A 72,089-nucleotide genomic window follows, 5' to 3' on the forward strand; every position below is an offset into this window, starting at 1 on the left:
AAGATGTGACATCAGGCATCCGAGTCACAGATCTACCCCCTTGTTAACACTCGACAAGTGTACCGAATCGTATCAAGTAATAATAAAATGGTAAGACCAAGTATCATTTCCCAAAGGACTCACGACCTAAACAGTTATGTGATTTGTTGATTATCTTAGACTTGTAACCGAAAATATTGTTGTTGAACTATGAAAAATAAACATGAATGCAAAGTTTTGATCAATTGACTTGAAAGATGCAAAAACGGTTGATGTATAATATGATGATTATGTTGTTGGGGTTTCCAATTCATCCTATCCACTCTCATGTATTCAAGAATTCATCTTTCTTCATTAATGTTAATGCCACTTTCTAATTTACCTTAAACCCGATGTCTCGGTGAAGAAAGCCTACTCCTAATCACTAGTTTACAATGTCTTGTCTCCCTAGAAATTATTCATGCATTACATTCGCAAAGAAGCTTAAAGACAACCAATCCTCCTATCCCTATGTCTAGGCAATATTGCTCTTGGGAGAATTTTTTCAGTTCTAGATTTACTTATAGTGTCCATACAAATAACATCAATGATCATTCAATTGAATAAGTTAAAAAAAGCATGCATAGAGTATAGAAGAAAAACCCTAACAATTAATGAAAGAAAGCATATAGATTAAAGAACCAATTCAATACATGAGAGTTTCAAAGGATTACATCGGTTCCCCAACAACAATGAAGGTTTAGTTCACCATAGACATGGTGAAACTAGATGAAAGATAATGAAAGAATGAAAGATAGAACCCTAAAATTTGAAGAAAGGAGCTTCCGCATCCAAAATCCTCCTCCAAGGGGTGAAGAAAGTGTGATTTCGCCTCTTTCTGTCCAAAGATACTAACCCTAATTCGGATAAAACCTTATATAGCTTCCTAAAAATTACAGAAAATTGGCCCAAGGCCCAATAAAATGGCGCTCAGCGGTAATTACCGCTCAACAGTAAGTGCGGTTCTTTTATTTTGACGCTTAACTACAGTTTTTCCCTTCAGCGTTGACTGCGGGACATCAGAGTGTCGCTCAGCGGTAAAAGTGGCGCTGAGTAGTACTTGCGACTCTTCTTTTGTGCATTATTTCTTCCTTTTCTGAGTCTAACTTCTGACTTCTTCACTTCTTTCAGTCAATTCATCTTAAAACCTGCAAAACAAGGAAAACCAAGCATAAAACCCATCCAACTCTCTTATTTCCAAAACATAAGCAAAAGCATGATTCCAAGCTATTTTCTAAGTCATAAAGGTTGTTTTTGATGTCAAAATTAAGTATAAAAATAATAGTTTTTCAACTGTTATCACAACTCCAAACTTAGAACTTTGCTTGTCCTTAAGCAAAGAAGATGTAACTCAATCTTCCACCAATCCATACAATGGTTCACCACATTCAAAACTCTTTCTTTCAAGACAAGTAATTACTCAAATCAGCTCAACACAAACAATTCAGTTAAGATGCACACATGCTTTAGTGTTCACATAATCACATAGTATCCCTATCCAACCAATGTTATTCTCATGAATGATCAATCAACTAAGCATAGATGTAATCATGTGCTCATGGAATCTTTCCTCACCAGATAAAGTGTTTCACTCAAACACACAAGTGTATAAGAGGTCACTCCTTCACTCTACTATCACAATGTCACATGAATTAACTTTGCCTTTCATTTAACCACAACCAAACACATTCACAAGCAAGTATCATCACAAGGAATTTTCTGTGGCTTATAATGTGGCTGGGCTAACAAGAAAATTGGTTTTTCTAGATCACAAAATCCTTGATTTAAGAGTATCATATAAACACAACCATTCTTCCTTCTTCCTAACTTTCTTTTGCATTGAGCCTTTCTCTTTTTCTTTCTTTTCTTTCCTTTTTATTTTGCTTTTCATATGCTTAGCTCAATGCTTTTCATATTCCCTTTTTAAACTTCCCAACAACTCCAAACTTCAACATTTATCAATACCACAAGATATTTTCAACTCAACTTAAGGTAAAGCTTTTCAAAAAGGGTTTTCTAACATGTTCAAAGCTAAGGGTTCAAAGGATATAACACACCGTGCTCTCTTTTATTGGGCTAAAATCATGCATTTGGCTAATAAAGGGTTACCAACAAATGGCCTTGATCATATGATACAAACAAGGAAGTGATTCAATCATAAAAACCTAGGCAAAGTCATTCATGCTTTCAATGTAATAACATTCAATCACAAAAACTCTGGAGTTCAAAACCTCACATATAGGCTCATTCAACATTCCACATACACATCATGTTTAGCATCATAATCACAATCACAACATCATGCATTTGTTTACATAGCTCGTGAACAACCACTTGTATATCAGCATATACTGTGCAATCTCATCATCAATCAATATCTAAGCATCATCCAGCAATACTCATCATGCATAAATCACAACCAAACTATCATAGCAAATAAAGTTTCAAACTGAGTACATCACAACCTATTCTAATAACAGAAGCAAATAAGTAAAATAAGTTTAGAACACTAGGGTGCCTCCCAGTAAGCGTTTGTTTAACGTCACGACCCTGAGCCAAAATCCTCCAGCACCCTTCATTAAGTGCAAATCTTTATTACCAACACCCATCAGTAGGTGTCTGTTAACCTAGTATCCTTCAGTAGATACTCAACCACCTAGCATCCATCAATAGATGCTATACCAAACAATCTCAAAACAACATAAATCAATGTCCCAAAGTTTATAAAATTACATCACCAAAATATTCCATTATCATAGCCTTAGGCCAAGCTATAAATGTGCCTAAGGCCTCCCCCACAAATTGGATTTTAGATGTAGGCACTGGCACTTGAGCCTTGGGGTCTCTTTGATCATCAATCATTACCCGCGCGTTAGTGGGCAATAAAGGAGCACCATGAATGGTCTGGCCTCCTGGAATCTGTCGTCCAACGGCCACTATGCGTGGAGGATCCTCATCAACCAAAAACTCATACTGAATATTGTAATCAGTACGATCTGCAGTAGATCATGAGCCTTTGGTGCTCACACGAGGTGCAGTAGGATCATCTGTAGGGGCGTCCTCCTATTGTGACTATTGTCGTTGCTCTTATTGTTCTTGTTGTTGTTGTTGTTGTTGTTGTTATTTTTGGGTGATCATCGCAAGTTTTTCTTCGAACATTCTTAAGCGTTCACCCATGCTTTCCTGTAATTCGACTTGCACCTGTTGCCTGATGCTACTAACGATTTCCTGAGTCACGGCTTCTGTGCTTCTTGGTTTAGGGCCAAAGTAGTCCCTCAATCCAATAGCTCCTCCAATAGCACGCACACGACCTGGATGATCTAGCCGACCTGTGGCTAGGAGGTGCTCCCTACCTATTGCCACAAATGTGCCTTGACTCTGTTGGTCAACCAAGTCATCCTGCATATCATAATGAAGTTAGACACATTAAAAAGTTTGTTGCATAATTATTTTATGAACTATGGTAATCTGTTAAAAGTTTCCACTTACAATTCTCTAGGATATCTCCTGAGCAGACTGGGATGTAAACTGGCCATTGGACTCTGTCCATGCAGCCTTCCACAATTCATGTCTGGCTGGTGGAGGTGCTAGATCAGGTGACTCAAGACCTAACTCCTTAGCGCGACGTTTTCTCATCTTTTTCTCTAATAACGCATAACCACCACGTGACAATACGTGTGGTGTATCATTAAGCTTCTGCCTCTACTGGGTGACTATCCTTTTCACCTATGAAAAAATGAAAATCATTAAGCATAAATCATAAATTAACATCTTTTGTGACTAGAGCAAAATATTAAAAAACATACCTGCCACTCAGGAGTAAATCTAGATTCTTTAAACTGCACCCACTCCTCCTCAGTTATTTTATATTTTGTATAAGGAGTGTCGTTCTGTTTAGAGCCAAAGACGTATTGATGTGTCATAGATGAACAAATCTTCAATCCCTAAAAACAGAGTCAAAAACTTGTTAACCCTCGGCAAGTGTAACCGAATCGTATCAAGTAATAAACCTCGTAAGACTAAGTATCGTTCTCCCAAAGGACTCACGGTCTAGACAGTTGTGTGATTTTGTTGATTAATTAAGAGTTGTGAACAAATTGTTGTAAGCTTCAAATGCAAAAGACTAAAAAGTAAATATGTATGCATGTGATGATCAATGGGCAAGAAGAAACAAAACACGTGAATTGAAATATATGAATGAATATGTTGTTGGGGTTTATCAATTCCATCCTATCCACTCTCTTGTATTTAGGAATTCATGATTCTTTTCATTAATGTTAATGTCACTTTCTAAATTACTCAAAACCCGATGTCTCGACGAAGAAAGCCTAATCATAATCACTAGTTTACAATGTCTTGTCTCCCTAGCAATTAATCATGCATTATAATGAACAGAAGCTTAAAGGCAACCAACCATCATACTCCTATGTCTAGGTTTGTAATTTACTGTTGGAAGAGATTCCCCAGATCTAGATTTCCCCATATGTGTCCATATCGATAAAACCAATAATCATGACACCGAATGAGTTAAACAATGCATGCTTTGAGCAAAGAGGAAAAACCCTAACTATTAATGAAAGAAAGCCTGCATCATAAAAATGATCTTGAAGAACAAATTCCATACAAGAGAGTTTCTAAGGATTTACATTGATTCCCCAACAACAAAATAAGTTTAGTTCACATATTCATGGTGAAACTAGATGAAATACAATGAAAAAGTGAAGGATAAAACCCTAGAAAGTTGAGAAAGGAGCCTTAGCAACCAAAATCCTCCTCCAAGGGGTGAAAAGATTGCGTTTTTGCTTCGTCCCAACCAAAGATACGAACCCTGGAACGTCTTAAAGCTTATATATTATTCTAAAAAAGACAGAAAATTAGGCCCACGCCCATAAAAGTGATGCTCCGCGGTACATACCGCTAAGCGGTAATAGCGTGTGACCAATTCTTCCCCTTAGTGGCCTTTCTCCCCTCAGCGGTGCCAACGGGTCTTTGATAGTGTCGCTCAACGGTAATTTGCGTTGAGCGGTACTTGCGGTTTCTCTTCTTTTGCACTTTTTGTGTCCTTTTCTGATTCCATTTCTATCCCTTATCACTTCTTTCATCAATTTCATCTCAAAACCTGCAAAAAACAAGGAAATCAAGCATAAAACCTGTCTAACTCTCTTATTTCCAACAATTCAACAAAATCATGAGTTCAAGCTAATTTCTAAGTCATAAAGGTTGTAATTGAAGTCAATTTTAAGTATAAAAATAACAGTTTTTCAACTATTATCATTCATTCTCGTATTAAAGTCCCTCCACCGGACTGCAATGTGGGATAAAATCTTCTTCCTTATCCTCTCATCATTAGGGATATTCCAATTTTCCTGTTAAAAACAAAATTAATGTTAAAGCATGATCAAAAAAAATAAGTCAAGGATGGAAGTAAAACATCTTAAACATACCAAAATATCATCCCATAGTAGATTTTTGTCAACTTGTGGGACATCATCCCAACAGGCAGCGACAATAGGGACATGTGCTTTTGCCATCACGCCCAAGTAACTTTTGAACGATGCTGCATGTGCCCCAATAGGAACAAATATTCGGGTATCAAACTCCACCGTCACTGATTTCTCATTAACCCGATAAGATGTGACATCAGGCATCCGAGTCACAGATCTACCCCCTTGTTAACACTCGACAAGTGTACCGAATCGTATCAAGTAATAATAAAATGGTAAGACCAAGTATCATTTCCCAAAGGACTCACGACCTAAACAGTTATGTGATTTGTTGATTATCTTAGACTTGTAACCGAAAATATTGTTGTTGAACTATGAAAAATAAACATGAATGCAAAGTTTTGATCAATTGACTTGAAAGATGCAAAAACGGTTGATGTATAATATGATGATTATGTTGTTGGGGTTTCCAATTCATCCTATCCACTCTCATGTATTCAAGAATTCATCTTTCTTCATTAATGTTAATGCCACTTTCTAATTTACCTTAAACCCGATGTCTCGGTGAAGAAAGCCTACTCCTAATCACTAGTTTACAATGTCTTGTCTCCCTAGAAATTATTCATGCATTACATTCGCAAAGAAGCTTAAAGACAACCAATCCTCCTATCCCTATGTCTAGGCAATATTGCTCTTGGGAGAATTTTTTCAGTTCTAGATTTACTTATAGTGTCCATACAAATAACATCAATGATCATTCAATTGAATAAGTTAAAAAAAGCATGCATAGAGTATAGAAGAAAAACCCTAACAATTAATGAAAGAAAGCATATAGATTAAAGAACCAATTCAATACATGAGAGTTTCAAAGGATTACATCGGTTCCCCAACAACAATGAAGGTTTAGTTCACCATAGACATGGTGAAACTAGATGAAAGATAATGAAAGAATGAAAGATAGAACCCTAAAATTTGAAGAAAGGAGCTTCCGCATCCAAAATCCTCCTCCAAGGGGTGAAGAAAGTGTGATTTCGCCTCTTTCTGTCCAAAGATACTAACCCTAATTCGGATAAAACCTTATATAGCTTCCTAAAAATTACAGAAAATTGGCCCAAGGCCCAATAAAATGGCGCTCAGCGGTAATTACCGCTCAACAGTAAGTGCGGTTCTTTTATTTTGACGCTTAACTACAGTTTTTCCCTTCAGCGTTGACTGCGGGACATCAGAGTGTCGCTCAGCGGTAAAAGTGGCGCTGAGTAGTACTTGCGACTCTTCTTTTGTGCATTATTTCTTCCTTTTCTGAGTCTAACTTCTGACTTCTTCACTTCTTTCAGTCAATTCATCTTAAAACCTGCAAAACAAGGAAAACCAAGCATAAAACCCATCCAACTCTCTTATTTCCAAAACATAAGCAAAAGCATGATTCCAAGCTATTTTCTAAGTCATAAAGGTTGTTTTTGATGTCAAAATTAAGTATAAAAATAATAGTTTTTCAACTGTTATCACAACTCCAAACTTAGAACTTTGCTTGTCCTTAAGCAAAGAAGATGTAACTCAATCTTCCACCAATCCATACAATGGTTCACCACATTCAAAACTCTTTCTTTCAAGACAAGTAATTACTCAAATCAGCTCAACACAAACAATTCAGTTAAGATGCACACATGCTTTAGTGTTCACATAATCACATAGTATCCCTATCCAACCAATGTTATTCTCATGAATGATCAATCAACTAAGCATAGATGTAATCATGTGCTCATGGAATCTTTCCTCACCAGATAAAGTGTTTCACTCAAACACACAAGTGTATAAGAGGTCACTCCTTCACTCTACTATCACAATGTCACATGAATTAACTTTGCCTTTCATTTAACCACAACCAAACACATTCACAAGCAAGTATCATCACAAGGAATTTTCTGTGGCTTATAATGTGGCTGGGCTAACAAGAAAATTGGTTTTTCTAGATCACAAAATCCTTGATTTAAGAGTATCATATAAACACAACCATTCTTCCTTCTTCCTAACTTTCTTTTGCATTGAGCCTTTCTCTTTTTCTTTCTTTTCTTTCCTTTTTATTTTGCTTTTCATATGCTTAGCTCAATGCTTTTCATATTCCCTTTTTAAACTTCCCAACAACTCCAAACTTCAACATTTATCAATACCACAAGATATTTTCAACTCAACTTAAGGTAAAGCTTTTCAAAAAGGGTTTTCTAACATGTTCAAAGCTAAGGGTTCAAAGGATATAACACACCGTGCTCTCTTTTATTGGGCTAAAATCATGCATTTGGCTAATAAAGGGTTACCAACAAATGGCCTTGATCATATGATACAAACAAGGAAGTGATTCAATCATAAAAACCTAGGCAAAGTCATTCATGCTTTCAATGTAATAACATTCAATCACAAAAACTCTGGAGTTCAAAACCTCACATATAGGCTCATTCAACATTCCACATACACATCATGTTTAGCATCATAATCACAATCACAACATCATGCATTTGTTTACATAGCTCGTGAACAACCACTTGTATATCAGCATATACTGTGCAATCTCATCATCAATCAATATCTAAGCATCATCCAGCAATACTCATCATGCATAAATCACAACCAAACTATCATAGCAAATAAAGTTTCAAACTGAGTACATCACAACCTATTCTAATAACAGAAGCAAATAAGTAAAATAAGTTTAGAACACTAGGGTGCCTCCCAGTAAGCGTTTGTTTAACGTCACGACCCTGAGCCAAAATCCTCCAGCACCCTTCATTAAGTGCAAATCTTTATTACCAACACCCATCAGTAGGTGTCTGTTAACCTAGTATCCTTCAGTAGATACTCAACCACCTAGCATCCATCAATAGATGCTATACCAAACAATCTCAAAACAACATAAATCAATGTCCCAAAGTTTATAAAATTACATCACCAAAATAACAAAATTAAGGAAATTAATGTTCTCAAATCACTAGGGTGCCTCCCAGTAAGCGCTCTTTTAGCGTCATTAGCTTGACCTAAAAAAGCTCAAGTTCCTTCTTCAATGTTGGCTTTCCTCTTTCTTTCATCCCACCAACTCATCAGCTGCTTCCGGTCCACCTTTTTGACTCTCCTAGAATATGGAGCTTCAATCTCTATCACTTCATTCTCTTTATAGTCTTTCACAACCCACAACTTGTTCTTGAGTCTTACCGGTGTGCCAAGTTTGAGTTGTGCCTCCATCAAGTCATCATGAACCTTTCTTTCTTTGCCATCTTTTTCTTCTTCCCTAACTTGTGACAAGAAAGAATTTTTACCTTTGAAGACCGACTTTGCAACTTTTGAACTAATCAAAGGTGCATCCTTACATGCAACTTTATGACTTGCCTCCTTCTCTTGAATCTGCTGCTCCACTTTGAAGACATTAAAGATCACATTTTCTCCTTGGTCTTGAAGCACTATCATCCCATCATCCACATTGATGATTACCTTTATCGTTTTCATAAACGGTGTTCCAAGAATCATTGAGACCTTCTCATCCTCCTTCATCTCCATCACCACAAAGTCTACCAGGAATTTTAGTTTGTCTATGCAAACCACCACATCTTCCGCCACACCATAGGGTTTCTTTGAAGATCCATCCTACATTAGTAAAGTCACCTTTGTTGGTTTGACTTCAAGATCACCAATCCTTTTGAGCAGAGATTAAGGCATCAAATTAATACTTGACCCTAAATCAATTAGGGCTTTCCTTATATTCTCCTTCCCAATGACGTAAGGAATAGCAAAACTTCCTGGATGTTTCACTTTTGGAAGAAGTGGCTTCTTCTGCATAACACTGCAATCTCCCTTTTCATCTAGATATCTCTTCTTTGTGGAGACTTGCCTCATGTGCTTTGCATAAGCTGGAATTTGTTGCAGTGGTTCATTCAAAGGTATTGTAATCTCCAATTGCCTGAAGATATTTTTAAAGCGCCCATATTGTCTCTCTTTTTCAATCTTTTCACTCCCCTTAGGATAAGGAAGAATTTTTTCATTTTTCTCAATTTTTTTCTCTCCCATCTTCTTGTCTTTCTCTTTTCTCTCATCCTCACTTATTATCTCTTCTTTTTCTTCTCCTTTATCTAACGCAACACTCTCTTTTTTTCTCATCCACCCTCTTATCATCTGCACTTACAATAGCTTTACACTCTTCCCTAGGATTAACCTTAGTATTAGCCCCAAAACTATTATCAGGCATATCCTCCAACTTCTTAGCTAATTGGCCAACTTGCATCTCCAAGTTTCTAATGGCGGCTTCAGTGCTCTTGTGGTTGGAGATTGTTACCTGTATAAATTGTTGAAGAGTGTCTTCTAACTTTGTTCATCTCTCATTTAGTGTAGAGACTTGTTGCCATAGTGATGGTTGCTACTGTTGTCTATTAAATTGTCCTGCTTGTCAGCTTCTCCATTTTGACCTTGACCCATGCTTGGGTGAGGTTTCCACCCTTGGTTAGAGTTACCTTGGCGGTATGGAAATTGATTGGCCATGAAATTTACGTCTTCTAAGGCCTCCACTGGAAAAGCACATTGACCATTAGTATGGTCACCACCACATAGTTCACAAAGTTGTTGTTGAACCTGTGAAATATTCTTCAGCTCCTTTGGCAACTGAGCGAGTGTCTTTGTCAAATTCTCCAACTGTTGAGTTATGATTTTATTTTGTGCGAGCAACGCATCATGAGATTGCAATTGTAAAACTCCCTTCTTTTGAATTGGAGCTCCCTTCTCATTATGCATCTCATTGTCATTAGTAGCTATGTTGTCAATCAATTCAGTGGCTTCCTCTGGAGTCTTGCATTTAATATTACCTCCAACTGAGGCATCTAGCATCAACTTGGTTTGTGAACCAAGACCTCCAAGGAAAAGAATGACTAGAGTTGCTTCGTCAAAGCCTTGAGTGAGTGTCTTTCTCAACAAGCTCTTGTATCTATCCCATGCTTGACCTAGCGTCTCCTCCATGCCTTGTCTAGAAGAAGAAATCTCTTGCTTCCATTTCTTGATTTTGGATTATGGGAAGTACTTGTTTAGGAACTTTGAAACCACGGCTTCCCATTCAGCAAAGCTACCTTCCGGAAAAGAATTCAACCATAACATAGCATTGCCTCTCAATGAGAAAGGAAACAAACTAAGCTTTATCGCATCATCCGACACACCATTGATCTTCACAGTGTTGCAAATCTCATTGAATGTGGTTAGATGCTCATATGGACTTTCATGTGATAGCCCATTAAATTGGTTACTTTTCACCAATTGTATCAACGCCGGTTTCACCTCCATATTTGCAGCATTGACCATCGGCCTAGCAATGCTATTAAGTGATGAGGGCCAACAACATTGGTGTAATATGCCAGAGTACGTCTAACATTGTTCTCTTCGGCCATCTCTTCAATGCTTTGGTTAGATCTTTTTGGTGAGGGTTGTAAAAGTGTTTCCGAAGAAGGAAATAATTCTCTGGAAGTTCGGATCCTCCTTCTCCTTCTACTTTCTTCCAATCCTTCAAGAAGAGGTTCCAAAGTTTTCTTGCTCCTAGTCCGAATTGTATCATGCATACACAAGAACACAAAACCCTAGAAACAATTGATAGCACAAAAAGATAGAAAAGATAAACTAAAAAGATAAAAAGATAAAAAGATAAATAAAAAGATAAAAAAGAACAAAAAGATTAAAAGATAAAAATCAAGTCAAAGTTAATCAATAATCACACAAATAGAATAGTGAAACCACGAGTCCCCGGCAATGACGCTAAAAACTTGTTAACACTCGGTAAGTGTACCGAATCGTATCAAGTAATAATAAAATGGTAAGACCAAGTATCGTTTCCCAAAGGACTCACGGCCTAGACAGTTATGTGATTTGTTGATTAAATTAGACTTGTAAACAAAATCATTATGTTTGAATTGTGAAAAATAAACATGAATGCAAGTTTTTGATCAATTGGATTGAAAGAAGCAAAAGAGATTGATGTAAAATATGGAATGATGATGTTATTGTGGTTTCCAATTTATCCTATCAGCTCTCATGTATTCAAGAATTCATCTTTCTTCATTAATGTTAATGCCACTTTCTAATTTACCTTAAACCCGATGTCTCGGTAAAGAAAGCCTACTCCTAATCACTAGTTTACAATGCCTTGTCTCCCTAGAAATTATTCATGCATTACATTCGCATAGAAGCTTAAAGGCAATCAATCCTCCTATCACTATGTCTAGGTAATATTGCTCTTGGGAGAATTTCCTCAGTTTTAGATGTATCTATATGTGTCCATATAAATAACATCAATGATCATGCAATTGAATTAGTTAAACAAAGCATGCATAGAGTATAGAAGAAAAATCCTAACAATTAATGAAGCAAAGCATATAGAATATAGAACCAATTCAATACATGAGAGTTTCAAAGGATTACATCGGTTCCCCAACAACAATGAAGGTTTACTTCAACATAGACATGGTGAAACTAGATGAAAGATAATGAAGGAATGAAATATAGAACCCTAGAATTTGAAGAAAGGAGCTTCCGCAATGTTTTCGTATTGATTATATTAGGATTCATGTTTTTTATCTCCTTTGCGTTTTCTTTTCCTCAGATATCTAAACATGTTTGTTCTTTAAATTGCAATTCGCTCGGTTGAATGTCAAAGTGCCTCATTCATGTCTTAGTTCATATGAAGGTGGCCTTTGATATTCAAGTGAACAAAATGCTTTTTATAGTAAAGAAATGATTAAGTTATCTTATTGAAAGGAAAGTGCTTGGGAAAAGGAAATATGGTTCACAATATGTTTAATGCTGAAACAATTTTATGATCTAAAATACTTATATAAAGAAGATGTTCAACTTCAACATTCAACTATGTATGGATCGTTTTTTAAATTGTCTTGGAGTTGTCTTCTACCATTAGATTTCAGAGCTATTTGATTTCTTATGGTGGAAAAAACTCCAAAACAAATTAAATTTATAATGTTGACGTCGAATATTGAGTGCATTCGATGCGAAAGACTGCTGATGTTTGAACGTCGAATTCGGATGGGCCTCGACGTTCAGACAAGATAGTCAGTAAGCACAATTACATGATGTATGTCATCGGTTCATCTATAAATATTGCATCCATCATGTAATCCCTTGCTTCCTGTTTGCATATTGAACATATTAGGTTTCATGTTTTTTATCTCCTTGGCATTTTCCTTTCCTTAGATTTCGAAACATGTCTGTTCTTTAAATTGCAATTTGCTCGCTTGAATGTCAAAGTGCCTCATTCATGTCTCAGTTCATATGAAGGTGGCCGTTGATGTTTAAGTGAACAAAATGCTTTTTACAGTAAAGAAATGATTAAGTTATCTTACTGAAAGGAAAATGCTTGGGAAAAAGAAATATGGTTCACAATATGTTTAATGCTGAAACAATTTTATGATCTAAAATAATTATATAAAGAAGATGTTCAACTTCAACATTCAACTAAGTATGAACCGTTTTTTAAATTGTCTTGGAGTTGTCTTCTACCATTAGATTTTAGAGCTATTTGATTTCTTATGGTGGAGACAACTCCAAAACAAATTAAATTTATAATGTTGACGTCGAATGTTTAGTGAATTCGATGCGAAAGACTGCTTAATGACATGTCTATGTTTAGTCAGCAAGGAGTTCATAAGAATCCAAAGAGATTTTTTACTTTTTCAGTGAATGATGCTTGAATGTCGAATTCGGCGGGGCTTCGACGTTTAGAAAGTTAATGTCAAATATTTGTGCTCGAGGACGTCCTATATCATTATTCATCATAGAAATGTTTACGTTTAGTGAGCAAGGAGTTCTTAAGAATCCAAAGAGATTTTTTACTTTCTTAGTGAATGATGTTTGAACGTCGAATTTGGTGGGGCTTCGACGTTCAGGAAATTAATCATGCTTTTAAAATGATTTAATTTTCCTCCGCGAATCATCTAATTTTTAGTATTTTTTTTTTAATTTTTAATCATTCAATGGCACGTGTGACTCTGTGGAGCAGTGGGACATTAATGGTGTGCATTTTCCAACGATATTTTTAACGTCTTTTGTTGGGGGCTGGACGTCAATTAGTTCTTATGGTGGAAACAACTACAATACAAATTAAATTTATACGATTGACGTCGAGTGTTGATTGCAATTGATGCAAAAGTCTAGAGATTGTGTCAAATATTTGTGATCAATGACGTCCTATATCATTATTTATCATAGAAATGTCTTCGTTTAGTCAGCAAGGAGATAATATCAGAATCCAAAGAGATTTTTTACTTTTTCTATGAATGATGTTTGAACGTCGAATTTGACGGGGCTTCGACGTTCATACAATGTGGCAATTTCTAATCATAATTACACGATGTACTGCTTTTATAATGATTTAATTTTCGTCAGCGGATCATCTAATTTTAATTATTTTTTCTTTTTAATTTTTAATCATTCAATAGCACGTCCGACTCTGTCGAGTAGTGGGACAATGTTTCCAACGATGCTTTTCACGTCTTTTGTTGGGGGTTGGACGTCAATTAGTTCTTATCTGAATCAAAAGAGATGTATTACTTTCCACTTAATGATGTTTGAACGTCGTCATTTCAATAGCTCAAATTTCGTGTAATCCTTGCCATCTTGTTTCTCTGTTGAACATATTAGGATTCATGGTTTTTATTCCCTTTGTGTTTTCTTTTCCTTAGATTTCGAAGCATTTCTATTCCTCAAAATGCAATTTGCTCACTTGAATTTCAAAGTGTCGCATTCAGGTCTCAGTTCATATGAAGGTGGCCTTTGAAATTGTTCAACTTCATCATTCAACTTCATCATTCAACAATGTATGAATCGTTTTTTAAATTGTCTTGGAGTTGTCTTCTACCATTAGATTTCAGAGCTATTTGATTTCCTATGGTGGAAACAACTCCAAGACAAGTTAAATTTATAAAGTTGACGTCGAATATTGGGTGCATTGGACGCAAAGGCCTGATGATTGACGTCTTCATTTTGGGATCACCGACGTCCTATAACTTAGAGGATTTCAAAAGGAAATCTCCTCTTACAAAACACTTAATCTAAAATGAAGACCAAAGATGATGGAAGACATTATAACCAAAACTAGGAAGTAAAAAAAAATACCAAAGGAAAAAGTTAACATGAATTTGGTTGCGGAAGTAATGTAGGATAGGTTTTGAAAGGGTCTACTTGAAATTCATAAGTGTTAACTTTTTCCTGTGTTTTTCCCCATGCCTTCATGGTTAACAATGAAACGTCTTCGTTTAGTAAAGGAAAAGAAGGAAAACACAAGAAAAAAGTTAACATGAATTTGATTAGCGAAGTTATGTGGGATAGGTTTTCAATGGGTCTACTTATTTATCAACGTGAAGGGCATTGGAGTGGTTGGGAAGATTAATTGTGTGACAAGAATGTTACGTCAAATTCGGATGGTATTGACGTTTTAATCTTCATCCAAAAGCCAAAATTCGCTCCATTTTTTTATTACTTTTTCTTTTTCCTTTTAAACTCTCACTTTAACGTCCAAGCTTTGTAGATCTTCGACGTTTTTTTCGTCAGAAGCACCAGAGATTTTTTTACTTTTTCATTGAATTTATTTACAACAATGCCACCGGTTATTGTTTACGTTGCCTGTTATTTTATTTGAGGTTGAACGCGTGACGTTGCGCACCCTTATATACACTAAATTTGAAAATCTTATGTACATTGAGTTGTTTCTATAATGGTAAACCATAATACTTAGGAAAATTATTTAGTATCCAAATTCAATGGCTTCTTCATCACGTCCTTCAACAGACAGAGGAAAGGCTGTTGCGGCTGCAAGAACAAAATGCTGATCTCTCTAGGTGGATCAATGATGAGGAGACTCGTCTAGAGTTTTTGAGGTGGACGAAGTTTAAACATATTGTTCCTCACAAATATTTGAACCTCGACTTATTTGAAAAGGAGGATTTCACTTCCAAGAATGGATTGAAACTCAAGGTCTCTCTACACATGTCTAAATGAAGGGTGATTGGTACCCTGACTTAGTAAGGGTATTCTACAACAATATGAGAAACATAGATGGTGTCCTTCATTCTCGAGTAAAAGGAGTAAATGTTCACACTGACAATGATGTCTAGTTTCAACTTGCTGGATTAAAAGCCGAAGGGTTATTCTCTCACTTACGGTACTCAGAAACAAACAGATGGCTGAAGAAAATGGACGTGTACAATAACTGGTTAAGGTTTCCTAGGAGATACACAATTGAAAGATTATATATGCATGAGGGACTGAATAAAGAAGAAAAGATAACATCACACATTCTTGCTTGGGTGATTTTACCTGCTAGACCTGTACAAGTACAAGACAGAATGACAATTGAAGATGTTTTTTTGTTGTATGCCATCAAGAATGATGTTCCTACCAATTGGGTGGAAGTAATAAAAGATCATATGATTGATGTAGGAACCAAACATGTATGACATCTACCATATGCTGTGTTTATCAGCAAAATCCTGACCCTTCAAGGTGTGGATGTTAGTGGTGAAAAGAAATGCTCTTATAACTGCTCAAATGTGATAAATCGAAACACCTTGACTTGCATTGGCCTTGTGAAGGCCATAAAGGGATGGTGCTTCAAGGATGAAGAGAATATGGTTCAAAGTTCTAGAAGCACACCTGCACTAAATGAAGACCGCACCAACTTCGTCCCTGAAACCAATTTTGAAATATTTGTTATTGAAAAACTCAAGAGACTCAAACAGAAGATAGATGCTCTGCATGAGAAAAAGAATAAAAATGATTCTCCAACTGAAGATTCAAGTGAAGAGTCTAGTGAGGAGGATTCAATGGAAATATTCTGAATTAGAATAGAGGCTTAGAATTTTAGTATGGAGTCGGTTTTGTGTTTCTATTATGTGTCTGTTTTGCTTCTAATCTGATTGTAATCACTATGAATATGAATGAAATTGTACTACTTGAAACAAAATCCAAATTGTTAACTTATTTCTTATGTTTTCTATAGCTCTTCCCTACGTCACCCTAACTTTTGTGATGACCTGGGAAGAGCTATGAGGAAATATAAAAAACATGATATCAGAGTGACAAGTTATGACTAAATTTTATAAGTGGAGGACTAGATCAAGGATCCGCAAGTGTATTTATAGAAATGGACTTGATCTTTGACGTCGGCTTTTACAATATGCGACGCATCATTCATTTTTTCCTATTTTAAAAAAAACACATAATAACATTAAACAAAGGAAAAATATGAAAATATAACCATGAAAAGTATATGTTAAAATTTCAAACAGAGTTGAAACATACAAAAATATACTAAAATATATTAAAATATTACATTAATTTTAGAAAAAAAAAACTAAAATGGACTCTTCTTCCTAATCTAAGTCAGATGTCTCCATACACTCAACTTCTGTTGTGTCGTCTTCATCATCAAATTCACTTGCTGAGGGATTTATGAGAGCATTGTCTTCATCTGATTTCTTGTGAATCATGATCAGAGATTTTTCAACTTTTGAAATTCCTTTCGAAAGCATTCGAAATTGATCCACAACAAATCTTTCAAACTTAGTCTGTGGAGTGAAGGTAGAAAGAGTTTCGTCAACATCCTTGAACACCCAGCCATCTTTTGTTTTCTTTAGACCATTATGTCTCAATGCCGCTTTTCCTATTTCATTTGATTTAGTGCACCAAATTTTTTTTTCACCAGTAAGATCAACTTGATGATGCTTCAATAAACGACTGATAAAAATACCATATGGTAGAATATGTCCATGACTACTTGCAATTTCAATCATGTGCTCACTCATGACAACAACCCAGTTGGTTGGTATCCGAGTTTTTATGGCATGAACCAAAAATAAATCTGCAGTAGTTAGACGATCACGTAAACATCTTCCAAGTAGTATTACCCAAGTAAGTACAAAAGCATACATTTTTTCTTCCATTTTCAAACCATCAAGTAGATACGACTTGTATACCTTTAGCCTTGTTGGACTTCTCAGATATTCCTTATAAATTTTCTTCTTGTTGGTCCATTGGTTGAGTTCAGAATTTCTTTCATGAGACATGAAGCCTTCTACTTTGAGACCAGTAAAAGATAGCCATATTTCGTCATCAATTTTAATATCGACACCTTTCACCCGAGAGCATATAACACCATCGACAACCTTCAGATTGTGGTAGAAGACCTGTACTAGGTCAGGATACCAATCACCGGAATTAAATAAAAAAAACCAGAAAAACAATGGAGAATGTTTTTGAAATTCATAACTGTTAACATTTTCCTCAGGATTTTACATGAACAAGAAACTACATTAAAAAAAACATAGGAATTAAATAAAAAAACAGAAAAACAATGGAGAATGTTTTTGAAGTTCATAAGTGTTAACATTTTCCTCACGATTTCCACCGTGCCTTCATCGTTAACAAAGAAATGTCTTCGTTTAGTAGAGGAACTAATGGTGATCCTAAGGAAAAAGTTAACATGAATTTGGTTACAGAAGCTCTGTAGTGTAGGTTTTCAAAGGGTAGTTCCAAAGGATCCGAAACTGTATTTAAAGAAAATGCTGCGAGCCACTAATGTGCCCAACTACTCCAGTGCCCATCAAGTCAATCCTTATATTATCCGAGAATAAAACGTCGAACCTTGTAGAAATTCGTCGTTGCTGAAATTATTTTATTGGGATATATAAGATTAAAAATTATATTGTTAGAGTTCTGCATAATAAAACGTCTAACCCTTTAGAAATTCGTCGTTTCTGAAATTATTTTATTGCGATATATAATAAGATTGAAAATTATATTCTCAGAGTTCCGCATAATAAAACGTCGAACCCTTTAGAAGTTCGTCGCCCATTGTTAACCCTTGACAAGTGTACCAAATCGTATCAAGTAATAATAAAATGGTAAGACCAAGTATCGTTTCCAAAAGGACTCACGGCCTAAACAATTGTGTGGTTTCTTAATTAAATAAGACTTGAAAAACCAATTCTTTGAGATTTAAATGCAAATACTAAAAAGTAAATATGAATGCATGTATTGATCAATTGGACAAAAGAAGCAAAACGTGATTGAAATATATGGATGATTATGTTGTTGGGGTTACCGAGTTCTCCTAGCCACTCTCATGTATTCAAGAATTTTCCTTTCTTCATTAATGTTAATGCCACTTTCTAATTTACCTTAAACCCGATGTCTCGGTGAGGAAAGTCTAATCCTAATCACTAGTTTACAATGTCTTGTCTCCCTAGATATTATTCATGCATTACATTCGGACAGAAGCTTAAAGGCAACCAATCCTCCTATCCCTATGTCTAGGTAATATTGCTCTTAGGAGAATTTCTTCATGTCTAGATTTATCTATATGTGTCCATACAAATAAAATCAATGATCATGCAATTGAATGAGTTAAACAAAGCATGCATAGTGTATAGAAGAAAAACCCTAACAATTAATGAAAGAAAGCATATATTATAAAGAATCAATTCAAAACATGAGAGTTTCAAAGTGTCAGAAATCAGATAGTGGGATGCAGGTGTCAGCAGAAGAGCGGACGCTCGTTTTAACGTGGGAAGAAAACTGAATTTTTTGAAACTTCCGTCCCACTCTCTTCTGCATGCAACCTTCTTCCCATAGTCCGATATTCTCATTTTCTCCTCCTTCTCTCTAGAAGTTCTCCTTTCTCTCTATCGAAACTCACAAATTCTTTACTCCGATCTCTGTTCAAGCACCGTAGGAATACTCCCGGCGTCCCAAGCTTCAATTTGAACCGAACAGTTTCAAGTTCTGAAATTGGTAAGTTTCTTGTCTCTAGTCGTTCGTTCTTGTGAACATGCAAACCAAGTTCGGGTTGCATGAGTCCTTAGTTTCATTCTGAACCATTTTAGTTTGATTGTTTGATTCTGGTTCGAAGAGTCGTTGAGCGTTGCGGGTAGAGGGAAATCGTAGTTCGGCAAACTGAATTTCGGCCTATAGGACGTACGTTCACGCTCAGAGGTAAGGGAAGCTTATCTAATTTAATTGTATGTTGTTTATACGTCCGTTGATAATGAATGCATGTTGCTGAGTGGTTGAATGTATATAAAGTATGAATACTGATATGATTCTTTATGTGGAATATGATTTAGTAGTATGATATGGATTGTACTAAGTATGCAAAGTGATTATGAGATGAATTTTATAAAGTTATGAAATTGTGTATTGAGAAATGAGTTGAAGATAAATAAGTCCTGAATATGAAATTTTCCTATGATAAAGTACGTTCGTCATTGAACGGTCCTTGACCGTTCGGTGTTTCTAATAAACTTGTTTGAAATTGAATTCTTTCATTTGGAAAGAATTCTAGTTGAGGACGAACGTCTTCTTGTGATAGTACTGTGCTTGAGCGTTCGGCCAAGCGTAGTTGCATCTGAGTATTCGGTGATGAACCTAAATGTGGTAAATATATGTATTTGTATATCTTAGTTATTCTTAAATCCCATTCAAATAGTATCTGATTATATTTATTAAAACCATCTTCTATAAGCTTAATAACGCTGGGTCTCATACCAAGTGTTCGTTCTATGCAAGTGTTTGGTCTCACCCCAAATGCTCGTACGAAGTAGTGCTCGGTCTTACACCAAGCGTTCGTACTCGTTTCTTTTATAATCTATCTTTATGAAAATGACGTTCGTCTAACTTCAATAAGAACTTTCTTCTCTATCGTGCTCGATTATTGACTGGCATTCGGATTCTTGATGTAAATTCAAATAAACTAAGTATTTATCAGCGTTCGGTTCCTTCATGTAAATTCTTCTAAGTATTATTACTGAAATGTCTTGAAGTGTTTGTATCGATTGGTTCCGGCCTAGAGTAGTAAAAATTGGAGATGTCTTTTCAATGTTCGGTTGGAACTCTCAAGGGTCAGTTCATCTAATTGACTCACTTTGAAAGTAACGTTCGTTCTAGTCATTCTTGCGATATGCAGTTGACTTCGGTTTCTTTCATAATCCTATAGTTACCCTCTCGGTCTTATTCTATTATGGAACTGGAGACCTCTCTGTCTCGTTTCGAGTGTTCGTCCTCGTTCTGAGTGAGGATTGAACGTTCGATATTTAACGTTCTTAGAATTTGTGGCAAAGATGAAATTAAAATGATGGATAATGAAAGATGAAGAGGATTTGATGTGAGTAAAATGTTGTGAATTGTGAACGAGCGTTCCAGGGAGGAACGACTCATGGATGAATATTGGAATTGGTAAAGTATGATTGTGTTAATGCTAAGCTTTCGATTCATCCTGATGTTCCGTGAGTACTCGTCCTCACGTAGAGGAGGGTAGGTCATGTGTGGGAACGACAAGAGGTCCTAGTCCTTAGCGGTACTTTGGACGGATAGGACTAACCTCGGGTGGCAGCTGATGAGAGTATTCCAGTTACTACATCACCCGGGTGCACGAACGTCGTAGCTACACAGATTTCATACAGTCCGGACAGTTAGTCTAGTAATAGGACTTGATTAAAACATATCTTGAAATGTATCTTATGTGTTTGAATGTGAAAAATGTATGTTTATACTTGAATTAAATTACATAAGCTTACCCTGTATTTCCTGTGTTGTCTGGTTTTGAACGTCCATCCTTGTCATTGCAATGATCATCCACGTGGATGTGAACAGAAGGAGACGAGCTGCTGGAAGAAGCGTTGGAAGAAGAAAATTTGATAGAGGTAGAAGTGATGACTGATGCATAGTGGCTGATCTACTGATCCAAGAGATTTGATTCAACGGAGCTGTACTGGACTTCGAGAATTGCACCTCGAGCTTCAACGGAGAGTAATTCTCGGTAGGTCCAGCGGAGGTCTGGAAGAGATGTTAATGGCAGCGGAGGAAGTGTATGGGGAGTTTAATGAAGCTGGATGATGTGCTCAAGGAGTGACTACAACTCAGGCAGTCGTCCATACAAGGAAGGAAGTTGCAGGGGAAGGTTTAAGCATGTAATGACTTTCGGAGGGAGAGTTGGCAAAAGCAAATCTCAGCAAAGTTTTCATTTATCCAAAAGTGACTTTACAAGGGTAGCTACCATGAATTTATATGTGATCCATGGAGCTGCAGCTATGATGGAAAGCGTGACCCATGTGTAAATTGAGAAGAAATATGAAAACGTGCTAAAAGCTAAAGCAACACGTGAGCTGGTGGAGTGGAAGTGCTGTCGTGGTGTGTTTAGCAAAGACTGGTGGTGCAGCTAGCAACTTTGACCAACAACTGGACAGTTTTACTCTTCTCTTGGTGTCTTCAAATTCCACTTAAATTGAAGGAAAAGAACGCGCCCTATTGTGTCCATATCTTCAAGCTCTCCTTGAATTCTTCTAGCCATACTTCTAGTAATGGGTCCATGCCCTAAGTCATCAAGAAGTGAAGGCCGAACAATAGGACGTTCGGTCAGTAGTTTAGTTTTAGTATAGTAAGGTGGTCGTTTGATCACCTTCCCTTTTGATTACTTTGACCGTTCGGTATAAGTTTTGTAAACCGTTCGGTTAAAACTTCCTTATGCTGTGTAGTAAATTGTGTAACTCTTTTATGTAAGGCCGTTCGGCCATAATCGTTCGTTTCTTAGTGTAAAGACTGATCTGAATTATTAATTAAGGTGATTATTCTATTATATAGTGTTGGATTGTATTTTTGGGATGTTACACAAAGGATTACAACGGTTCCCCAACAACAATGAAGATTTAGTTCACCATAATCATGGTGAAACTAGATGAAAAACAATGAAAGAATGAAAGATAGAACCCTAGAATTTGAAGAGTGGAGCTTGAGCATCCAAAATCCTTCTCCAAGAGGTGAAGAAAGTGTGATTTTGCTTCGTTCTGGCCAAAGATACTAACCCTAATTCGGCTAAAACCTTATATAGCCTTCTAAAAATTACAGAAAAGTGGCCCAAGGCCCAATAGAATTGCGCTCAGTGGTATTTATCGCTCAGCGGTAAGTGCGATTTTTCTATTTGATGCTCAGCTGAAGTTTTTCCCCTCAGCGGTGACTACGGGACTTCAAAGTGTCGCTCAGCAGTAAAAGTGGTATTTATCGCTGCTTCACTTCTTGCTGGACGTTACGTGATATCCCTCCCTCCAGCCTGTGACATGCTATTGTCTCCAGAAAGAAAAACTCTCCAGGTGGCTGCTGTTACTGTTGGGCCGTGAGCTGTGTGCTTGGACTGTACTGGACGCTCCCATGGGTTGTGACCGTGTGAAGACTTGAATGGTGCAGGCCGTGACATCTTGGACGTGCCAAGTGTGGGCCGTGTGCTGCTTTCCTTTCCAAAACCAAGCTGCTGGACGTGAATCAACTACTGGAAGCGTGAAGCCCATGCTTGCTGGACCAAGTCGTGTTGATGTTGTCCGCGTCTCCCAAATTGCTAATTCAACAATTGCTTCCATTTGAAGGCCTGCTCGACGCGCTGCTTCTGCTACTATGTGCACCCAAAATTCAATCCGTGCACCTCCCTTGCTGGACCGCTTATGGACTTCAATTTGTTGGATGTCACCCTTTTTTCCAATAATGAAGCACCCCTTTCTCATAAGCCCAAAAAGTGATATCACCGTAGTTCCCTTCTTCTTGCACACTTCTTTTTGTGGAGAGTCTTGAATTATTTGCATTCTTCCTGATGTCCCAAAATGTATCTCCAAAATTTTTCCTACAATCAATGATGAAAATAATTAGCTCAGATAATTCAAATTAATTAAAATAAGAATTTTTGGTCAAATTAAGCACAATTAGCAAAAACAGAAAAATACCGGACAACTAAGCGCAACTCCCTGATTAATTCTAGCTTAATAAACTAAGTGAAGTCAAGAAAATATTGACTCATCAACACCTTTTCTTCATCCCGTGAAACAAATGTCCCCTTTCTACCAAATAAATAGTGAATATAATATAAAATGCAATGTGGTTGGAAGCACCGTGCAGCTCTAAAATTCAATCCCTTGCTCCACCGCTTCTCCCTCCTAGCTGACGCTACCTTCTCCCAAAAACTTGATGAACAAATCTTAGATCCCCGAAAACGGAGTCAAGAACTTGTTAACCCTCGACAAGTGTAACCGAATCGTATCAAGTAATAAACCGGTAAGACTAAGTATCGTTCTCCCAAAGGACTCACGTCAAGAACTTGTGAACAAATTGTTGTAAGTTTCAAATGCAATAGACTGAAAAGTAAATATGTATGCATGTGATGATCAATGGGTAAGAAGAAACAAAACACGTGAATTGAAATATATGGATGAATATGTTGTTGGGGTTTATCAATTTCATCCTATCCACTCTCTTGTATTTAGGAATTCAGCATTCTTTTCATTAATGTTAATGCCACTTTCTAAATTACTAAAAACCCGATTTCTCGGCGAAGAAAGCCTAATCATAATCACTAGTTTACAATGTCTTGTCTACCTAGCAATTAATCATGCATTATAGTGAACAGAAGCTTAAAGGTAACCAATTATCATACTCCTATGTCTAGGTTGGTAATATACTGATGGGAGAGATTCCCAAGATCTAGATTTCCCCGTATGTGTCCATATCGACAAAATCAATAATCATGACATCGAATGAGGTAAACAATGCATGCTTTGAGCAAAGAGGAAAAATCCTAACTATTAATGAAAGAAAGCATGTATCATAAAAATTATCTTAAAGAACAAATTCCATACAAGAGAGTTTCTAAGGATTTACATTGATTCCCAAACAACAAAATAAGTTTAGTTCACCATATTCATGGTGAAACTAGATGAAATACAACGGAATAGTGAAGGATAGAACCCTAGAAAGTTGAGAAAGGAGCCTTAGCATCCAAAATCCTCCTCCAAGGGGTGAAAGAGTGTGTTTTTGCTTCGTTCCAGCCAAAGATACAAACCCTAGGACGTCCTAAAGCTTATATATTATTCTAAAAAATACAGAAAAGTAGGCCCAAGCCCAGAAAAGGGCCGCTCAGCGGTAGTAGCGCATTTCACTTCTTCCCCTCAGCGCCAGTTTTCCCCTCAGCGGTGCCAACGGGTACTAAAAAGTGCCGCTCAGTGGTAATTGACGCTGAGCGGTACTTGCTGATTCTCTTCTTTTGCACTTTTTGTGTCCTTTTCTGTCTCCATCTCGGATAGGCTGTCGTTGAAGCTAAAACAATAATGACCAAAGACTACAAAATAACTCAAATTAAATTAAATGTATGTGCGTTAAAAAAATAAAGATAATAAAAATAAAAATAAAAAATAAAAATAAGAATCAATATATTCAAAATACTATCCGTACTCCCCGGCAACGACGCCAAATTTGATAGGTTGTCGTTGAAGCTATCAAATTAATACTACTTTTCAAGGCAACTTCAGTATTGCCAAGTAGTATTCAAGAAAGTAGATAGGGTTAAAGTATCCCTGAGTCGTCTCCCAACGAATACGGAATTGCCTTTTAATATTTGAATCTTATGATTGCAATGTAATGTTCAAGAATAAAAATGATGTTTGGAGAAGGTTTAAAGAACAAATAAGAAACTTAAAAACGATTATAATGAAATAGGCTAATTCCACTACTTTTCTAAGATAGATTCATCATCAATTATTCACAGATAATTGTTCAATTGATTATTATTTAAGTTTCAAATTAATTAAAGTACATTCTTAATTAATTTGAGGGCGATCATGCATTTAACCAAAGTAAATTCTCAATCAAATGCAAAACCTTTCTAGATTATTCACAATGAATTCAACCAAAGTACATTCTCAATCAAATCATATTGTGTTTAATTATGTTTATTCTTAAATCTCCTAACCAAATTAAAAGCTAATCAATCAAAGTAAATTCTCAATTGATTATAGTTGAAATTATTACTAATCAATCAAAGTACATTCTCAATTGATAGTAAAAACCATTTAATCATATGAAAGTTCCTAAATTAAATCAAAGTAGATTCTCAATTAAACCTAGAAACCCTAAAACTCATATAATCAATATGCATGTAGATTCAAACACATTATGATGCAAAAATCTTTGCTTTTAATTTGATAAAGAGATGAAAGACATAGAGAGAGAACAACTTAAATCAATAATCAAAATAAACAATTGCATTAACTCAATCTAACCTCAGAATCCATAATGGAATTACAGAAGAATAGCCCTAGATGCTTAGCTCTCCATGAATGGAGTTGAATACAAGATAAAATAAGAGCAAAAGAAGTGGTGAATCAATGAATGAATTGAATTGAAGTGAAGTGAAGTGAAGTGAAGTCCTTTTTCTGCCTCCCCTAGGTCTCTTTATATAGGGCTTGATTGGGCTTGGACTCTGAATATTCAATTGACAGAATCTTTTATCTTTTATCTTCCAAATAACTAAAAGATTTAGATAATTATAACATTATTTGGAAGATATTTTCTGTTGATATTCCCAAATTAAATTAATTCAACAACTGAATTTTATCTTTTAGCTTTTCTAACTTTCCAAAATTACACAAATACCTTGAAATTTCCTTTATCTGCACTTTAGCCCCTTCTGAATTTCCCAAAATTGCAACAGAACCCCTGTTTGACCAACCTTGACCAGATTCAAATCTGTTGACCAGTTTTGACTAAGGAAGGACGTGGCCAGTGAGAGCTTGCCACGTGGCAGCCCTCTTTCTCACCCAATTAGGGTTTCAGATTGGGAAATGGCTTCCCCCTTTGCTCCTACGGCGGCTGCTTTGCTTGGGATTTTTCTGTAGGTTGCTGATGATGTTGGCTATGGAGGTTGCTGGGTTGAAGCAGCGGCGACATTGCTGGCCCGGGATGGAGTTTCACGGCGACAAGAAGGTTTCTATTAAACTCGCTTTTAGTCGCATCAAAGCCAACAAACTGAGTTTCCCCACTAATGTAGCAAAGGGATAACCAAGGATCAATCCAAGGACTCAACTATGATTAAGCTTCAGAGTGTAAAGTTAATTCTTGTAATTATTTACTACTTAACTATAAAAACAAGGTGGGGAAAATAAAATGAATGAAATGAAACTAAACAGGAAAAAAAAATCTAAAAATCTGTATAAAAGAAAATAAGAAAGAAATAAAACCTAAGCTAAAGTAACGAAGAAATAACATCTATTTATATCCAAAGCAAAACCTATATACTAAAACTAGAACAAAATCAGAAATAAAACCAAACTGAAAAGAACTTAAAACTCAAGATTGAAAAGCATCATATCAACAAGAATGTAAAGGCTGAAACAAAAGTAAAGCAGATCATAAATTCTAAAATACTCAACGTAAACAACTAGAAATTCAAAACTCAAACTGAACTTCAACTATCACTATCAAAAGCAAAGACCGAATTGATTTCATAGGTGAATGTACATTGATATGAATAAAAGAGTGCTTAGAGTTCTCAAGAAGACATCATGATACTGTGAATCCCAATCCAGGGTATTCTAGTTCATATTTCAGAACTTTAAATTGACTATTTCCACTCACTTTTCCAATCAAGGTTCATTAGCCTATTCATGAATCTAAAATTCACAAACAAATTCAAGAACACAAATTTGAATCAATTTTTATGCATTGGACTCATCTCTGACTCGAGAAGACATCTCGATAAAGAATGCTCACTACAGAGACACTTGATTCCAAAAGGAATCATAAAATTGCAGATATACAGAATCCAAATCATTTTCTAAACAAAACCATTGGAGACATCAAAAACACAGAACAATCTCAACACAACAAACAAGAATAAAAGGAAAACACGAAATCGAATTTTATTAATATGAAAAAGGAAAATTACAAACACTATACTAGAGATCACCGAATGAGGAGCTCACAGATTGTCACGGTTCCATGAATCTCATCAGCGAAATCCAGAATCAAGAACAGTATCTCTACTCTAAGAAAAGCGAGTAAAATCCTAATCTAAAGAATGGAGAACTGTAAACTGAAAGTAAAGTGTCTAAGTGTCTATTTACATCACAAAAGCCCCTTTATATAGGGTCTGAAAAGAAAAAGAAAATGAGAGCGGGAAAAGGGAAAAACTTTCTCACTACGCTTTTGAGCTTCGTCCTCCACGTGGCAGCTCTGGTCATCTTCCATCTCCACCGGTCAGCTTCTTTGTAGGGTTGCGTGCTTCATTCTCAGTCCAGGGTCATCTTCGGTCAGTGACGTTTGGAGCATTGGGTAAATGTCGGAGCTCCTCTTCCTCAGCTCTCTTCACTTGAAGCCCTAAATCAAGGGTGTTTCCTCTCTTTTTCTTTTTTTCTCACTCGAGAGTGTTTTCTTCCTAATGAGAGTTGTGATACGAAGACCCCTAAGGCAGTAGTAAGACATTCTCCAAAACGTCGTCGTCACACTAAGACACAGGCCCAATCTAGCGCCCCAACTCTTCTGATACAATCAGCTCCAGGCAGCGTCCCAATCTCCACATCTCAATCAGAATCAGCCAAATAAATTGTTGAAGCACAGCAGATTTCCAGTGCAGGCAGACCAACCCAATTTCAACCAATGGCCCAATGTACTTCAGCCCAAAAACCTACAAAATAAAATGAATTAAAGAGCTAAAACCAAAATTACTAAAAAATATAACCTATTCTAAAAATTATTTTTGCTTTGTTTTCTAAAATATTTTTCTAAAAAGAATCTAATTACTTAAAAACTATTTTATTTGCCTAAAAAGAGAAATTTAACCAAATTTTTATTTAAAAGCTATTTTTACCATTTTACCCTAAACTATTATATTTCTAAATAATTAAAGACTAAAGAAACTTAAGAAAAGAATTTTAACCTAGAAAAATATGCAAATACTGAGAGTTATCAGTCGCGCTTTGGTGGTTGTGTGGATCTGCGGCGTGGTTCGACAGTGGCGACACTGGTGCATTCTGCGTCGCGGCGGAGATTGAAGATGGTGGCGGCGTGGATGGTACACGAAGACGAACACGGTTGCTGTGCGTGAGGGACATGGTTCGGTGGTGGCTGACGGCACATGGCTTGGCGGAAGCGAAACGTTGGCTAGGGTTTCAGTGGGTGGAAGATGATGCTCATTGGTTAGGGCTGAGGTGGCGTGTTCTGATTGGTTCACAATGGAGTGCAAGGATCAGTGGTGTGGCATCATCTGAGTGGTTCAATCTGTTAGTGGTGGACTGCCACGTGGCATGATCTGGTGAAGTTTGGCTTAGGAGGGGTATGGGTAGGGAAATTTAGGAAGTGTATTTAGAATAGGGTTATTGTTTGGCTTAGTATTGGGCCTGGTTAAGAGAAGAGGGGTGTATGTAGGGAAATTGGGAGGTGCAACGGTAAAAGTTGCCTGTTTTGCCCATCTGTACATTATTTTCAAAATAAAACCTGATTTTGGGCCTTGAATTGCCATTTGGACCAATAGAACTTATAATTTCAGCTGCACAAATAAACGTAAGAACATCCAAGAATATTTTATGCGCTAAAACTAACTTTTTACGTCTCTTTAATTCCCAAACCCAACAATTCCAATCATCACAAATCCTCTTTAAATCAGTCATTCAAGCACATGAATTTCATCAAAAATTTAATTTTAAAGCATAAATGTGGGCATAAATATGCATTCATCAATCTCTTTCCTACTTCACTTTTTTCATCAAATTCATCTCAAAACCTGCAAAAACAAGGAAATCAAGCATAAAACCTATCCAACTCTGTTATTTTCAATAATTCAACAAAATCATGAGTTCAAGCTAATTTCTAACTCATAAAGGTTGTAATTGAAGTCAATTTTAAGTATAAAAATAACAGTTTTTCAATTGTTACCACAACCCCAAACTTAGAACTTTGCTTGTCCTCATGCAAATAAGATGTAACTCAATCTTCTACCCATCCATTCAATGGTTCACCACATTCAAAACTCCTTCTTTCAAGACAAGTAAATACTTAATTTAGCTCATCACCAAGACTTCGATCAAGATGTGCACATGCTTTTAGTGTTCACTCAATCACATAATATCCAACAAATGCTATTATCATGAATGATCAATCAACTAAGCAAAGATGTTCTTATGTGTTCATGGTATCTATCCTCACTAGATAAAGTGTTTCACTCAAACACACAAGTGTATAGGAGATATTCACTCATTCAGTCTATTATTACAATGTCACATGAATCAACTTTGCCTTTCATTTAACCATAATCAAAAACACTTACAAGCAAACATCATCACAAGGACTTTTCAATGGCTTATAATATGGTTGGGCTAACAATAACAATTGGTTTTTCTGGATCACAAAACCCTTGAGTTAAAAGAATCATCTAAACACAACCATTCTTAATTATTCCCAACTTTGTTTTGCATTGAGCTTTTCTTTTTCTTCTTTTCTTTTCCATTTTCTTTTTCTTTTCACATGCTTAACTTTTAGCTCAATGCTTTTTATTATCCCTTTCTATTTTCCAACAACCCAAAACTTGAACATTTATCAATACCACAAAAAGTTTTCAACTTAACTCAAGGTAAAGCTTTTCAAAAAGGGTTTTCAAATCATGTTCAAGGCTAAGGGTTCAAAGGATAGAACACATAGTGCTCTCTTTTAGTGGGCTAAATTCATACATTTGGCTAACAAAGGGTTACCAACAAATGGCCTTGATCATATGATGCAAACAAGCAAGTGATTCAATCATAGAAAACGTGGGCAAATTCATTCATGTATTCAAAGTAGTAATATTCAACAACAACTCTAGAGCTCAAAATCTCACATATAAGCTCATTCACATTCCACATACGCATCATGCTTAGCATCATAATCACAATCACAACATAGCTCGTGAACCACCTGTATAAGCATATAATGTGCACATTCTCAACATCAATCAAGATCCAAACATCCTCATGCAATACTCATCATGCAATAGTCACAAGCAAACCATCAAAACAGACAAGTTTAAAATTAAGAACATCAACCCTATTCTAAAAACAGAAGCAAATAAGTTCAATATTACAAAACAATAGGTTGCCTCCCAGTAAGCACTTGTTTAATGTCACGAGCCTGACCCAAAATAGTTCAAGGATCCGCCAACTTCATCACTGTGGATAATTGTTCTACTTCTCCTAAATAATGCTTGAGACGTTGACCCTTCACCACCCAGCTTCTTTGTTGATCACTGGCAACTGGATCAACTAATTCAATTGCTCCATGTGGACGCACATTCTTCACTATGAATGGCCCGGACCACTTTGACTTCAACTTTCCAGGAAACAGCTTCAATCTTGAATAGAACAATAGCACCTGTTGCCCTGGATTGAAAATTTTCTTTATCAACTTCCTGTCATGATAAAATTTTACCTTTTCTTTGTAATTTATGGATGAATCATATGCATCCAACCGCATCTCTTCAAGTTCCAACATTTGCCTTCTACGCTTATTTTGAGTTTCAGAAGGATCAAAATTCAGAAATTTAAGCGCCCATAAGGCTTTATGCTCCATCTCCACTGGTAAATGACATGCTTTCCCATAGACAAGCTTATAAGGTGATAAACCCATAGATGTCTTCATTGCAGTCCTGTATGCCCAGAGAGCATCATCCAGTTTATGTGACCAATTTTTTCTTGACGTAGGAACTTTTTTCTGTAATATTCGCTTGATTTCTCTGTTAGATACTTCAGCTTGCCCATTATTCTGTGGATGATAAGGTGCAACTACCTTATTTCTCACACCATAATGTTTGAGTACCTTAGATAGCTGATAATTGCAAAAATGAGACCCTCCATCACTAATGAGTACTCTAGGAGTTCCAAAGCGTGTAAAGATTTGCTTTCTTAGAAATTTAATCACAGTGCTTGCATCATTTTTAGGACACGTTAATGCTTCTACCCATTTACTCACATAATCTACTGCCACCAAAATATATTCATTGTTGAAAGATGGTGGAAATGGTCCTACAAAATCAATGCCCCAACAATCAAAGATTTCAACTTCTAGAATGCCCTGTAATGGCATTTCATGACGTCTGGAAATATTTCCAGTTCTTTGACACCTGTCACAATTCCTGGCATGATTATGAGCATCTTTGAATAAATTAGGCCAATAAAAACCTGATTGGAGAAATTTTGCTGCCGTTCTTTCTCCATTGAAATGTCCTCCATTAGGTGAATCATGACAATGCCAGAGAATTCCTTTAGCTTCTTCATTTGTAACACATCGCCTCAAGAGATTATCTGCTCCTATTTTAAATAAGTAAGGGTCATCCCAGATAAACTGCTTGGCATCATGCAAAAATTTCTTTCTTTGTTGCCAATTAAGATCTTCAGGGATTACCCCTACAGCTTTAAAATTTGCCAAATCAGCAAACCATGACCTCTTTTGAATATACATGAGTGTTTCATCCGAAAAAGATTCCCAGATTTTTAATTCTTTGCTAGTACCTCAGTATTAACTAGCCGGGATAAGTGATCAACAATCAAATTTTCACTCCCCTTTTTATCACGGATTTCTACATCAAACTCTTGCAGTAGTAACACCCATCTAATCAGACGTGGTTTAGAATCTAGCTTTGTCAACAAATATTTTATAGCTGAATGATCTGTGTAGATAATCACCTTAGACCCTATGAGATAAGATCTGAATTTCTCTAAAGCATAAAGTATGGCTAGAAACTCCATCTCAGTGGGAGCATAATTTAACTAGGCATCATTCAACACTTTGCTAGCATAATAGATAGTATCAAATACCTTCCCTTTTCTCTGACCAAGGACAACTCCTATTGCATAATCACTAGCATCACACATTAATTCAAAATTTTGATTCCAATCTGGGGCTATAATCACTGGGGCCGAAATCAATTTGCTTTTCAATGTTTCAAAAGCTTTCAAACATTCATCATTCATCACAAAAGGTATATCTTTAACCAACAAATTACTCAATGGTTTTGCAATTTTTGAGAAATCTTTAATAAATCTTCTATAGAATCCAGCATGGCCTAAGAAGCTTCTGATTCCCTTCACATTTGTTGGTGGAGGAAGTTTCTCAATAACCTCTACTTCAATCCCATTAGCAGAGATCTTATGCCCCAACACAATTCCTTCTGTTACCATAAAATGACATTTCTCCCAATTAAGTATCAGATTCGTCTGAACACATCTTTTGAGAACAGTGTCCAAATTCATCAAACACTTGTGAAAGGAATCTCCAAAGACAAAGAAATCATCCATGAAGACTTCAATGCACTTTTCCATGAGATCTGAAAAAATTGCCTGCATACACCTTTGAAATGTGGCTAGGGCATTACATAATCCAAATGGCATCTTTCTATAAGCAAAAACACCAAAAGGACATGTAAATGCAGTCTTCTCTTGATCTTTTGGATCTACCACAATTTGATTGTAACCAGAATATCCATCCAGAAAACAATAAAAAGACTGACCTGCCAATCTCTCCAACATTTGATCCATGAAAGGAAGAGGAAAATGATCCTTCCTGGTAGCTTTATTTAATTTCCTGTAATCAATGCACATTCGCCATCCAGTAACAGTCCGAGTAGGAATAAGCTCATTCTTCTCATTATGAATTACTGTCATTCCACCTTTCTTTGGAACTACCTGTACTGGACTTACCCATTCACTGTCAGAGATTGGATAACTAATGCCAACTTCCAAGAGCTTCAATACTTTATTTCTAACCACCTCCTTCATGACAGGATTTAATCTTCTTTGTGGTTGAGCACTCGGTTTATAATCATCTTCCATAAAGATCCTGTGCATGCAATAAGTTGGACTTATACCTCTAAGATCTGAAATTGACCACCCAATAGCTTCTTTGTTGGCTTTCAATATTTCTACCAACTTTTCTTCTTCTTTAGGAAGCAAAGAATTATTGATGATGACTGGCTTTGTTCCATCTTCTTCTAGAAAAACATACTTTAAATGTGATGGTAGCATTTTTAATTCTAACTTCTTTGGTTTGACTTCTTCTTTGGTATCAATTGTTTCAAACTTAGCATGTTCCACTGGAATCTCCTTCAATGTCTCCAAATTCGTCATACATTCATCAATCAATTTTTCTTCTTCTTCATTTAAATCTTCACAAGCATCAATAAGAACTTTCTCTAGTGGAGAAGAATAACGTACCATCCTTTCTTGCACCATGCAAAATTCATCAAGTATATCAAATTGAAAACATGCTTTGTCATCTTTTGGATGTGTCATGACTTTAAATACATCAAAATTTACTTCTTCATCTTGAACTCTCAATTTGAGCTTACCATTCTCCACATCAATTAAAACTCTGGTAGTCTTCATAAATGGTCTCCCAAGAATGAGAGGTACATCTCCATTTTCCTCCATCTCCATAATAATAAAATCCACTGGAAAAACGAATTTGTCTACCTTGACCAGCACATCTTCAACTACTCCATAAAGATATTTAAGAGACCTGTCTGCCAATTGAAGTGCCATTCTAGTGGGTTTGAGCTCTAAGCCCTCAATTCTTTTAAATAAAGAAAGTGGCATCAAATTAATGCTAGCTCCTAAATCAATTAGAGCTCTTCCAACTTTCAAATCTCCTATAGTGCATGGAATAATGAAGCTCCCTGGATCTTTAAACTTGGGAGGTAATTGTTGTATGATTGCACTACAATTACCTTTTACTTCAATGGTCTCCTTCTCAATATATTTTCTTTTTTTGGTAAGGAGTTCTTTCAAAAACTTTGCATAAGATGGCATCTGTTGCAATGCTTCTGAGAAAGGAATGGTGATCTCCAGTTTTTTAAACATCTCCATGAACCGCTCAAACTGTTTTTCTTTTTCCTTCCTTGAATAAATCTTTGGATAAGGAAGTATTTTTTCTAACTCTCTCTCTTTTTCACCTAACTCTTCTTTTTCTTTTTCTTTTTTGCTCTCATCTTACTCTTCTCTCTAGTTTTCTTTCTCAACCATATCTTTCCACTCAAGTGTTTTTTTTTCACTCTCATTTTCTCTCTCTTTTCCCTCTATTTTTCTCTCCTCTAACACTTTACCACTTCTTGTTACAATGGTTTTACATTCTTCATTCAACGTGTTCTTTGCATTCTTTTCACAACCTTCTATCTTATTAATCATTCGCCCAATATTCATCTTCATACTGTTAAATTCATCTTCCACATTCTTACGATAAGAGACACTCATTTTCATGAATTTCTGCAAAGTGTCCTCCAATTTTGTGTTTTTCTCATATGAAATAGGTTGTGGTTGCCATTGTTGCTGCTGCTTTTGGACCATTGAAATATTATATATCTCTTGAGGTAGCAGAGAAAGCTTCTTTGTTACTTCTTCTAACTGTTGAATGATGATCTCATTTTGCGCAAATAAGGCATCTTGAGTTTGCATTTGTAACATTCCCATTTGTTGACTAGGAACTCCTGTTTCGCTGTATAAATCATTATCACTAGCAGCCATGTTCTCTATTAATTTTGTTGCTTCCTCTGGAGTCTTACATTTAATATTACCTCCAGCTAAGGCATCTAACATCAACTTGGTTTGTGAACCAAGACCTCCAAGGAAAAGTAGAACTACTGCTACTTCCTCAAAACCGTGCATGGGAGTCTTTCTCAATAAGCTTTTGAACCTGTCCCATGCTTGACCTAAGGGCTCCTCCATGCCTTGTCTGAAAGAAGAGATCTCTTGCTTCCCTTTGTTGACTTTAGATTGTGGGAAGTACTTATTTAAAAACTTTGCAACCACAGCTTCCGATTCTGTAAAACTACCTTCTGGAAAAGAATTTAACCATAACTTAGCATTGTCTCCCAATGAGAAAGGAAACAACTAAGCTTGATTGCTTCATCTAGCACTCCATTTATCTTCACGGTGTTACAAATTTCATTAAAGGTGGTGAGATGTTCATATGGGCTTTCATGTGATAGCCTATTAAACTAATTGCTTTTCACCAACTGTATCAATGCCGGTTTCACCTCTATATTTGCAGCATTGACCCTCGGCCTTGCTATATTGTTAAAATGTTGAGGGCCAATAAAAGGGGTGTAATCTACAAGAGTCCATCTACCATTATTCTCCTCTGCCATATTTTCAGTGTTATGGTAAGACCTTTGTGGTGAAGGTTGTAAGAGTGTCTCAAGAGAAGGGAATAGTTCTCTTGAAGTTCGAACTCTCCTCCTCCTTCTACTTTCGTCCAGGTCTTCAAGAAGAGGTTCAAAAATCTTTTTGCTTCTAGTCCGAATATTACCCTGCATACACAAGGAAACAAAACCCTGTAAAACTTTTGTTAGCACAAAAAAAAAATAGAAAAGAGAAGAAATAATCAAAAGATATAATTGAAAAGATAAGAAGACAGAAAATAAAAACAAAAAATAAAATAAAATAAAATAATAACAAACAAAAAATAAAACAGAAAACAGAACAATAGAAAACAGAAAAATAAAAATAGAAAAACAAAATTCACAAGTCAAAAATAATCAAAAATCACATAAATAGACTAGTTAAACCACGAGTCCCCGGCAACGGCACCAAAAACTTGATGAACAAATCTTAGGTCCCCGAAAACGGAGTCAAGAACTTGTTAACCCTCAGCAAGTGTAACCAAATCGTATCAAGTAATAAACCTGGTAAGACCAAGTATCGTTCTCCCAAAGGACTGACGGCCTAGACAGTTATGTGATTTATTGATGCATTAAGACTTGTGAACAAATTGTTGTAAGTTTCAAATGAAATAGACTGAAAAGTAAATATGTATGCATGTGATGATCAATAGGCAAGAAGAAATAAAACACGTGAATTGAAATATATGGATGAATATGTTGTTGGGGTTTATCAATTTCATCCTATCCACTCTCTTCTATTTAGGAATTCATCATTCTTTTCATTAATGTTAATGCCACTTTCTAAATTATTAAAAACACGATGTCTCGGCGAAGAAAGCCTAATCATAATCACTAGTTTACAATGTCTTGTCTCCCTAGCAATTAATCATGAATTATAGTGAACAGAAGCTTAAAGGAAACCAACTATCATACTCCTATGTCTAGGTTGGTAATATACTGATGGGAAAGATTCCCCAGATCTAGATTTTCCCGTATGTGTCCATATCGACAAAACCAATAATCATGACATCGAATGAGTTAAACAATGCATGCTTTGAGCAAAGAGGGAAAACCCTAACTATTAATGAAAGAAAGCATGTATCATAAAAATGATCTTGAAGAACAGATTCCATACAAGAGAGTTTCTAAGGATTTACATTGATTCCTCAACAACGAAATAAGTTTAGTTCACCATATTCATGGAAAAGTGAAGGATAGAACCCTAGAAAGTTGAGAAAAGAGCCTTAGCATCCAAAATCCTCTTCAAGGGGTGAAAGACTGCGTTTTTGCTTCATTCCAGCCAAAGATACAAACCCTAGGACGTCCTAAAGCTTATATATTATTCTAAAAAATACAGAAAAGTAGTAGCGCATTTCACTTCTTCCCCTCAGCGCCAATTTTCCCCTCAACGGTGCCAACGAGTACTGAAAAGTGTCGTTCAGCGGTAATTGACGCTGAGCGGTACTTGCTGATTCTCTTCTTTTGTACTTTTTGTGTCCTTTTGTGTCTCCATCTCTTTCCTACTTCACTTCTTTCATCAAATTCATCTCAAAACCTGTAAAAACAAGGAAATCAAGCATAAAACATGTCAAACTCTGTTATTTTCAATAATTCAACAAAATCATGAGTTCAAGATAATTTCTAAGTCATAAAGGCTGTAATTGAAGTCAATTTTAAGTATAAAAATAACGGTTTTTCAACTGTTATCACTCCACTGCTTCTCCCTCCTAGCTGACGCTACCTTCTCCCAATTACTCACCTTCCTATTCTGTAAAGAAAGAAACAAAAACTCATTTCACATGCTGCTGAAATAAAAATCTAAAATTTATTCAAGAGCCCCCGTGCACACCAACGCTACACAATCATTGATAGACTGAAAACTTCAATAAAAAAAATGCATGAACCAAAATGAAAAGGCAATGTGTAATCAGCAACATAAAATTAAAGTAGAGCTTTTCATTCCACCGTAACAGCGTTGCCCCTTTTTCATTTCATGAAAAAAAAAAACGTTCAAAGAAAAACTAACTGAAGTTGGTGATAACAGCTGAAAATACCGTAAACGCACTCTTTTTGACTTAGGAGCTTGCTTGAACTCATGTTTTTGCTTTAGTTTTGTGAATAAGTCAGTAGAGGTTATATTTTATGATTTTATCACTAAATTCCCTTTATTTTGTAGCTAATAATGTGCTTGGAAGAATCTCCAAGAATATATAGAGTTGTATGGAGCTGAAACAACCATAAAAGTAAGCAAAACAGCAAAAAAAGTGAGCATCCCTAATAATTAATTCTGAAGCACAGGAGCTTAAAGGCAACCAACCTCATATCCCTATGTCTAGGAGATATTACTTTTGGGAGAAATTCCACGGATCTAGATTTTACCGTATGTGTCCATATCACTAAAATCAATAATCATGACATCGAGTGAGTTAAACAATGCATGCTTTGAGCAAAGAGGAAAAACCCTAACTAATGATGAAAGAAAGCATGTATCTCAAATAAGATGTTTAAACACAAATTCCATATATGAGAGTTTCACAAGATTACATTGATTCCCCAACAACAAGAAAAGTTTAGTTCACCATATTCATGGTGAAACTAGATGAACAATAATGAAAGAATGAAAGATAGAAAAACCCTAGAAAGAGAAGAGGAGAGTCGTCACCATCTCCAATTCTACCCCCAAGGGGCGAAAAGTGTGTGTTTGCTTCGTCTCCAGCCAAAGATACAAACCCTAGGTCGTCCTAAAGCTTATATACTATTCTAAAAAGTACAGAAAATTAGGCCCAAGCCCATAAAAGTAACAAAAAACCGATCCAAGCCCATTTAGAATGACGCTCAGCGGTATTTTATCGCTAAGCGGTACTAGCGCATGATCCATTTTGCCCCCCAGCTGCTGTTTTGCCCCTCAGCGGTGATTTCGGCACCTGAAAATTGCCGCTCAACGCCACTCGGTCACACTTTTTCTGCATTCTGGTTGACTTTTTAGCATTCTGGTTGACTAGTTGACTTTTCTGGTTGACTAGTTGACTTTTCTGGTTTCTGGTTGACTTTTCAGCATTCCAATCATTCGGTACTTCAATTCTTCTTTCAAATCATTCAATTAGCCTACAAAATCAAGGGAATCTTGCACAAAACCATTAAATTCACCTTTAACTCTCTTATTCACAAAACTAAAGCAAAACTATGAGTTTAAGTTAGTTCCTAAGTCTTAAAGGTTGCTTTTGGTATCAATTTTAAGCATAAAAATAACGGTTTTTCAACCGTTATCACAACCCCAAACTTAAAACTTTGCTTGTCCTCAAGCAAACAAGATGTAGCTTAATCTTCCATCAATCCATATAATGCTTCACCACATTCAAAACTCTCTTTTCAAGATAAGTAAGTACTCAATTAAGCTCATTGCAAAGATTTCAATCAAGACATGCACATGCTTTAGTGTTCACACAATCACATACTATCCAACAAATGCTACTTTTCATGAATGATCAATCAACTAAGAAAAGATGTTCTTATGTGTTCATGGAATCTTTCCTCACTAGATAAAGTGTTTCACTCAAACACACAAGTGTATAAGAGGTATTCACTCAGTCACTCTACTATCACAATGTCACATGAATTGACTTTGCCTTTCATTTAACCACAATCAAATACATTCACAAGCATGCATCATCACAAGGACTTTTCAATGGCTTATAATGTGGCTGGGCTAACAAGAAAAATTGCTTTTTCTAGATCACAAAACCCTTGAGTTAAGAGAATCATATGAACACAATCATTCTTACTTATTCCCAACTTTCCTTTGCATTGAGCTTTGCTTTTTCTTCTCTTTTCTTTCACGTTTTTCTTTTTCTTTTCACATACTTAGTTCTTAGCTCTTAGCTCAATGCTTTCAATTTCCCTTTCATAACTTCCCAACAACCCCAAACTTGAACATTTATCAATACCATCAGATATTTTCTACTTAACTCAAGGTAAAGCTTTTCACAAGGGGTTTTCAAGTCATGTTCAAGGCTAAGGGTTCAAAGGATAGAACACATAGTGCTCTCTTTTGTGGGCTAAAATCATGCATTTTGCTAATAAAAGGGTTACCAACAAATGGCCTTGATCATATGATGCAAACAAGTAATTAATTCAATCAAAGAAAACCTGGGCAAAGTCATTCATGCTTTCAAAGTAATAGCATTCAATCACAAAAATTCTGGAGCTCAAAACCTCACATATAAGCTCATTCACATTCCACATGTACACATCCTGCTTAGTATCATAATCACAATCATAACATCCTGCATTTGTTCACAAAGCTTGTGAATCACCTGTATAAGCATATAATGTGCACATCTCAACATCAATCAATATCAAAGCATTATCAAGCATTACTTATCAAACAACAATCATACGCAAACCATCGTAGCAAACAAAGTTTCCAATTGAGTACATCAAACCTTATTCTAAAAACAGAAGTGATTGATAAAACAAATCCTGCTCTAGTGCTTTAAAAAACTCAGCCACATCAATGATGTTGTCTCCCAACCCCAAACTTAGATGGAAAACTAGTGAGAAATTGAGTGGAAGGGAGATTATCTAAAAAGGAATGAAAGGACAAATGTAAAGAACCTTTGGAAAAGTGTTTAGGAGTGTGTTTGCAGAGAAGAATCTGAAAATAGAGGCCAAAGTGTGACTTAGGGTATAAAAATACCCTAATGGGCCCGGGTTCCGCTAAGGGGCAACCTAAGCCCATCTGCGACACTACTGCTCAGCGGCAGTTTGCCACTCAGCGGCGCTATCGTGAAGTGCTCTTCTTCTACCTAGCTTAACCTAGGTGCCTCCTACTCATGCCCCTCACTTGCTCCCTGGAATTAAGATCTCAGATCACTCAAACATTCAATCCCTGTCATGCAACTAAAGCATAATCAAAACAACCAATACAGATAAAATCAATCAACTGGGTTGCCTCCCAGGTAGCGGTTGTTTAACGTCACGAGCCTGACCCAAAATCCTCCAGCACCCTTCAGTAGATGCAAATCTTTCTTACCAACACCCATCAGTAGGTGTATACAAACATAATATCCTTCAGTAGATACTCTTCCGCCTAACATCCATCAGTAGATGTAAACCCTGTAACAAACTTATAACAAAAACAAAAATACCCAAAAGTTCAAAATTACATCACCAAACCAAAAATTAAAAGTTCTTAAATCACTGGGTTGCCTCCCAGCAAGCGCTCTTTTAACGTCACTAGCTTGACCCAATAAAGCTCATGTTCCATCTTCTTTTTCTTTTTTCTACAGAACTTCTTCAGAAATTTAATAAAACCAGGAACCTGTTGCAATATCTCAATCATAGGAACTTTAATCTCCAATTTCTTGAAGATTTCCATAAAGCACTTAAATTTCTTTTCCTTCCTATGATTCTTCTTTAGATGAGCATGGGGTTTTTCATATGATTCCTTCTTCTTTCCACTCATCTTCTTTTTCTTACTTTTCCTCTCCCTAAATTTTCTCTTTTTCTTTTCTCTTATTTTTTCCTTCCCTTCTCTTTTTCTTCTAAACTTCTTTATTTTCACACAAATTTTCTTTCTCTCTTCTCTCTCAACCACTTCTTTTTCTTTTTCTTCATCTTTATCTTTCTCACTCAACTCTTCTTTTTCTTTTCTCTCTATCTTTTCCTCATCTCTCCCTATTTTTTTCTCATAAAAAATTTTGTCACTTTCAGTGACAATGGCTTGACCTTCCTCCTTAGGGTTAACTTCAGTATTAACCTTAACGTTCAATCTCTGACTAATGTAACGAAGGTGCATCTCCATCCTTTTACATGATGCTTCAATGTTTTTCTAAGTAGAGATGGAATTTTTCAAAAATCGTTGAAGGGTGTCATCCAAACTTTTTGATAGAGAGGGTTGTTGCTGCCATTGTTGTGGTGGCGGCCTATCAAATTCTTCGGCAGCTTGAGTACTTTTGTGATGACAATTAGATATTTGTATGTACTGTTGAAGTGTGTCCTCCAACGTTTTCCTTCTTCCCGATAGAGAGGGTTGATGCTGCCATTGTTGTGGTGGTTGATTCTTAAATTGTTCGACAGCTTGCCAAAATTGACTTTGATCCATGCTTGAGTAAGGTTCCCACCAGTAGTTGAAATTACCTTAGTAGAATTGAGTGCCCATATAGTTAAATTCTTGACCGAATTGCATCCTCCAAACATTAGGCAAAAAATTCTAGAAAATATTTGATAGCACAAAAAGATGGAGAAGATAGATAAAAAAAAATCAAAGGATATAATTGAAAAATAAAAAAGAAAATAAAATAAAATAAAAACAGAAAATAAAATAAAATAAAATAAAATAATAATTGAAAAATATAAACAGAAAATGAAAATAGAAAAATAAAAACAGAAAACAAAAATTCGAAATTTAAATTCAAAATTCAAAAACAAGTCAAAGATAATCAATAATCACACAAATAAACTAGTTAAACCACGAGTTCCCGACAACGGCGCCAAAAACTTGATGACAAATTTATGAACACCGAAAAACGGCGCCAAAAACTTGTTTAACCCTCGGCAAGTGTGACCGAATCGTATCAAGTAATAAACTCGGTAAGACCAAGTATCGTTCTCCCAAAGGACTCACGGCCTAGTTAGTTATATGATTTGTTGATTATTTAAGACTTGTGAACAAATTCTTGTGGTTTCAAATGCAAAAGACAATAATTAAATATGTATGCATGAGGTTGATCAATGGAAAAGAGGAAAACAAACACGAAATGAATTATATGGATGCGTATGTTGTTAGGGAAATCAATTTCATCTTATCTACTCTCATATATTTTAGGAATTCATCATTCTTTTCATCAATGTTAATGCCACTCTCTAAATTACCTTGCGAAGAAAGCCTATCCTTAATTATGAGTTCATACAATTCCTAGCATCCCTAATAATTAATTCTGAAGCACATAAGCTTAAAGGCAACCAACCCTCATATCCCTATGTCTAGGCGATATTACTTTTGAGAGAAATTCCCCGGATCTAAATTTTATCGTATGTGTCCATATCACTAAGATCAATAATCATGACATCCAATGAGTTAAACAATGCATACTTTGAGCAAAGAGGAAAAACCCTAACTAATGATGAAATAAAGCATGTATCTCAAATAAGATGTTTAAACACAAATTCCATATATGAGAGTTTGACAAGATTACATTGATCCCCCAACAACAAGAAGAGTTTAGTTCACCATATTCATGGTGAAACTAGATGAACAATAATGAAATAGTGAAAGATAGAACCCTAGAAAGATGAGTAGGTAGCCTTAGCATCCAAGATCTTCCTCCAAGGGGTGGAAAGGTGTGTGTTTGCTTCGTCTCCAACCAAAGATACAAACCCTAGAAAGTCCTAAAGCTTATATATTATTCGCAATATTACAAAAAAGTGGGCCTAAGCCCAAAATACCACCGCTCAGCGGTAAACTACCGCTCAGCGGTACCAGCGCATGGTCAAATCTCCCCTCAGCTGCACTTTCACCCCTCAGCGGAGCCAACGGGTGTTCTTGAGTGCCGCTCAGCGGTAAACTAGCGTTGAGCGGTACTTGCGGCTTCTCTTCTTTTGCACTTTTTGAGTTCTTTTCTGATTCCATCTCTATCCTTCTTCACTTCTTTCATCAAATTCACCTAAAAACCTGTATAAAACATTGAAATCAAGTATAAACATGTCCAACTCTCTTATTTCTAAAAATATGAACAAAAGCATGATTCTAAGCTAGTTTCTAACTATTAAAGGTTGCTTTTAGTATCAATTTTAAGCATGAAAATAACAGCTTTTCAACTGTTATCAGACAACTCTCCTCTTCTCTTTCTAGGGTTTTTCTATCTCTTTCATTCTTTCATTGTTCATCTAGTTTCTCCATGATGATGGGGAACTAAACCTTATTTTTTGTTGGGGTAAGATGTAACCTCTTGAACTCTCATGTATTGAATTGAGTCTTAATTATTTATGCTTCTTTCATTAATATTTAGGGTAATTCTTATTTGCTTATTGTGTTTAACTCATTCATTAGCATGATGTATGATTTTCTTGAGTACCGGAAGGTATCTTACAATTCAGGTTCTGGAGAATTATTCCCAGAATAAGTATTTCTTAGGAATGGGGGTATGAGTTCTAGTTGTCTTAAGCTTCTGTTCGTATGAATTAATTATTAGGGATGATGAAAGACATTATGATCTATAATTAAGGATAGGCTTTCTTCGCCGAGGAATCGAGTTTTAAGTAATTTAGAAAGTGACATTGACATTAATGAAGAAGATTAATGCTTATATGCATGAGAGTGATTAAGTGAAATCTAAACCCCAACAACATATTCATCTCATATTATCAACTTCATCCATGCATTCTAGTGTTTAGCCTAAATTGATCAAATTGCATTCATGTTTATTTTTATTGCATTTGCATTCAAAACCCCAAAAATTGTGCTTCTTAAGTCTTAATTAGTTGAGTAATCACCTAACTGTTTAGTGCTGTGAGTCCTTTGGGATACGATACTTGGTCTTACCATTTTATATTACTTGATATGATTCGGTACACTTGCCGGAGTCTTAACAAGTTTTTGGCGCCGCTGCCAGGGACTTGTGGTTTAATTGTGTGATTCTTAACCGATTAGACTTTATCTTTTAATCTTTTAATCTTTTCATTTTTTCATCTTTTCATCTTTTCATCTTTTCATCTTTTCATCTTTTCATCTTTTCATCTTTTCATCTTTTCATCTTTTTATCTTTTTATCTTTTCATCTTTTTATCTTTTCATCTTTTTATCTTTATCTTTTTATCTTTTTACCTTTTTATATTTTTATCTTTTTTTATCTTTTTGTGCTTGGCCGCCCCTTTAAGGGCCCTCAGCGCATGATGTCATGCATTACGCCTAGGCGCCCCATTGAGGGCGCTGAGCGCCAGCCTTCAAGTGCCATGTTCACCAAGACTTTGTGCATGAAGTGGTTAAAGATATCAAAGAGAATGGAGTTATTGAGATTGAGGCTCCTTATTCAAGGAGGGTAAAGATGGTTGTTGAAAATATAATGGCTTAATTTCTCACACCAAGAGGGGGGGTGAATTGGTGAACTGTAAAAACAATGTTTTCTTTAAATCTTTTTCGCAAAGTGGATGCCTTTAAAAGCTTTCTTGAAACATAAGGAAAAAGATTTGTTTATGCAGCGGAAATTAAATCGATTAAGTAAAGTAAGAAGTTGACTGAATAAAAGAGTGTAGGGATAGAGAGATCAAACGCTGAGTTTTTATACTGGTTTGGCCTAGCCTACATCCAGTGTCCTTCAAACCAAAGGAAGTCAATGCATTATAATGATCAAGGTTTTTACAACAAGGCTTTTATAGAGACCTCACGTCAAAAATATAAAACACCTCTCTAACCCTCTAATCAAAATATAGGCAGTATACAAATAGACTAACGACAAGAATCCCCTCTCCTGCAGTCCAAACCCTTTGAGCCACCCTCAAAGTCAAGAACTTAGCACACTTTTCTTCCTGTAATCACAACAGGGAACCTCAATCCAATCTTCACAAGATTGTAGCCTCTGATCTCTCAGTTACACCCAATGTGCAGAAATGATCAACCTTTGTACGTGCAGTTAACTTGCTCTTCAAAAATGATCTTCACAAGTAAATGATCACCACGGTCACTTCTTGTTTCTTGGAGCTCTTTCTCTCTTTCTGTCAGAATGCACTTTCTACAAAAGATATCACAAACTGTTAGATTCACAAAAGTTCTTACAGAAATCAAATTCGCTTCAATTTATAGATTTTACAAATCAGACGCATTTTAATCGACTTAGCTACTAATGCAGTCAAATATAGCAATTCTGTTATAGTAGTTAGCAGCAATCAATGCAGTTAATTGAATGTAAAATTAATACAGTCGAGTTTCTTTTAATGTTTGGTCAACATATTTAATAATATAGTCGTTGTAACATTTAATTCAAGCATTAACTGAATTTCAAAACTGTAACAGACTTAGTCAAATGTAGGTTGCATGTAATCGACTATATAACACGGTTAAACAAAGTTTTGAAAAACTTTCACTTTGAAAATCCTCACAGCACACTTTGAAAATGGTTTGTGCAAAGCCACGAGTTTTAATCGACTCACCCCATAATGAAGTCGACTTACAACTGTTGTTTTGCCGCACAATTAAAAGTTCAACATAAGTGCTTGTGGTTTTCCTTCTATAAAACATCAGACATGCATTCACCAATAAAATCAATTATATAGCACAATGAAATGAAATGTATCAACACAATCATGTTCTCAATGCTTTCAACAGATTTACACAATGATTAAAACATATAGCATGTAAGCAGTAGAACATGTAACACATAAACATCACATGTGTTATTAATTATGTTGTCATCATCAAAAACCAGAAGCTTTGAGATAGTAGGTTTAGTTAAACTAGTGCTCCCCTATCAACAACCTCAACAATCTTCCCCTTTTCTGATGATGCACAACCATGATTAATAAACAACCATGTTGTACAAATCAAATCATATCATATCAAAATGTATAAGAGCAAATTATCAAAATGTATCAGAGCAAACATTGAAATATCTCAATTTGATTCAGAGCAAAAATAATATCAGTTCATATCAGAACATATCAGAGTATATGAGATCAAACAAAATGTATATCAGATCTCAAAATGAATATCAGAGTAGTATTCTCCCAGCATTCTCCAAATGAATATCAGAGCATTCAGAAAATGAATATCAGAGCAATCCAAGCAATCTCCCTCTTTGTGCATTAGCAAAAAAGGTATGCCTTATGATACTGATATGCTCACAAACAGTTATTCAGAGATGCATCAGTAAATCATATAAATCAAACAATGATGCTCCCCCTGTCACAGATAATCACATGAAAAAGATATAATCTCCCCTTAAAGTGTAGGCATGTGAAATTATCTAAGATCCTATGCAATGCTCCCCCTGCCATTATGCATGTTTTATAATCAATATCCAAATGCACAATGCAGTTTTCATAGAACATTTCAGAGCATGTATAAGCATGTGACAGTATTGTATCAAGACAGAAATTTTGCAAACTCATCAATGAAGCATAGATATAATTTCAATCAACAATCTCAATATTATCTCAAGTAATTTCAATCAATCATAGAACAGATATATATTGAAGAAGAATAATCAACAGAATATGATCAATAAACCAAATAACCAAATTCCAAATCATGGAATTTTTAACCCCTGTTAAATAGTAATCGATTAATCCACTGTTGCAATCGACTTCATTGCTTTCCAGTTGATTTGTATCTCCAGTAGTTCATCTAGAAGCAATGTTCCTGCAAAAGCTTTCAAGATCTTTTCCAGATCAAGCATTTTAGAATCATTGTAATATAGGAAATAATACAGGTATAATTTGTGTGTGTAAATGTATGAATGCAATGATAAACAGTAAAATAATCAAGTTCATACATAACATAATCGACTTTAATAATATATAGATCACTACTTTATACTACTGTCATTTAAGATTCCTAGTTCATTTCAAATAGTATAAAATCCTTCTTTGTTCAACGATTTTGTAAAAATATCAGCCCATTGATGTAAGGTATCTACATATTCAACCTTAATTTCACCCTTGAGGATGTGGTCTCGTATGAAGTGATGCCTTATTTCAATATGCTTTGTTCTCGAATGAAGAACATGATTTTTAGTCAAATTTATTGCACTTGTGTTGTCATATTTTAAGGGAATGTGATCTAGTGATATACCATAATCTTCTAGTTGGCTCTTGATCCAAAGAGACTGAGCACAACAGCTACCAGTTGCTATGTATTCAGCTTCTATTGTAGATAATGCCACACAAGCTTATTTCTTTGAATGCCAAGAGACTAAAGAAGATCCAAGTAGATGACAAGTGTCACTGTGCTCTTTCTATCTAGCTTACAGCCTCCAAAGTCAGAATCACTATAACCTTCAAGAAAAATATTTGTACCGTTTGGATACCATAGTCCAAGACTTTTGGTTCCTTTAAGATATTTCAAAATTCTTTTTACAGCAGTTAGGTGTGATTCTTTACGTAAAGACTGAAATATAGCACAAAGACATACATTATGCATGATGTTAGGTCTATTGGCGGTTAGATATAACAAGATTTGATCATACCTCTATACATCTTTTGATCAACGTCCTTACCAGCTTCATCAAGATTTAGGTAGCAGTTTGTAGCCATGGGAGTTGCAACTTCCTTGCAATCCAGCATTTTGAATTTCTTTAACAGATCAGTACAATACTTGGATTGGTGAATGAAAATTCCATTTTTAGCTTGCTTGACTTGAAGACCAAGAAAGTAAGTAAGCTCTCCCACCATGGACATCTCAAACTCATCCTGCATAGTCTTGGAAAATTCTTTGCACAAAGTAGGATTAGTTGATCCAAAGATAATATCATCAACATAAATTTGAACATACAATTTATCTTTATTTGAACTTTTAATGAAGAGAGTTGAGTCGACTTTACCCCTGGAGAATCCCTTCTTTACCTGAAACTCACTTTGTCGCTCCTACCATGACCTTAGTGTCGGAACAATCGGTACCGTTATAGAGTCGCAAAGCGGAATGAGAAATAGATAGCGGAAAGTGTGTTCGGTCAAACTCGTATCAAGATGGTCCGTTTTAGAAAATTAATTTTCTTGGAGAAAATATATCGAACAGTTGATATGCGCAAAATGTAAAGAGTGTAGGGAGTAGAAAAATTCAACACAGAATTTTTATCCTGGTTCGAATCAAAAGATTCTACGTCCAGTTGTTAATCACTATAAAAAGTGAATAACGTTTTCACTAAAATCAGTTTCACAGATTACAATGGAGTGAAAGAATAGAATGATAAAACCTTCCTTCGACGAACGAACCGGAAGGGTGCTTCCTTTGACCAACGAACTGGATCGGTGCAGATAAAATCTTCTTTCGACAAACGAACCGAAAGATGACAGCCTTGTCAACTCGAAGAGAACCGCTCCGACCTTTGACCCACAAAGCGCGAGCTTCTCCTATTCACAAGACCAGGCAAAACACTTGAACTAGCTTTTTGGAACTTCCTCAGACAAACTGTATTCTCAAAAAGCTCAGAGTTAACCCTCTAACTATATATAGGCAACTGGTCTGAGTTAGAAAAGACAAATTACAATTGCCACTGATAATCGATTATTTTAGTCCGTTACAGGGTTTTTCAATAAGTGATAATCGATTATCCTGAGGAACAATCGATTATTCCAGAGAATTGGGCAGTTCTCATCAGGACCAGTTGATAATCGATTATTTGAAGGAATAATCGATTATTCCAGAGCGAAATGCTTTTTCAAGAGTGCTCATGATAATCGATTATAGCTTCACATAATCGATTAAATGTGTAACTTAACTAAAAATACCAGATTTTCTAAGTATTACATATTCAAAGACTTTCCTAATACATTTATATTCTACAAAGTGCTTTTAAAACAATTTTAACAACTTCTTCAAGTCTATCTTCTTGCAGCATCATCAAAATCATTTATCTTCAAATTTACCAATGCTCCTCATTGGTAACAATCTCCCCCTTTTTGATGATGATCAAAAGTACTTGTTTAAAAGCAACTTTGGTTAGTCTGCAAAAAATACAAGCTGATAGACAACAAGAAAGTTAGTAGTAACTGCACTACTTCTCCCCCTTTTTATCATAAGCAAAAAGATTAATGAAAATGCCCCTCTTTAATATGATATCCCCCTCAATTAAACAATGTATGCACTAAAATAAGAGATAATTTTATTCATGAAAAGAAAGGTTACATTTTTCATCATAAAGAAGAACATAAAACATAGAGTCAAAACAAACAATCATCAAAGCATACTAACCTAAAATCCTAAATCTAAAATTCAGGATTGGGTGGTCTTTCTAGAGGTTGAAGATTAAAGTTATTTTCAATGTTTCCAAGACGAGAATCAAGGTCATTGAACTGGTCGATCACATATTCTTCATGATTTTGTTGCCACTCATATATCTGTTCAAAGTGAGCTTGTTGAGCAAGACGCATATCCTCCAATTGTTTAGACAGGTTTGCAAACTGCTCCTCCATAGTTAGTGAGGAAGAGGAAGGCATTTGAGGATGATCGACATCAGAAGGATCAGCAGCTTGGACTGGGTCAGCCATATGGGCGTCCATATCGTCATTGTCATCATCTTAGTGATCATCATCCTTGTGAATGATCACGCGACCACGAGCAACAGATCCCATTAGGCGAAATGTTGTCTCACCAATCTCAGTTCCAATTGCTTGAATGGCTTGAGTGAGTTCGCCTTCAACACTTACGCCTTTGTATTCTAAAATTCGAGAGATGAGAACTGCATATGAAAAATGATAAGAATTATATTTCTTGGCCTTCAACATGGTGTCGGAGATAAGTGTTGGCCAATTAATGTGAGTGTGATTTAAAATCTCATACAAGAGTAGAAGATCTTACTCCAAACATTGAGCATGGTTAGGGGCACGAGGACATAGAAGCCACAGAATTAAGTAGTGGATCATCCGTTCTTCAACCTTGAATCCACCAACTAGCAGTTGTCGACGGTTGGTTTGTTGTTTAGAATGGCGCAAGAAGGATTAAAAGGCGAGCAGACGATTGAAGTCCAGGACGCCAAGATGGACTATGACAACATCATCCCATATTGTTAGTTGTGCAACATTCGTCCAGACGTCATCATCCAAAATGATTGGGACTCCTTTCACTTCTGTTGTGATGATTATGTCACGATAACGCACATTGAAGTAGAACACACAGATGAGATCTGGGTAAATGCTCCCCTTTTGCTCCACAAGATGAGTAAGTCCTTGAGCACCAAACAGATCTGGAAATTGAAAACCATAAAATCGATAAAAATCAAGGCGTATGAACTTTACCGCCATGATTTGTCGTTCTTGCCAGGAATGGACATAATCCGCATGTTTTTCTTGATTCGAAATCCACTCATCAATGGTTGCAGGATGATAACAGTTGAAAAACTATTAGTTTTATACTAAATTTTGACATCAAAAACAACCTTTATGACTTAGAAACTAGCTTGGAATCATGCTTTTGTTTAAGTTTTGGAAATAAGAGAGTTGGATGGGTTTTATGCTTGGTTTTCCTTGTTTTTGCAGGTTTTAAGATGAATTGAATCGAAGAAGTGAAGTAGCCAGAAGTTGGATTCAGAAAAGGAGGAAAAAGTGCATAAAAGAAGAGTCGCAAGTACCGCTCAGCGCCACTTTTACCGCTCAGCGGCACTCTGAAGTCCCGTAGTCACCGTTGAGCGTCAAATAAAAGAATCGCATTTACCGTTGAGCGGTAATTATCGTTAAGCGCCATTTTAATGGGCCTTGGGCCACTTTTCTGTAATCTTTAGAAGGCTATATAAGGTTTCAACCGAATTAGGTTTAGTATCTTTGGCCAGAACGAAGCAAAATCACATTTTCTTCACCCCTTGGAGGAGGATTTTGGATGCTCAAGCTCCACTCTTCAAATTCTAGGGTTCTATCTTTCATTCTTTCATTATTTTTCATCTAGTTTCACCATGATTATGGTGAACTAAACCTTCATTGTTGTTGGGGAATCAATGTAATCCTTTGAAACTCTCATGTATTGAATTGGTTCTCTAATCGATACGCTTTCTTTCATTAATTGTTAGGGTTTTTCTTCTATACTCTATGCATGCTTTCTTTAACTCATTCAATTGCATGATCATTGATTTTATTTGTATGGACACATATAGGTAAATCTAGACATGAAGAAATTCTCCCAATAGTAATATTGCCTAGACATAGGGATAGGAGGATTGGTTGCCTTTAAGCTTCTGTGTGAATGTAATCATGAATAATTGCTAGGGAGACAAGACATTGTAAACTAGTGATTAGGAGTAGGCTTTCTTCACCAAGACATCGGGTTTAAGGTAAATTAGAAAGTGGCATTAACATTAATGAAGAAAGATGAATTCTTGACATGAAAGTGGATAGGATTAATTGAAAACCCCAACAACATCATCATTCCATATATTTCAATCACGTTTTGCTTCTTTTGTCCAATTGATCAATACATGCATTCATATTTACTTTTTAGTCTTCGCATTTAAATCTATAAGAATTCGTTCACAAGTCTAATTTAATCAACAAAATCACATAATTGTTTACGCCGTGAGTCTTTTGGAAACGATACTTGGTCTTACCATTTATTATTACTTGATGCGATTCGGTTACACTTACCGAGGGTTAGCACAGGACGAGGTCTAGAAGAAGAAGATGCATCAGTGGTTCTCCTACGGTTTCTTCTTGATTCAGCCATGAAAGAAGTGGACAGAGGGAAACTTGGAAAGAATGGAGAGAAATGAAGAAAAATGGTTTAGATTAGAATTGAGCAAAGTTCTGGGTGCAAAGGAGTGACCATTAATTGATTATAGGGGGCTATTTATAAGAAAACAATCAAGAAACTAGCCGTTTTGAGTCGTTTATGGTCGTTAGGATTCGCTGCAATGGCTCTATTTTAGAAACTAGTCGCGTGATAATCGATTATTGTAAGTGATAATCCATTATCTGCTCAAAGAGTCACTTTCCAGAAATTGTATGATAATCGATTATAGATGAAGATAATCAATTATCTGCTCATAAGTATCCAGATTTGGGTTTGAGTGAGAATAATCGATTATTCTATGGGATAATCGATTATCTGCGATTAGAGGCTTTTGCCAAAGCCAAAAATAATCAATTATTCTCGTGTGATAATCGATTAAAAACGCTAAGCTTACGAGAATTGTGAAAATTTTAGAAATCTTGAGCCTAAGACATATCTAACACTCCTAACTCTCTTCTAAGCTCGTAGAATCTATCTTTAGGCAGTGCCTTTGTAAAGATATAAGCTAATTGATGTAAAGTATCAATGTATTCTATTTGGCAATGATGTAAAGTATCAATGCATTCGTAGAAATGATGTGTTATCACCTTTTCTAATAAGCCTTTGATTTTAAAGGTGATTTTAGTTTAAAGGGCAACTTGTAGTAACCTAAGACATTTCTGGCAAGGTAAGACTTGGTACTTAAGCAGTCTTCATGACTTACCTCTCTTACCAGGGACTTGTTTAAGTGTGAATCTTGTATACCTTTTATACTAGAAAAACTTTTAGAAACAAATATGTCTTATTATAGTTCATATAGGTCTTCTAGGAATTTTAATAAGCAACTTAGTTACAAAGACATCAAAAGAGAACATGACAAAGCTAGAAGGAAGTCTTGTTCATTTTATGAATTTGATAGGATTGAAGATGATTTGTATAAATAAGCTAGTGAAAGTATTCCATTCATTGGTGATGATATTGGTGCATTAACATACATAGCTTGGGAAAAGGAAATTGATGACATGCATTCATTCATGGCTAGAAAAAGTAAATCTGAATCCTTCTATTCTAGAGATAATGAATCTTATATTCTTAGTCTCTACACTTCTAGTTTCGAAAAGCATGCAAGAGAGTGGTGGAATGATAGACAATATCATGTTAAGATAGGTAGAAAATATCCCATCCATGATTGGAATGAATTGAAAGCTTGTATGAGAAGAAAGTTTGTGCCTCGAGAAATTGAAAGAAACTTAGAACTTATGAGAGAGCTTATTAGAAAAGGTGAGTCATTCATTCAAAATTTAAGTGGGTTCTCTCGTAGGAAAAGTGAGTTTCTAGAAAAACTTAAGAGGCTATGGGAAGAGACAAGCAAATATAGAATTGAGAGATTAAAAAGAGAAAAACAAAAGCAAGAAGTAAGAGAGAAAAGAGAAATAGAGACAAGAGAAAAAGAAAGAAGAGAAGAGGAAGAACGAAATAGAAAAGAAGAGGACGAAAGAGAAAGAAGAGAAGGAGAGAAAAGAAGAGAGAAAGAGAGAAAAGAAGCACAAAGAAGAGAAAAGGAAGAAGTTGAAAGGATAGAAATGGAAGAAAAGAAAAAGCAACTAACGGCAACATCTCCTCCCACACTAGAAGCTAGACCCTTAAGGAGGGGTTTTCTATCCTCTCACTTTTATACATTTATATTTGAAATTCCAAAATTTCACTTTTCTTTCAAAGAATTTGCCACTCAATCTTTAAAAATGTTATCACTTTCAACACATGCAAAGTCACAACTTAGGTTATGGTTACCTTTATGGTTACCAATAACTCAAAATACAAATAAAATTTCAAATGAAGAAAGCTTTCTTTGTTGTATTAAAATTAAAAATTTCAAAATTAGGAAACCTTCTTCTACACATATTCTTTTATATATCTTATTGGGTCAAAGAAAACTAATTAGAGATATGTTTGATGCTTATTGCAGATGGATATTTGACCCAGGAGGAACCCTTGTGAAGCTGATGACAAATTTATGAACACCGAAAAATGGCGCCACAAACTTGTTTAACCCTTGGAAAGTGTGACCGAATCGTATCAAGTAATAAACCTGGTAAGACCAAGTATCGTTCTCCCAAAGGACTCACGGCCTAGTTAGTTATATGATTTGTTGATTATTTAAGACTTGTGAACAATTGATTGTAGGTTTTAAATGCAAAAGACAATAAGTAAACATGTATGCATGAGTTTTGATCAATGGAAAAGAGGAAATCAAACACTTTAATGTATTAGATGGATGAGTATGTTGTTGGGGTAATCAATTTCATCTTATCCACTCTCATATACTTTAGGAATTCATCATTCTTTTCATCAATGTTAATGCCACTCTCTAAATCACCTTGCAAGAAGGCCTATCCTTAATTACGAGTTCATACAATTCCTAGCATCCCTAATAATTAATTCTGAAGTGCAGAAGCTTAACGGCAACCAACCCTCATATTCTTATCTCTAGGCAATATGCTATTGGGAGAAATTCCTCGGATCTAGATTTCCCCGTACGTTCCCATATCGACAAAATCAATAATCATGGCATTGAATGAGTTAAACAATGCAAGCTTTAAGCAAGGAGGAAAAACCCTAACTAATGATGAAAGAAAGCATGTATCTTAAAATAAGATGTTAAAACACAAATTCCATATATGAAAGTTTCACAAGACTACATTGATTCCCCAACAACAATACAAGGTTTAGTTCACCATATTCATGGTGAAACTAGATGAAAAATAACGAGAGAATGAAAGATAGAACCCTAGAAAGATCAGAAGGTAGCCTAAGCATCCAAGATCTTCCTCCAAGGGGTGGAAAGGTGTGTGTTTGCTTCGTCTCCAGCCAAAGATACAAGCCCTAGGAAGTCCTAAAGCTTATATACTATTCGTAATATTACAGAAAAGTGGGCCTAAGCCCAAAATACCACCGCTCAGCGGTACTAGCGCAAAGTCCAATCTCCCCTCAGCTGCATTTTCACCCCTCAGCGGAGCCAACGGGTGTTCCTGAGTGTCGCTCAGCGGTAAACTGCCGCTGAGCGGTACTTGCGGCTTCTCCTTTTGCACTTTTTGAGTTATTTTCTGATTCCATCTCTATCCTTCTTCACTTCTTTCACTAAATTCACCTTAAAACCTGCATAAAACACTAAAATCAAGCATAAACCTATCCAGCTCTCTTATTTCCAAAAATATGAACAAAAGCATGATTCCAAGCTAGTTTCTAAGTGTTAAAGGTTGCTTTTAGTATCAATTTTAAGCATGAAAATAACAGTTTTTCAACTGTTATCAGAAGCCAACAATAATAAGTCTTCAGAAGCACCATCAGATTTGAGGACAAATACTTTCCAAGGCGGAGGGGATGATAGACGAGGCCCAAGTCCAATTAGTTTAGTGTAGTATTTCGTTTACTTTTATTAAAGCATGTGTAAAAGGTGTTAGGCGTGTGCTAGATAGGGGGACTTTTAGTCCTATATATAGACATGTCACCACCTCTTGTAAGACACTTTTTAGAATAATGAATTAAACTTTCTGTAGAGAGAACTCCAGAATTTAATTCCCTTGAAAGTCAAGGCTAGAGAATCCCAAAGGATCTTCTCTAGCTACCTTCCATTCACACCATCCATTCTCTCATTTTCCAAATCAGATTTTCATTCAGCCACCGTACATCACGCTCCCCCAATCCTTTACTTCCGTGTGGCTTGTGTCATCCGTCACGCCTACGTCGTAGCCACGTGAGCCTGTCCCTGGAAGGCTCCAACGCTGACACATCATTTTTCTCTCTTAATCATTCGAAAGAATAAACCATCACTCTCGCGTTCATCTTTCTTCCAGCGCGTCTCATCCAGCAACCATTTTCCTCACAGATCCACCATCACAAACCCTCACGTAAGTCACCTCCACTGATCCATATCTCAGATTTGCCTTATCCTTGCCTTTTCACAGCTTCGCACCGATTTAACCTTTGTTTAGTGCCCTAACATTGCTTCCACCATCGTTCTTCGCCCATTCATCGAGTCAAATCATGATTTCTTTCCATTTCATCGATTTAATCGGTGAATCCTTCTTCTCCACCGATTAAATCCTTCCTTACCTTCAACCCTAGAGTTTTCACTGATTAATCCTCTAAAACTTAGGGTTCTCGAGTAAATCCGTTTCTTCCGCTTCTTCCCGGTTCTTCAGCTCGATCAAGTCCAGATTTCACGTTGTCTCCCGATTCAGCTTAAGCCTTCGCGTATCAACATGGAGCTTTTTGTTCCTTGTCTCAAGCATTGTTCTGCTGTCTCAGATTTTGCCATCATGATGAGATCCCGTTCATGTACATCTTCTTTGTTTTCACTTTGAATCCTTTGATCTTTCTTCATATTGAGAAATCTCGTAAATCTTTCAGCCTGTAGATTTAATCTTTGTGATCTTGAGCTGAACTTGTTGACATAAGTAACTTCTTTGTTTCGTGAAATCCCTGTTTCAAAATATTCATAGAAGCCATTACTAAAAAAGTTTAATTTTTCATTGCAAGTAGCTGATATCACTTCAAATGCATATTCACTTGTTTGACAAACATAAGCCATTTTCCAGGATCAGTCGATTTAACAGAAAATGTAATCGACTAGTTTTTCAAATATCTTATGAAAACCAGCTCTGGTGCCAATTGTTAAAAATAGAATGGCTTAAGTTCTCACAGCAAGATGGAGGGGGGTGAATTGGTTAAATGTAAAAACAATGTTTTCTTTAAATATTTTTCGCAAAGTGGATGCCTTTAAAAGCTTTCTTGAAACGCAAGGAAAAAGATTTGTTTATGCATCGGAAATTAAATCGATTAAGTAAAGTAAGAAGTCGACTGAATAAAAGAGTGTAGGGATAGAAAGATCAAACGTTGAGTTTTTATATTGGTTCGGCCAAGCCTACATCTAGTGTCCTTCCAACCATAGGAAGCCAATGCACTATAATGATCAAGGTTTTTACAACAAGCCTTTTATAGAGACCTCACGTCAAAAATATAAAACACCTCTCTAACCCTCTAATCAAAATATAGGCAGTATACAAACAGACTAGCAACAAGAATCCCCTCTCCTACAGTCCAAACCCTTTGAGCCACCTTCAAAGTCAAGAACGCAGCACACTCTTCTTCCTGTAATCACAACAGGGAACCTCAATCCAATCTTCACAAGATTGTAGCCTCTAATCTCTCAGTTACACCAAATGTGCATAAATGATCAACCTTTGTACGTGTAGTTAACTTGCTCTTCAAGAATCCACAAGTAGATGATCACCACGGTCACTTCTTGTTTCTTGGAGCTCTTTCTCTCTTTCTGTAATAATGTACTTTCTGCAAAAGATATCACAAACTGTTAGATTCACAGTAGTTCTTACAGAAATCAAATTCGAGTCAATTTATAGATTTTCACAATTCAGGCGCATTTTAATCGACTTAGCTACTAATGCAGTCGAATATAGCAATTCTGTTATAGAAGTTAGCAGCAATCAATGCAGAAACTGAATGTACAATCAATGCAGTCAAGTTTCATTTAATGCTTATTCAACATATTTAAAAATATCGTTGTTGTAACATTCAATTCAAGCACTAACTGAATTTCAAAACTGTAACAGACTTAGTCGAATGGAGGTTGCATGTAATCGACTATATAACACAGTTAAACAAAGTTTTGAAAAACTTTCACTTTCAAAATCCTCATAGCACACTTTGAAAATGGTTTGTGCAAAGCCACGAGTTTCAATCGACTCACCCCATAATGATGTCTCGGTGAAGAAAGCCTATCCTTAATTATGAGTTCATATAATTCCTAGCATCCCTAATAATTAATTCTGAAGCACAGAAGATTAAAGGCAACCAACTATCATACTTCTATGTCTAGGTTGGTAATATACTGTTGGGAGAGATTCCCCATATCTAGATTTCCCCGTATGTGTCCATATCGACAAAAGCAATAATCATGACATCGAATGAGTTAAACAATGCATGCTTTGAGTAAAGAGGAAAAACCCTAACTATTAATGAAAGAAAGCATGTATCATAAAAATGATCTTGAAGAACAAATTCCATACAAGAGAGTTTCTAAGGATTTACATTGATTCCCCAAAAACAAAATAAGTTTGGTTCTCCATCGTCATGGAAGACTTAGATGAACAATGGAATGAAAGAATGGAAGAGATAGAAAAACCCGAGAAAGAGAAGAGGAGAGTCGTCACCATCTCCAATTCTACCCCTGATGACAAATTTATGAACACCGAAAACGGCGCCACAAACTTGTTTAACAATCGGCAAGTGTGACCGAATCGTATCAAGTAATAAAACTAGGTAAGACCAAGTATCGTTTTCCCAAAGGACTCACGACCTAGTTAGTTATCTGATTTGTTGATTATTTAAGACTTGTGAACGATTGATTGTAGGTTTTTAATGCAAAAGACAGTAATTAAATATGTATGCATGAATTTGATCAATGGAAAAAAGAGTAAAACAAACACGGAATGAATTATATGGATGAGTATGTTGTTGGGGTTATCAATTTCATCTTATCCACTCTCATATACTTTAGGAATTCATCAATCTTTTCATCAATGTTAATGCCACTCTCTAAATCACTTTGTCAAGAAGGCCTATCCTTAATTACGAGTTCATACAATTCCTAGCATTCCTAGTAATTAGTTCTGAAGTGCAGGAGCTTAAAGGCAACCAATATGCTATTGGGAGAAATTCCCCGGATCTAGACTTCCCCGTACGTTCCCATATAGAAAAAATCAATAATCATAGCAATGAATGAGTTAAACAAAGCAAGCATTAAGCAAAGAGGAAAAACCCTAACTAATGATGAAAGAAAGCATGTATCTTAAAATAAGATGTTAAAACATTAATTCCATATATGAGAGTTTCACAAGACTACATTGATTCCCCAACAACAATACAAGGTTTAGTTCACCATATTCATGGTGAAGCTAGATGAATAATAATTAAAGAATGGAAGATAAAACCCTAGAAAGGTGAAAAGGGAGCCTGAGCATCCAAGATCTTCCTTCAAAGGGGTGGAAAAGAGAGTGTTTGCTTCGTCCCAGCCAAAGATACAAACCCTATGAACACCTAAAGCTTATATACTGTTCGTAATAATACAGAAAATTAGGCCCAAGCCCAAAATAATGCCACTCAGCGGTAAACTATCGCTCAACGGTAAGTGCGTGAGTTGGTTTCCTCCCCTTAGCGGCCTTTGCACCCCTCAGCGGAGCCAACGTGGGTTTTTGAGTGCCGCTCAGCGGTAAACTGCAGCTGAGAGGTGGTTGCGGCTTCTCCTTTTGCACTTTTTAATGTCTTTTCTAATTCCACTCTTATCCTTCTTCACTTCTTTCACCAAATTCACCTTAAAACCTGCATAAAGCACTGAAATCAAGCATAAACCTGTCCAGCTCTCTTATTTCTAAAAATATAACCAAAAGCATGATTACAAGCTAGTTTCTAAGTGTTAAAGGTTGCTTTTAGTATCAAATTTAAGCATGAAAATAACAGTTTTTCAACTGTTATCACAACCCCAAACTTAGAACTTTGCTTGTCCTCAAGCAAACAAAATGTAACTCAATCTTCGACCAATCTGTACAATGGTTCACTCATTCAAAAATCCTCTTTTCAAGATAAGTAAAAAACTTCAGTTAAACTCATGACAAAGATTTCAATCAAGATGTGCACATGCTTTGGGTGTTCACTAAATCACTTAATATCCAACAAATGCTATTTTTCATGAATGATCAATCAACTAAGCATGGATGTTCATGTGCTTATGGAATATTTCCTCACTAGGTAAAGTGTTTCTCTCAAACACAAGTGTATAAGAGGTAATCACTCATTCACTCTACTATCACAGTGTCACATAAATTGACTTTGCCTTTCATTTAACCACAATCAAATAAATTCACAAGCATGCATCATCACAAGGACTTTCAATGGCTTATAATGTGGCTGGGCTAACAAGAAAATTGGTTTTTCTAGATCACAAAACCCTTGAGTTAAGAGAATCATATCGACACAATCATTCTTACTTTTCCCAACTTTCCTTTGCATTGAGCTTTGCTTTTTCTTTTCTTTTCTTTTCTTTCTCTTTTCACATACTTAATTCTTAGCTCTTAGCTCAATGCTTTCAATTTCCTTTTCTATTTTCCAGCAACCCCAAACTTGAACATTTATCAATACCACAAAATATTTTCTACTTAACTCAAGGTAAAGCTCTCAACAAGGGTTTTAAATTTATGTTCAAGGCTAAGGGTTCAAATGATAGAACACATAGTGTTCTCTTTTAGTGGCCTATTTCATGCAATTTGGCTAATATAAGGGTTTCCAACAAACGACCTTGATCATATAATGCAAACAAGCAAGTAATCCAATCATAGAAAACCTGGGCAAAATTATTCATGCTTCTAAAGTAATAACTTCAAAGTAATAACTCTGGAGCTCAAAACCTCACATAAAAGCTCATTCGCAGTTGACATACACATCCTGCTTAATATCACAATCACAATCATAATAACTTGCATTTGTTCACAAAGCTTGTGAACCACCTGTATAAGCATGTAATGTACACATCTCAAAATCAATCCATATCAAAGCATCATTCAAGCATTACTTATCAAACAATCACAATCATCAGCAAACCATCATAACAGATAAAGTTTCCATTGAGTACATCAAACAATATTCTAATAACAATGAATAAGTTCAGAAAACCAACCAAAAACATAAGTCCTGCTTTAGTTATGATAGCATTCATCAGTAAATGCTATCTCAGCTCCTCATCAATCTGAGCTGTCATTTGTATCCTCCTCTTCTTCCTCATCTTCAGCATCCTCAAATGCATCATCCTCATCATCATCAGCATCATCTTCTTCCATCTCCATAGCTGAAGCTTCAGCTGCTTCAGCTCTGTCTCCTTGTACCTACTCTTCTGGCCAGGCCACCACATTATGAAACTCCTCCATAGTTCACCTGTGTGCTGGAGGTGTATCATACATTCCAACAATCATCTCAGTAGTGGCCACCTGCCCTTTGTGGATAGACTGTAACTGTGCACCTATAAGAGACATGTACATGTCCCTCATTTGGAAAGGTTCTGCTTCATGTGTCTCATCAGATGCCCGACTCTGTGCTTGCCCTCTTTCTCTGCGTGTACGGCGTGGTGGAACTGACTGAGCCGCCTCCTCACCTCCATAGTATTGTTTGTAATAGGCCTCATCAATTGCTTTCCTTGGCGCACATCCTTATCTCATTAGCTATTACCTGTCCAATATTGACATTCAAGTTCTTGATTGCACAGTAAAGGAGGAGTGCCCTACTAAGAGTGATGTCTGACACATGAGAACATGGCTGAATGTTGGCATGAGAAAATGCCATCCAATACTTTGCAAGAGGAGTCAAGTCAGTTCTCCTAATGTTAACCACAGAGCCAGTTCTATTCCTCTGAAAATGTCCTCCAGGTACACATAAAACTCTCTCCACGTCATCAAAATCAGCACCTTCTTCCATACAGAGAGCAAACTGGCACTGCTCACCAGCCCACACAGTGTCCAAGAAGTTGTTGATGGAATCAGGATCATAACTAATAGCATGGCCTCTAACATAACCTAGGTAATTCTCAGCTGGATAATCACCAATCTTTCTTGCATTAGTGTAGAATTCTTTCACCACAGCTATATTGGCAGGTGTAGGGTATGTGGCTAGCTTCCCCCAATCATTCCCCAACAATTGCTCTCCAAATTGAGGAGCAAAGTTAGGTATCATTCCAACCTTTCTCTCCATAAGTAGTCTCCTATCTTGGACCACCTTGAAGTGCTTTTCATGTTTGCGAGATAGGAACCTACTAGAGTGGGGTTGTTCTGGTTCCTTTTCTTTTCTTTTGGATGCCATGGTCTTCATTCTTTTGCCTGAAGAGGATGCCATTCCTACATCAAACACAGATACAAAACCACAAACATGTTGTTAATCATTAGTAAAACACATCCAACACCATTATTTCGAAGCTAAACCACCGCTGAGGGTCAAAATCACCCCTCAGCGCCACCAGTGCAGCTATCCAGAACGCAACTCAGCAAAAACCACAAGTCTATCAGAGTGCCGCTCAGCGGAAAGTTACCCCTGAGCGGTAAATCTGCAGAATTTTGAAAAACTCCTTTTGGCTTATCTTAACTCCACCCACATGCACTTTTCAGTTTTCCAGATCACCATCATTCAGTTTAATCGGTTCAAACATCAATTAAATCATCAAATCATGCATAAAGATCAAAACCCCTAAAAATTCATGCTTTAACAATCCAATTCAAACTTAAGAACCCTAGAATGAAAAATGCTTGACTTACTTGGGTGGAGATGCTAGATGAATGGAGAATGCTTTCAAGCTATGCTGCTCTCTTCCAACCCCAAACTTAGATGGAAAACTAGTGAGAAAGTGAGTGAAAGGTAGATTTTCTCAAGAGGGATGAGGGAAAAATTGTAGAGATCCTTTGAAAGAGTATGTAGGAGTGTGTGTGCAGAGAAAAGTATTAAAAGAGAAGCCAAGGCGCAGCTTAGGGTATACAAATACCCTAATGGGCTCGAGTTCCACTAAGGGGCAGCCTAAGCCCAGTCTGCGACACTACCGCTCAGCGGCACTTTCGGGAAGTGATCTTCTTCTTCCTGGCTTGACCTAGATGCGTCCTAAACATACCCCTCACTGGCTCCCTGCAATAAAATTCTCAGATCACTCATGCACAACCCTGTTATGCAACTAAAGCAGAATCAAAACAAACAATACAGATAAAAGCAATCAACTAGGTTGCCTCCCAAGTAGCGCTTGTTTAACGTCACGAGCCTGACCCAAAATCATCCAACACCCATCAGTAGGTATATACAAACATAGTATCCTTCAGTAGATACTGTTCCGCCTAACATCCATCAGTAGATGTAAACCCTGTAACAAACTTATACAAAAACAAAAATACCCAAAAGTTCAAAATTACATCACCAAAACAAAAATTAAAAGTTCTTAAACCATTGGGTTGCCTCCCAGCAAGCGCTCTTTTAATGTCACTAGCTTGACCCAATAACTCATGTTCTTTCTTCTTTTTCTTCTTTCTACTGAACTTCTTCAGGAATTTGATAAAACCAGGAACCTGTTGCGGTGTCTCAATCAGAGGAACTTTAATCTCCAATTTCTTGAAGATTTCCACAAAGCACTTAAATTTCTTTTCCTTCCTATGATTCTTCTTTAGATGAGGATGGGATTTTTCATATGATTTCTTCTTCTTTCCTCTCATCTTCTTTTTCTTCCTTTTCCTCTCCCTAAATTTTCTCTTTTTCTTTTCTCTTATTTTTTTCTTCCCTTTTCTTTTTCTTTTCAACTTCTTTATTTTCACACAAATTTTCTTTCTCTCTTCTCTCTCAACCACTTCTTTTTCTTTTTCTTCATCTTTATCTTTCTCACTCAACTCTTCTTTTTCTATCTTTTCCTCATCGCCCCCTATTTTTTTCTCATCAAGAATCTTGTCACTTTTAGTGATAATGGCTTGCCCTTCCTCCTTAGGGTTAACTTCAGTATTAACCTCATCATTCAATCTCTGACTAATGTAACGAAGGTGCATCTCCATCCTTTTACATGATTCTTCAATGCTTTTCTGAGTAGCGTCAGAATTTTTCAAAAATCGTTGAAGGGTGTCATCCAAACTATCCAAACTTCCTGATAGAAAGGGTTGTTGCTGCCATTGTTGTGGTGGTGGCCATTGTTGTAGTGATGGCCTATCAAACTCTTCGACAGCTTGAGTGCTTTTGTGATGACAATTAGGTACCTGTATGTAGTGTTGAATTGCCTCCTCCAACGTTATCCTTCTTCCCAATAGAGAGGGTCGTTGCTGCCTTTGTTGTGGTGATTGTTTCTTAAATTGTTCGCAAGCTTGCCAAAATTCCATGCTTGAGTGAGGTTCCCACTAGTGGTTAAAATTACCTTAGTAGAATTTAAGTGCCCATATAGTTAAATTCTTGTCCGAATTGCATCCTGCAAACATTAGGCACAAAACTCTAGAAAACATTTGTTAGCATAAAAAGATAGAGAAGATAGATAAAAACAAATCAAAGGATATAATTGAAAAGATAAGAAGATAGGAAATAAAAACAGAAAAATAAAATAAAATAAAAACAGAAAATAAAATAAAATAAAATAAAATAAAATAAAATAAAAACAGAAAACAAATCAAAGATAATCAATAATCAAACAAATGAACTAGTTAAACCACGAGTCCCCGGCAACGGCGCCAAAAACTTGATGACAAATTTATGAACACCGAAAACGGCGCCACAAACTTGTTTAACAATCGGCAAGTTTGATTGATTGAATGTTATTGCTTTGGAAGCATGATTGATTTTGCCTAATTTTCTATGATTGAAAAACTTGTTTGCATGTTACACATGATCAAGGCCATGTTTTCTTCTCCGTTAGAGCCAATGCCAATAGGTGAAACCACCAAAGAACAATGTTTCTCTTTACCCTTTGAACCTTGAGCTTTAAGTTTAATGTGAAAAACCCTTTTTATCTTTTATTTTTATCTTTTTATCTTTAATTTTTATTTTATCTTTAATTTTATCTTTTTTATCTATTAGTGCTAATTGGGTGCGCTATGATGACAAATTTATGAACACCGAAAAACGGCGCCAAAAACTTGTTTAACCCTCGGCAAGTGTGACCGAATCGTATCAAGTAATAAACTCGATAAGACCAAGTATCATTCTCCCAAAGGACTCACGGCCTAGTTAGTTATATGATTTGTTGATTAGTTAAGAGTTGTGAATAAATTCTTGAGGTTTCAAATGCAAAAGACAATAAGTAAAAATGTATGCATGAGTTTTGATCAATGGAAAAGAGGAACACAAACACTTGAATGAATTAGATGGATGAGTATGTTGTTGGGGTAATCAATTTCATCTTATCCACTCTCATATACTTTTAGGAATTATTCATTCTTTTCATCAATGTTAATGCCACTCTCTAAATCACCTTGCAAGAAAGTCTATCCTTAATTACGAGTTCATGCCAACGTTGACCTTCTTTCCGATAAAGAGGGTTGTTCCTGCCATTGTTGTTGTGGTTGATTCTCAAATTGTCCGACAGCTTGCCAAAATTGACTTTGATCCATGCCTTAGTGAGGTTCCCACCAGTGGTTGAGATTACTTTGGTAGAATTGAGTGCCCATATAGTTAAATTCTTGTCCGAATTGCATCCTATAAGCATTAGGCACAAAACTCTAGAAAATATTTGTTAGCACAAAAAGATAGAAAAGATATAAAATAAGAGATAAGAAGATAAAAGCAAAACAGAAAAATAATAACCGAAAAATAAAAACAGAAAATAAAATAAAATAATAACCGAAAAATAAAAACAAAAAAAAAAACAGAAAATAAAAATTCGAAATTTAAAATTCAAAATTCAAAAACAAGTCAAAGATAATCAATAATCACACAAATAAACTAGTTAAACCACGAGTCCCCAGCAATGGCGCCAAAAACTTGATGACAAATTTATGAACACTGAAAAACGGCGCCAAAAACTTGTTTAACCCCCGGCAAGTGTGACCGAATCGTATCAAGTAATAAACTCGGTAAGACCAAGTATTGTTCTCCCAAAGGACTCAAGGCCTAGTTAGTTATATGATTTCTTGATTATTTAAGACTTGTGAACAAATGGTTATAGGTTTCAAATGCAAAAGACAAAAAGTAAACATGTATGCATGTGATGATCAATGGGAAAGAAGAACACAAACACTGAACGAATTATATGGATGAGTATGTTGTTGGGGTAATCAATTTCATCTTATCCACTCTCATATATTTTAGGAATTCATCATTCTTTTCATCAATGTTAATGCCACTCTGTAAATTACCTTAAACCCGATGTCTCGGCGAAGAAAGCCTATCCTTAATTATGAGTTCATACAATTCCTAGCATCCCTAATAATTAATTCTGAAGCACAAAAGCTTAAAGGCAACCAACCCCCATATCCCTATGTCTAGGCGATATTGCTTTTGGGAGAATTTCCCCGGATCTAGATTTTACCGTATGTGTCCATATCAATAAAACCAATAATCATGACATCGAATGAGTTAAACAATGCATGCTTTGAGCAAAGAGGAAAAACCCTAACTAATGATGAAAGAAAGCCTGTATCATAGATATGATGTTTAAACACAAAATTTCATATATGAGAGCTTCAAAAGATTGCATTGATTCCCCAACAACAAGAAGAGTTTAGTTCACCATATTCACTTCTTTCATCAAATTTATCTTAAAAATTGCATAAAACACTGAAATCAAGCATAAACCTGTCCAACTCTCTTATTTCCAAAAATATAAACAAAAGCATGATTCCAAGCTAGTTTTTAAGTGTTTAAGGTTGCTTTTAGTATCAATTTTAAGCATGAGAATAACAATATTTCAACTGTTATCAATACTACATTCTTATTTCTACATTAAATTTTTATGGGGTGCGACCCCGATCAAATTTTGGCGCCGTTGCCAGGGACCAACAATTCGGTCTTAGGTCTTTTGTTGTGTTAGTGTATGTTGTGTTTTGTCTTGTGTTGTGAGTGTGTTGTTCTGTTTTGTATGTGTTGTCATGTGTGTTGCATTTAGATAGCTTTAGTTGCATATTTTCATTGCATTTTTCCTTTCCCCCTTCTTTCACCATGTCTACCTATTTTTGTTATACGAATAGTGCTTCTTCTGCCTATGCCTATAATTATGATTCTCCTTTTGCATGTTACTCTAATTATGGTTCTCATGTTGATTTCTATGTTGAGAACAATATGACTCATCCTCCCACTCGTGAGAGTGCTCATTGGGAGCCAAATACATCAAATGGGGATGGTGATCATTGCGTTTTCAAAACTGGACTGATGCATTTGCTGCCTAAGTTTCATGGTTTTGCAGGTGAATGCCCACATAGACATTTGGAGGAGTTCAATCTCATTTGTTGTGCAATGAAACCTCCACATGTCCCGGATGATCACATTTTCTTAAGGGCATTTCTGCACTCATTACAAGGAGCAGCAAAGGATTGGGTTTATTGTCTTCCTCCCAGATCTATCACTTATTGCGAAGATCTTAAGCATATATTTCTGGACGAATTCTTCCCTACTCAATATGGCTACAACAATGATCCTGGATGGAATGATCCTAACCTGGGATGGTTGATAACGGTTGAAAATACTATTATCTGTGATGTAATTTTGATACTAAATGCACCCTTTTCTGCTTAGAAACCTTCTTGGAATCATGTTTTTTCTGTTAAGTTGTGTGAATAAGATAGTTGAGGTTGAATTTAATGATTTTATAACTAATTTCCCTTGTTTTGATAAGAAAATGAGATAATATGGAAAGTAGGGATGAAGTGCAATGGAGATGGAGCTCATAAAGGTTGGAAAAGCACTAGAAGGGAGGAGTGCTCGAAGCTTGGGCGCCCTTTTGATAACGGTTAAAAAACCGTTATTTTTATACCTAATTTTGATATTAAAAACAACCTTTATGACTTACAAACTAGCTTGGAATCAGGTTTTTACTTAAGTTTTGGAAATAAGAGAGTTGGATGGGTTTTATGCTTTGTTTTCCTTGTTTTGGCAGGAATTAAGATGAATTAGATGAAAGAAGTTGAAGTAGTAAGGAGCTAGACTCAGGAAAGGAAGTAAAAGTGCATAAAAGAAGAGTCGCAATCACCACTGAGGGGAACTTTTACCGTTGAGCGGCATTCTGAAGCACCGCAGCCATCGCTGAGGGCCAAAACTGCAGCTGAGCGCCATTTAGAAGAACCGCACTTACCGCTGAGCGCCAAAACTGTCGTTGAGCTCCATTTAATTGGGCTTGGGCCTATTTTCTGTAATTTTTAATAAACTATAAAAGGGTTTAGTCGACCTAAGGTTGGTATTTTTTAGACAGAAAGAGGTCGTGGTTTGCTAATATGGCCAATTTCAAAGCTGCAGGAGTAATTCCAGAAGATCTCAATTGGCAACAAAGAAAGAAATTTTTTCATGATGCCAAGCAATTTATCTGGGATGATCCTTATTTGTTCAAAATTGGAGAAGATAATCTTCTGAGGCGGTGTGTGACAAATGAAAAAGCAAAAGGAATTCTCTGGCACTTGCATGACTCACCTTATGGAGGACATTTCAATGGAGAAAGAACAGCAGCAAAAGTTCTCCAGTCAGGATTTTATAGGCCTACCTTGTTTAAAGATGCTCATAACCATGCCAGAAATTGTGATAAGTGTCAAAGAACTAGGACTATTACAAGACGTCATGAGATGCCATTATAGGGCATTTTAGAGGTTGAAGTCTTTGATTGTTGGGGTACTGATTTTGTAGGACCCTTTCCACCATCTTTCAACTATGAATACATATTGGTGGCGGTGGACTATGTGAGTAAATGGGTGGAAGCTCTAGTGTGTCCCAAAAATGATGTCAGCACTGTGATTAAATTTCTAAAGAGGTAGATCTTCTCACGTTTTGGAACTCTAAGAGTACTTATTAGTGATGGAGGATCTCATTTTTGTAATTATCAACTGGCAAAAGTACTCAAACATTATGGTGTGAGACATAAGGTAGCTGCACCTTATCATCCACAAACCAATGGGCAAGCTGAGGTGTCTTACAGAGAGATAGAGAGGATCTTGGAGAAAATAGTTGCTTCATCAAGAAAGGAATGGTCACAGAAATTGGATGATGCTCTTTGGGCATATAGGACGACAATGAAGACATCTATGGGTGCATGTCATTTTCCAGTGGAGATGGAGCATAAAGCTTTGTGGGCTCTTAAATTTTTGAATTTTGACCCCTATGAAACTCAGAATAAACGCTGAAGGCAGATGCTGGAGCTTGAAGAGATGAGGTTGCATGCATATGATTCATCCAGAAATTACAAAGAAAAGGTAAAATTCTATCATGACAAGAAGTTGATAAAAAAAGTGTTTAATCTAGGGCAGCAGGTATTATTGTTCAATTCACGATTGAAGCTGTTTCCTGGAAAGTTGAAGTCCAAATGGTCAGGACCGTTCATAGTGAAAGGTGTGCATCCACATGGAGCAATTGAATTGGTTGATCCAACTGCTAGTGATCCACAGAGAAGCTGGGTAGTGAATGGTCAACGTCTCAAGCATTATCTGGGAGGGGAAGCGGAACGCTTGTCCACAGTGATGAAGTTAGTTGATCCTTGAGCTTATTGCGTCAGGCTCGTGACGTTAAACAATCGCTTACTGGGAGGCACCCCAATGTTCTAAACTCATCTTTTTATTCTTTATTTGCTTATGTTTTTAGAATAGGTTGTGATGTACTCAATTTGAAACCTTTATCTACTATGATGGTTTGCTTGTGATTTATGCATGATGAGTATTACTTGATGATGCTTGGATATTGATTGATGTTGAGATTTTGCACTATATGCTGATATATAGGTGGTTGTTCACAAGTTATGATGCTAAGTAGGATGTGTATGTGGAATGATTGGAGAGCTTAAGTGTGAGGTTTTGAACTCCAGAGTTTTTGTGATTGAATGCTATTACATTGAAAGCATGAATGACTTTGCCACGTTTCTGTGATTGAATCACTTGCTTGTATGTGTCATATGATCAAGGTCATTTGTTGGTAATCCTTTTTAGCCAAATGCATGATTTTAGCCCAATAAACGATAGCACAATATGTTCTATCCTTTGAACCCTTAGCCTTGAACATGATAGAAAATCCTTTTTGAAAATCTTTACCTTGAGTTGAGTTGAAAATATCTTGTGGTATTGATAAAGGTTCAAGTTTGGGGTTGTTGGGAAGTCTAATAAGAGAATATAAAAGGCATTGAGCTAAGCACGTGAAAAGCAAAATAAAAAGGAAAGAAAAGAAAGAAAAAGAAAAGCTTAGTGGAAAAGAAAGTTGGGAAGAAGTAAGAATGGTTGTGTTTAAATGATGATTCTCTTAACTCAAGGATTTTGTGATCCAAAAACCAATTTTCTTCTTAGCCCAACCACATTACAAGCCATAGAAAAGTCCTTGTGATGACAAATTGCTTGTGAGTTTGATTGATTGTGGTTAAATGAAAGAGAAAGTTGATTTATGTGGCATTGTGATAGTAGAGTGAAGGAGTGACCTCTATATACACTTGTGTGATTGAGTGAAACACTTTATCTAGTGAGGAATAATTCCATGAGCACATGATTACATCTATGCTTAGTTAATTGATCATTCATGAGAATAGCAGTTGTTGGATACTTTGTGACTATGTGAACACCACAATGAGCTTGATTGAATTAAAGCATGTGTGCATCTTGACTGAATTCTTTTTTATAAGCTAATTTGAGTAATTACTTGTCTTGAAAGAAAGAGTTTTTGAATGTGGTGAACATTGTATGGATTGGTGGAAGACTGAGTTATATCTTGTTTGCTTGAGGACAAGCAAAGTTCTAAGTTTGGGGTTGTGATAACGGTTAAAAAATCGTTATTTTTATACTTAATTTTGATATTAAAAACAACCTTTATGACTTAGAAACTAGCTTGGAATCAGGTTTTTACTTAAGTTTTGGAAATAAGAGAGTTGGATGGGTTTTATGTTTGGTTTTCCTTGTTTTGGCAAGAATTAAGATGAATTAGATGAAACAAGATGTAGCAGTAAGGAGCTAGACTCAAGAAAGGAAGTAAAACTACATAAAAGAAGAACCGCAGTCACCGTTGAGGGGAACTTTTACCGCTGAGCGGCATTTTGAAGCACCGCAATCACCGATGAGAGCCAAAACTGCAGCTCAGCGCCATTTAGAAGAACCGCACTTACCGCTGAGCGCCAAAACTTCCCCTGAGCGCCATTTTATTGGGTTTGGGCTTATTTTCTGTAATTTTTAATAAACTACATAAGGGTTTAGTCGATTAGGGTTGGTATTTTTTGGACAGAAAGAGGCAAAATCACACTCTCTTCACCCCTTGGAGGCGGATTTTGGATGCGGAAGCTCCTTTCTTCAAATTCTAGGGTTCTATCTTTCATTCTTTTCATCTAGTTTCACCATGTCTATGGTGAACTAAACCTCCATTGTTGTTGGGGAACCGATGTAATCCTTTGAAACTCTCATGTATTAAATTGGTTCTTTATTTTATATGTTTTGCTTCATTAATTGTTAGGGTTTTTCTTCTACACTTTATGCATGCTTTGTTTAACTCATTCAATTGCATGATCATTGATGTTATTTATATGGACACATATAGGTAAATCTAGAACTGAGGAAATTCTCCCAAGAGCAATATTACCTAGACATAGGGATAGGAGGATTGGTTGCCTTTAAGCTTCTGTGCGAATGTAATGCATGAATAATTGCTTGGGAGACAAGACATTGTAAAGTAGTGATTAGGAGTAGGCTTTCTTCACCGAGACATCGGGTTTAAGGTAAATTAGAAAGTGGCATTAACATTAATGAAGAAAGACGAATTCATGAATACATGAGAGTGGATAGGATAAATCGGAAACCCCAACAACATCATCATTCCATGTTTTACATCAATCTCTTTTACTTCTTTCAATCCAATTGATCAAAAACTTGCATTCATGTTTATTTTCCGCAATTCAAACACAATGATTTCGTTTACAAGTCTAATTTAATCAAGAAATCACATAACTGTCTAGGTCGTGAGTCCTTTGGGAAACGATACTTGGTCTTACCATTTTCTTATTACTTGATACGATTCGGTACACTTGCCGAGTGTTAACACCTTTTTGGAGGCTTGAGCGTAGAAGAGTACCGCTCACCGCCCGGGTGCCCCTTTTGGGGCGCTTGAGCATTAGATGCACGAATCTTGGGCGTCATCTCTGAGGCTTGGGCGCAGAAGACCATTGCTCACCGCCCGGGCGCCCCTTTTTTGGCGCTTGGGGGTCGGATGCACGAAGCTTGGGCGTCATATCTGAAGCTTGGGCGTAGAAGACCATCGCTCACCGACTGGGCTCCCCTTTTGGGGTGCTTAAGCGCCGGAGGCTCGAAGCTTGGGCGTCTTCTGCAAGGCTTGAGCGTGGAAGACCACCGCTCGCCGCCCGGGCGCCTTAAGTGGGGCGCTTGAGCGCCAATGACTCAGGCCTGGGCTTTGTTTCTATTCTGTTGTCACTCTATTTAAAGGACCAAGACGTCCTAGGTTTTGTATCTCTGGTTGGGGCAGCACAACAGCAC

Source organism: Vigna angularis, chromosome 4, assembly GCF_016808095.1.
Source record: "Vigna angularis cultivar LongXiaoDou No.4 chromosome 4, ASM1680809v1, whole genome shotgun sequence".
NCBI lineage: Eukaryota > Viridiplantae > Streptophyta > Magnoliopsida > Fabales > Fabaceae > Vigna > Vigna angularis.